This window comes from Hordeum vulgare, chromosome 7H, assembly GCF_904849725.1.
Source record: "Hordeum vulgare subsp. vulgare chromosome 7H, MorexV3_pseudomolecules_assembly, whole genome shotgun sequence".
NCBI classification, from domain to species: Eukaryota; Viridiplantae; Streptophyta; class Magnoliopsida; order Poales; family Poaceae; genus Hordeum; species Hordeum vulgare.
The window spans coordinates 107082009-107153181 of record NC_058524.1 but is presented as its reverse complement, the minus strand read 5'-3'; the positions used below and the strand labels follow the sequence as shown (position 1 = coordinate 107153181).

The window sequence follows — 71173 nt, the reverse complement described above, 5'->3', positions numbered from 1 at the left end:
AGTGAATATTATGTCCCTCAACATCGTTGGACAGAAGATCTTTGATAATAGCAATGCTAGGTTCAACTCTAATTTGCTCAGGTGGTGTAGGTGTTCTAATGTAGCCTCTACGTATCATAGTTGAAGCTTTAGAATTATCCTGTGTCCTAACAGGGAAAGTGGTTTCTGAATGTAAGCACTGGGAACAATAGGATCATTATAGGCAATGACTTTCTCTTTAACCAGATTGGGTTTAACTACATTGACTTCTAAAGGAGGATGATATTTAAACCACTTCTCTTTGGGGAGATCAATATGATCAGCAAATGATTCACACAATGAAGCTACTATCTCACAGTCAAGTCCATACTTAGCGCTAAAATCACTAAAGGTGTTTGTTTCAACAAAGGATTTAACGCAATCAAACTTGAAATTCATACCTGACTCCTTACCTTCTTCAAGCTCCCAATCTTCAGAGTTGTGTTTAATTCTCTCCAATAAATTCCATCTGAAGTCAATATCTCTCTTCATAAAAGAACCGGTACAAGAAGTGTCAAGCATGGTGCGATCATCATGAGAAAGCCGAGCATAGAAGTTCTGAATGATAATTTCTCTCGAGAGCTCATGGTTGGGGCATGAATATAACACTGATTTAAGCCTCCCCCAAGCTTGAGCGATGCTTTCTCTTTCACGAGGCCAAATATTATAAATATAATTCCAATCACGATGTACTAAATGCATAGGATAAAACTTTTGATGAAATTCCAATTTCAACCGATTGTAGTTCCATGATCCAGTATCATCACATAGCCTATACCATGTCAACGTCTTATCCATCAAAGATAAAGGAAAGACCTTCTTCTTGACCTCATCCTCGGGCAAACCTGCAAGCTTAAATAAACCACAAACTTCATCTACATAGATTATATGCAAGTCTGGATGTGATGTTCCATCTCCTGTAAAAGGATTAGCCAGAAGTTTCTCAAGCATACCCGAAGGAAATTCAAAGCAAATATTTTCAGTAGATGCAGCAGGTTGAGGGGAAACTATTTGTGCTTCCGTTCGAGGTGAAGATACCCCGAACAAGCCCCTTAAAGGATTAGTATCCATAGTGACAAGTGACAATAAATTTCAGCACACTATATGAATGTTTCCTTACCAAGTTCCACTTACCAAAGGCGCTTCACTCCCCGGCAACGGCGCCAGAAAAGAGTCTTCATGACCCACAAGTATAGGGGATCTATCGTAGTCCTTTTGATAAGTAAGAGTGTCGAACCCAACGAGGAGCAGAAGGATCTGACAAGTGGTTTTCAGCAAGGTAAAATCTGCAGGCACTGAAATTCTCAGTAACAAGTAGTTGTGTGGTGAGATGATTCATAGCAAGCAACAAGTAAAAAAAGTAGCAACGGTGCAGCAAAGTGGCCCAATCCCTTTTGTAGCAAGGGACAAACCTGGACAAAGTTTTATAGGAGGAAAAACGCTCCCGAGGACACACGAGAATTTCTGTCATGCTAGTTTTCATCATGTTCATATGATTCGCGTTCGTTACTTTGATAGTTTGATACGTGGGTGGACCGGCGCTTGGGTACTGCCCTTACTTGGACAAGCATCCCACTTATGATTAACCCCTCTCGCAAGCATCCACAACTACGAAAGAAGAATTAAGACAAAGTCTAACCATAGCATTAAACTAGTGGATCCAAATCAGCCCCTTACGAAGCAACGCATAAACTAGGGTTTAAGCTTCTGTCACTCTAGCAACCCATCATCTACTTACTACTTCCCAATGCATTCCTCTAGGCCCAAATCATGGTGAAGTGTTATGTAGTCGATGTTCACATAACACCACTAGAGGAAAAACAACATCCAACACATCAAAATATCGAACGAATACCAAATTCACATGACTACTATTAGCATGACTTATCCCATGTCCTCTGGAACAAAACTAACTACTCACAAAGAATAATCATATTCATGACCAGAGAGGTAATGAGTAGCATCAAGGATCTGAACATAAACTCTTCCACCAAGTAATCCAACTAGCATCAACTAGAAAGAGTAATTAACACTACTAGCAACCTTACAAGTATCAATCGGAATCGTGAGACGGAGATTGGTTACAAGTGATGAACTAGGGTTTGGAGATGAGATGGTGCTAATGAACATGTTGATGGTGATGTGTCCCCTCCGACAAGAGGAGTGTTGGTGATGACGATGGCGACGATTTCCCTCTTCGGGAGGGAAGTTTCCCCGGCAGGATCGTCCTACCGGAGCTCTAGATTGGTTCTACTCAAGTTCGGCCTCGTGGCGGCGGCGAAACCTCCGAAAAGCTGCCTTCTGATTTTTTCCGGATGAAACCTTTCATATAGCAAAAGATGAGCGCCGGAGGGGCAACAGGGGGCCCACATGTTGGGGAACGTCGCATGGGAAACAAAAAAATTCCTACGCGCACGAAGACCTATCATGGTGATGTCCATCTACGAGAGTGGATGTGTGATCTACGTACCCTTGTAGACCGAACAGCAGAAGCGTTAGTGAACACGGTTGATGTAGTGGAACGTCCTCACGTCCCTCGATCCGCCCCGCGAACCGTCCCGCGATCAATCCCACGATCTAGTCCCGAACGGACGGCACCTCCGCGTTCGGCACACGTACAGCTCGACGATGATCTTGGCCTTCTTGATCCAGCAAGAGAGACGGAGACGTAGAAGAGTTCTCCGGCAGCATGACAACGCTCCGGAGGTTGGTGGTGATCTTATCTCAGCAGGGCTCCGCCTGAGCTCCGCACAAACGCGATCTAGAGGAGAAACCATGGAGGTATGTGGTCGGGCTGCCGTGGAAAAGTCGTCTCAAATCAGCCCTAAAACCTCCGTATATATAGGGGGAAGAGGGGGAGCCTTGCCTTGGGGTCCAAGGACCCCTAAGGGCTTCGGCCGAGCCAAGGGGGGCAGCCCTCCCCTTCCAAACCGAGTCCAACTAGGTTTGGAAGGAGGAGTCCTTCCCCCTTTTCCCACCTCCTCTTTTTTTTCTCTTTGATTTTCTTCCTATGGCGCATAGGGCATTCTTGGGCTGTCCCACCAGCCCACTAAAGGCTGGTGTGCCGCCCCCAAGGCCTATGGGCTTCCCCGGGGTGGATTGCCCCCCCCCCCCCCGGTGAACTCCCGGAACCCATTCGTCATTCCCCGTACATTCCCGGTAACTCCGAAAACCTTCCGGTAATCAAATTAGGTCATCCTATATATCAATCTTCGTTTCCGGACCATTCCGGAAACCCTCGTGACGTATGTGATCTCATCCGGGACTCCGAACAACATTCGGTAACCAACCATATAACTCAAATACGCATAAAACAACGTCGAACCTTAAGTGTGCAGACCCTGCGGGTTCGAGAACTATGTAGACATGACCCGAGAGACTCCTCGTTCAATATCCAATAGCGGGACCTGGATGCCCATATTGGATCCTACATATTCTACGAAGATCTTATCGTTTGAACCTCAGTGCCAAGGATTCATATAATCCCGTATGTCATTCCCTTTGTCCTTCGGTATGTTACTTGCCCGAGATTCGATCGTCAGTATCCGTATACCTATTTCAATCTCGTTTACCGGCAAGTCTGTTTACTCGTTCAGTAATACAAGATGACGCAACATACATTAAGTCACATTGCTTGCAAGGCTTGTGTGTGATGTTGTATTACCGAGTGGGCCCCGAGATACCTCTCCGTCACACGGAGTGACAAATCCCAGTCTCGATCCATACTAACTCAACGAACACCTTCGGAGATACCTGTAGAGCATCTTTATAGTCACCCAGTTACGTTGCGACGTTTGATACACACAAAGTATTCCTCCGGTGTCAGTGAGTTATATGATCTCATGGTCATAGGAACAAATACTTGACACGCAGAAAACAGTAGCAACAAAATGACACGATCAACATGCTACATCTATTAGTTTGGGTCTAGTCCATCACGTGATTCTCCTAATGACGTGATCCAGTTATCAAGCAACAACACCTTGTTCATAATCAGAAGACACTGACTATCTTTGATCAACTGGCTAGCCAACTAGAGGCTTGCTAGGGACAGTGTTTTGTCTATGTATCCACACATGTATTTAAGTCTTCATTCAATACAATTATAGCATGGATAATAAATGATTATCTTGATACAGGAATTATAATAATAACTATATTTATTATTGCCTCTAGGGCATAATTCCAACAGTCTCCCACTTGCACTAGAGTCAATAATCTCGCCCTCACATCATCATGCGAATCACATTGTAATAAATCTAACACCCATACAGTTCTGGTGTTAATCATGCTTTGCCCATGGAAGAGGTTTAGTCAGCGGGTCTGCTACATTCAGATCCGCGTGCACTTTGCATATATTCACGTCCTCCCCTTCGACGTAGTCGCGGATGAGGTTGAAGCGTCGTTTGATGTGTCTGGACTTCTTGTGAAACCGTGGTTCCTTTGCAAGGGCAATGGCACCCGTGTTGTCACAGAACAAGGTTATTGGATTCAGTGCGCTTGGCACCACTCCATGATCCGTCATGAACTGCTTCATCCAGACACCCTCCTTAGCCGCCTCCGAGACAGCCATGTACTCCGCTTCACATGTAGAATCTGCTACGACGCTTTGCTTGGAACTGCACCAGCTTACCGCACCCCCATTAAGAATAAATACGTATTCGGTCTGTGACTTAGAGTCGTCCGGATCTGTGTCGAAGCTTGCATCGACGTAACCTTTTACGGCGAGCTCTTCGTCACCTCCATACACGAGAAACATCTCCTTAGTCCTTTTCAGGTACTTCAGGATATTCTTGACCGCTGTCCAGTGATCCACTCCTGGATTACTCTGGAACCTACCTTCCATACTTATGGCCAGGCTAACGTCCGGTCTAGTGCACAGCATTGCATACATGATAGAACCTATGGCTGAAGCATAGGGGACGGTGCTCATATGCTCTCTATCCTCATCAGTTGCTGGGCACTGAGTCTTACTCAATCTCGTACCTTGTAAAACTGGCAAGAACCCTTTCTTGGACTGTTCCATTTTGAACCTCTTCAAAACTTTATCAAGGTATGTGCTTTGTGAAAGTCCTATCAGGCGTTTTGATCTATCCCTGTAGATCTTAATGCCTAGAATGTAAGCAGCTTCTCCTAGGTCCTTCATAGAGAAACTTTTATTCAAGTAATCCTTTATGCTCTCCAAAAACTCTACGTTGTTTCCAATCAGCAATATGTCATCCACATATAATATTAGAAACGCCACAGAGCTCCCACTCACTTTCTTGTAAATACAAGATTCTCCAACCACTTGTATAAACCCAAATGCTTTGATCACCTCATCAAAGCGTTTGTTCCAACTCCGAGATGCTTGCACCAGTCCATAAATGGATCGCTGGAGCTTGCACACCTTGTTAGCACTCTTAGGATCGGCAAAACCTTCGGGTTGCATCATATACAACTCTTCCTTAAGGAAACCGTTAAGGAACGCCGTTTTGACATCCATCTGCCAGATTTCATAATCGAAAAATGCAGCTATTGCTAACATGATTCTGACGGACTTAAGCATCGCTACGGGTGAGAATGTCTCATCGTAGTCAACTCCTTGAACTTGTGAAAAACCCTTTGCCACAAGTCAAGCTTCATAAACGGTCACATTGCCGTCAGCGTCCGTCTTCCTCTTAAAGATCCATTTGTTCTGAATAGCCTTACGGCCCTCAGGTAGTACTTCCAAAGTCCACACTTTGTTCTCATACATGGATCCTATCTCAGACTTCATGGCTTCTAGCCATTTGTTGGAATCTGGGCCCACCATTGCTTCTTCATAATTTGCAGGTTCATTGTTGTCTAACAACATGATTGACAAGACGGGATTACCGTACCACTCTGGAGCAGCACGTGGTCTCTCGGCCTGCGTGGTTCGACAGAAACTTGAACCGGAGTTTCATGATCATCATCATTAACTTCCTCCTCAATCGGCGTCGCAACGACAAAGGTTTCCCCTTGCCCTGCGCCACCATCCAGAGGGATGAGAGGTTCGACAACCTCATCAAGTTCTATCTTCCTCCCACTTAATTCTCTCGAGAGAAACTCCTTCTCGAGAAAAGCTCCGTTTTTAGCAACAAACACTTTGCCCTCGGATTTGAGATAGAAGGTGTACCCAACTGTCTCTTTTGCGTAACCTATGAAGATGCACTTTTCCGCTTTGGGTTCCAGCTTTTCAGGCTGAAGCTTTTTGACATAAGCATCACATCCCCAAACTTTAAGAAACGACAACTTTGGCCTTTTGCCATACCACAGTTCGTATGGTGTCGTCTCAACGGATTTTGATGGTGCCCTATTTAAAGTGAATGCAGTTGTTTCTAATGCATAACCCCAAAACGATAACGGCAAATTGGTAAGAGACATCATAGATCGCACCATCTCTAATAAAGTACGATTACGACGTTCGGACACACCATTACGCTGTGGTGTTCCAGGCGGTGTCAACTGTGAAACAATTCCACATTGTCTTAAGTGAACTCAGATATTCACCCCCACGATCAGACCGTAGGAACTTGATCTTCTTGTTACGATGATTTTCAACTTCACTCCAAAATTGCTTGAACATTTCAAATGTTTCAGACTTGTGCTTCATTAAGTAGACATAACCATATCTACTCAAATCGTCAGTGAAGGTGAGAAAATAACGATATCCGCCGCGTGCCTCTACGCTCATCGGACCACACACATCGGTATGTATGATTTCCAACAAGTCACTTGCACGCTCCATTGTTCCAGAGAACGGAGTTTTAGTCATCTTTCCCATGAGGCATGGTTCGCACGTGTCAAGTGAATCAAAGTCAAGTGACTCCAAAAATCCATCGGCATGGAGTTTCTTCATGCGCTTTACACCAATATGACCTAAGCGGCAGTGCCACAAAAATATGGTGCTATCATTGTTAACTCTAACTCTTTTGGTCTCAATGTTATGTATGTGTGTATAGCTATCAAGATTCAATATGAACAATCCTCTCACATTGGGTGCATGACCATAAAATATGTTACTCATAGAAATAGAACAACCATTATTCTCTGACTTAAAAGAGTAACCGTCTCGCAATAAACAAGATCCAGATATAATGTTCATGCTCAACACAGGTACTAAATAACAATGATTCAAGTTCATAACTAATCTTGATGGTAACTGAAGTGAAACTGTGCCGACGGCGATTGCATCAACCTTGGAACCATTTCCTACGCACATCGTCACTTCATCTTTCGCCAGCCTTCGTCTATTCCGCAGTTCCTGTTTCGAGTTGCAAATATGAGCAACAGAACCGGTATCGAATACCCAGGCACTACTACGAGAGCCGGTTAAGTACACATCAATAACATGTATATCAAATATACCTGATTTTTCTTTGGCCGCCTTCTTATCAGCCAGATACTTGGGGCAATTGCGCTTCCAGTGACCCATACCCTTGCAATAGTAACACTATGTTTCAGGCTTAGGTCCAGCTTTGGGTTTCTTCGTCGGATTGGCAACAGGCTTGCCGCTCTTCTTTGATTTACCCTTCTTGCCTTTGCCATTTCTCTTGAAACTAGTGGTCTTATTCACCATCAACACTTGATGTTCTTTACGGAGTTCAGACTCTGCGACTTTCAGCATCGCAAACAACTCGTCGGGTGACTTGTTCATCACTTGCATGTTGTAGTTCAACACAAAGCCTTTATAGCTTGGCGGCAGTGATTGAAGGATTCTGTCAGTGATAGCCTCTTGCGGGAGTTCAATCCCCAGCTCAGCTAGACGGTTTGAGTACCCAGACATTTTGAGCACATGTTCACTGATAGACGAGTTCTCCTCCATCTTGCAAGCATAGAGTTTATCGGAGGTCTCATACCTCTCGATCCGGGCATTCTTCTGAAAGATAAACTTCAACTCCTGGAACATCTCAAATGCTCCATGACGCTCAAAGCGACGTTGAAGTCCCAGTTCTAAGCCATACAAGACTGCACATTGAACTACTGAGTAGTCCTCCTTACGTGCTAACCAAGCGTTCTTAACATCCTGATCAGCCGTAGCGGGTGGTTCATCTCCTAGCGCAGCATTAAGGACATAATCCTTCTTCCCAGCTTGTAAGATTAGCTTAAGATTACGAGCCCAGTCTACAAAGTTGCTTCCATCATCTTTCAACTTAGCTTTCTCTAGGAACGTATTAAAATTCAGGGTGACTGTCGCGTGAGCCATGATCTACAACACAAATATATTGAAAGTGGACTTAGACTATGTTCAAGATAATTAGAGTTTAACTTAATCAAATTACTCGCTAAACTCCCACTCAAAAAGTACATCTCTCTAGTCATTTGAGTGGTTCATGATCCACTTACACTAGCTCAAGTCCGATCATCACGTGAGTTGAGCATAGTTTCAGTGGTAAGCATCCCCATGCTAATCATATCATCTATATGATTCATGATCGACCTTTTGGTCTCATGTGTTCCGAGGCCATGTCTGCACATGCTAGGCTCATCAAGCTTAACCTGAGTGTTCCGCGTGCGCAACTGTTTTGCACCCGTTGTATGTGAACGTTGAGTCTATCACACCCGATCATCACGTGGTGTCTCGAAACGACGAACTGTAGCAACGGTGCACAGTCGGGGAGAACACAATTTCGTCTTGAAATTTTAGTGAGAGATCACCTCATAATGCTACCGTCGTTCTAAGCAAAATAAGGTGCATAAAAGGATTAACATCACATGCAATTCATAAGTGACATGATATGGCCATCATCACGTGCTCCTTGATCTCCATCACCAAAGCACCGGCACGATCTTCTTGTCACCGGCGCCACACCATGATCTCCATCAACGTGTCGCCATCGGGGTTGTCGTGCTACTCATGCTATTACTACTAAAGCTACATCCTAGCAAAATAGTAAACGCATCTGCAAGCACAAACGTTAGTATAAATACAACCCTATGGCTCTTGTCGGTTGCCGTACCATCGACGTGCAAGTCGATATTATCGATTACAACATGCTCATCTCATACATCCAATATATCACATCACATCGTTGCCTTATCACATCACAAGCATACCCTGCAAAAACAAGTTAGATGTCCTCTAATTTTGTTGTTGCATGTTTTACGTGGTGACCATGGGTATCTAGTAGGATCGCATCTTACTTACGCAAACACCACAACGGAGATATATGAGTTGCTATTTAACCTCATCCAAGGACCTCCTCGGTCAAATCCGATTCAACTAAAGTTGGAGAAACTATCACCCGCCAGTCATCTTTGAGCAACGGAGTTACTCGTAGCGATGAAACCAGTCTCTCGTAAGCGTACGAGTAATGTCGGTCCGAGCCGCTTCGATCCAACAATACCGCGGAATCAAGAAAAGACTAAGGAGGGCAGCAAAACGCACATCACCGCCCACAAAAACTTTTGTGTTCTACTCGAGAAGACATCTACGCATGAACCTAGCTCATGATGCCACTGTTGGGGAACGTCGCATGGGAAACAAAAAATTTCCTACGCGCACGAAGACCTATCATGGTGATGTACATCTACGAGAGGGGATGTATGATCTACGTACCCTTGTAGACTGTACAGCAGAAGCGTTAGTGAATGCGGTTGATGTAGTGGAACGTCCTCACGTCCCTCGATCCGCCCCGCGAACCGTCCCGCGATCAGTCCCACGATCTAGTGTCGAACGGACGGCACCTCCGCGTTCGGCACACGTACAACTCGACGATGATCTCGGCCTTCTTGATCCAGGAAGAGAGACGGAGAGGTAGAAGAGTTCTCTAGCAGTGTGACGGCGCTGCGGAGGTTGGTGGTGATCTTATCTCAGCAGGGCTCCGCCCGAGCTCCGCAGAAACGCGATCTAGAGGAAAAACCGTGGAGGTATGTGGTCGGGCTGCCGTGGAAAAGTCATCTCAAATCAGCCCTAAAACCTCCGTATATATAGGGGGAAGAGGGGGAGCCTTGCCTTGGGGTCCAAGGACCCCTAAGGGCTTCGTCCGAGCCAAGGGGGGCAGCCGTCCCCTTCCAAACCGAGTCCAACTAGGTTTGGAAGGAGGAGTCCTTCCCCCTTTTCCCACATCCTCTTTTTTTTATTTTCTCTTTGATTTTCTTCCTATGGCGCATAGGGCCTTCTTGGGCTGTCCCACCAGCCCACTAAGGGCTGGTGTGCCACCCCCAAGGCCTATGGGCTTCCCCGGGGTGGGTTGCCCACCCCCCCCGGTGAACTCCCGGAACCCATTCGTCATTCCCGGTACATTCCCGGTAACTCCGAAAACCTTCCGGTAATCAAATGAGGTCATCCTATATATCAATCTTCGTTTCCGGACCATTTCGGAAACCCTCGTGACGTCCGTGATCTCATCCGAGACTCCGAACAACATTCGGTAGCCAACCATATAACTCAAATACGCATAAAACAACGTCGAACCTTAAGTGTGCAAACCCTGCGGGTTCGAGAACTATGTAGACATGACCCGAGAGACTCCTCGGTCAATATCCAATAGCGGGACCTGGATGCCCATATTGGATCCTACATATTCTACGAAGATCTTATCGTTTGAACCTTAGTGCCAAGGATTCATATAATCCCGTATGTCATTCCCTTTGTCCTTCGGTATGTTACTTGCCCGAGATTCGATCGTCAGTATCCGTATACCTATTTCAATCTCGTTTACTGGCAATTCTCTTTACTCGTTCCGTAATACAAGATCCCGCAACTTACATTAAGTCACATTGCTTGCAAGGCTTGTGTGTGATGTTGTATTACCGAGTGGGCCCCGAGATACCTCTCCGTCACACGGAGTGACAAATCCCAGTCTCGATCCATACTAACTCAACGAACACCTTCGGAGATACCTGTAGAGCATCTTTATAGTCACCCAGTTACGTTGCGACGTTTGATACACACAAAGTATTCCTCCGGTGTCAGTGAGTTATATGATCTCATGGTCATAGGAACAAATACTTGACACGCAGAAAACAGTAGCAACAAAATGGCACGATCAACATGCTACGTCTATTGGTTTGGGTCTAGTCCATCACGTGATTCTCCTAATGACGTGATCCAGTTATCAAGCAACAACACCTTGTTCATAATCAGAAGACACTGACTATCTTTGATCAACTGGCTAGCCAACTAGAGGCTTGCTAGGGACAGTGTTTTATCTATGTATCCACACATGTATTTAAGTCTTCATTCAATAAAATTATAGCATGGATAATAAACGATTATCTTGATACAGGAATTATAATAATAACTATATTTATTATTGCCTCTAGGGCATAATTCCAACACCACAAGCCCCCAGGCCCGGCCAGGGGGGTAGGCCGGGCCTGGCAGGCTTGTGGCCTCCAGGTGGCGCCCCTCTGGTACTTCTTCTGCCCTGTATTTTTTATATATTCCCAAAATATTCCACGTTGATTTTCACGGCTTTTCAAACTTGCTCCTTTTTCAGGCCAGAATTCCAGCTGTCGGCATTCTCCCTCTTCATGTAAACCTTGCAAAATAAGAGAGAAAAGGCATAAGTATTGTACCGTGAAGTGAAATAAAGCCCAAAAAGCAATAAATATCAACATGAAAGCATGATGCAAAATGGACGTATCATGCACCGTTGCGACAATTCGTCGTTTCAAGACACCACGTGATGATCGGGTGTGATAGAGTCAATGCTCACATACAACGGGTGCAAAACAGTAGCACACGCGGAACACTCGGGTTTAACTTGACGAGCCTAGCATGTGCAGACATGGCCTCGGAACACATGAGACCGAAAGGTCGAGCATCAATCGTATAGTTGATATGATTAGCATAGAGATGCTTACCACTGACACTATTCTCAACTCATGTGATGATTGGACTTGAGTTAGTGAATTTGGATCATGTGCCACTCAAATGACTAGAGAGATGTACTTTTTGAGTGGGAGTTAAACTCTAATTATCTTAAACATAGTCTAAGTCCACTTTGCAATATTTGTGTTGTAGATCAATGGATCACGCAGTAGTAACCCTGAATTTTAATACGTTCCTAGAGAAAGCTAAGTTGAAAGATGATGGAAGCAACTTTGTAGACTAGGCTCGTAATCTAACATGGCTCCTGCAAGCTGGCAAGAAGTATTATGTCCTTAATGCTGCGCTAGGAGATGAACCACCCGCTACGTCTAGCCAAGATGTTTTGAACGCCCGGTTAACACGTAAGGAGGACTACCCAGTAGTTCAATGTGCAGTCTTGTATGGCTTAGAACCGGGACTTCAACATCGCTTTGAGCGTCATGGAGCATATGAGATGTTCCAGGAGTTGAAGTTTATCTTTCAGAAGAACGCCCGGATCGAGAGGTATGAGACCTTTGATAAATTCTATGCTTGCGAGATGGAGGAGAATTCGTCTGTCAGTGAACATGTGCTCAAACTGTCTAGGTACTCAAACCGTCTAGCTGAGCTGGGGATTGAACTCCCGCAAGAGGCTATCACTGACAGAATTCTTCAATCACTGCCACCTAGCTATAAGAGCTTTGTGTTGAACTATAACATGCAAGGGATGAACAAGTCACCCGACGAGTTATTCGCGTTGCTGAAAGTCGCAGAGTCAGAACTCCGGAAAGAGCATCAAGTGTTGATGGTCAATAAGACCACTGGTTTCAAGAGAAACGGCAAAGGAAAGAAGGGTAACTCAGGGAAGAGAGGCAAGCATGTTACCAATCCGACGAAGAAACCCAAGGCTGGACCTAAGCCTGAAACAGAGTGTTATTATTGCAAGGGACTGGGTCACTGGAAGTGCAACTGCCCCAAGTATTTGGCTGATAAGAAGGCGGCCAAGGAAAAATCAGGTATATTTGATATACATGTTATTGATGTGTACTTAACCAACTCTCGTAGTAGTGCCTGGGTATTCGATACCGATTCTGTTGCTCATATTTGCAACTCGAAGCAGGAACTACGGAATAAACGAAGGCTCGCAAAGGATGAAGTGACGATGTGTGTGGGAAATGGTTCCAAGGTTTATGCAATCGCGGTCGGCACAGTTTCACTTCAGTTACCATCAGGATTAGTTATGACCTTAAATAATTATTATTTAGTGCCTGCGTTAAGCATGAACATTATATCTGGATCTTGTTTATTGCGAGACGGTTACTCGTTTAAGTCAGAGAATAATGGTTGCTATATTTCTATGAGTAATATCTTTTATGGTCATGCACCCAATGTGAGAGGATTGTTCATATTGAATCTTGATAGCGATGATACACATATACATAACATTTGGACCAAAAGATGTAGAGTTAACAATGATAGCGCCATGTTTTTGTGGCACTGCCGCTTAGGTCATATTGGTGTAAAGTGCATGAAGAAACTCCATTCCGATGGGCTTTTGGAGTCACTTGATTTTGAATCACTTGACATGTGTGAACCATGCCTCATGGGCAAGATGACTAAGAATCCGTTCTCCGGAACAATGGAGCGTGCAAGTGACTTGTTGGAGATCATGCATATCAATGTGTGCGGTCCGATGAGTGTGGAGGCGCGCGACGGATATCGTTATTTTCTCACCTTCATTGACGATTTGAGTAGGTATGGATATATCTACTTGATGAAGCACAAGTCTGAAACGTTTGAGAAGTTCAAGCAATTTCAGAGTGAAGTTGAAAATCATCGTAACAAGAAGATCAAGTTCCTACGTCCTGATCGTGGGGGTGAATATCTAACTTTTGAGTTTGGTGCTCACTTAAGACAGTGTGGAATTGTTTCACAGTTGACACCGCATGGAACACCACAGCGTAATAGTGTGTCCGAACGTCGTAATCGTACTTTGTTAGAAATGGTGCGATCTTTGATGTCTCTTACCGATTTGTTGTTATCGTTTTGGGGTTATGCATTAGAGACAGGTGCATTCACTTTAAATAGGGCACCATCAAAACCCGTTGAGACGACACCATACGAGCTGTGGTATGGCAAAAGACCAAAGTTGTCGTTTCTTAAAGTTCGGGGATGTGATGCTTATGTCAAAAAGCTTCAGCCTGAAAAACTGAAACCCAAAGCGGAAAAGTGCATCTTCATAGGTTACCCAAAGGAGACAGTTGGGTACACCTTCTATCTCAAATCCGAGGGCAAAGTGTTTGTTGCTAAGAACAGAGCTTTTCTTGAGAAGGAGTTTCTCTCAAAAGAATTGAGTGGAAGGAAGATAGAACTTGATGAGGTTGTCGAACCTCTAATCCCTCTAGATGGTGGCGCAGGGCAAGGGGAAACCCCTGTCGAAGTGACGCCGGTTGAGGAGGAAGTTGATGATGATGATCATGAAGCTTTAGATCAAGTTCCTATCGGACCTCGGAGGTCGACAAGATCACGTACTACTCCTGGGTGGTACGTTAATCCTATCTTATCAATCATGTTGTTAGACAACAATGAGCCTGCGAATTATGAAGAAGCAATGGTGGGCCTGGATTCCAATAAATGGTTGGAGGCCATGAAGTCCGAGATAGGATCTATGTATGAAAACAAAGTGTGGACTTTGGAAGTATTACCTGAAGGCCGCAAGGCTATTCAGAACAAATTGATCTTTAAGAAGAAGACGGACGCGGACGGTAATGTGACCGTTTAAAAGCTCTACTTGTGGCAAAGGGTTTTTCACAAGTTCAAGGAGTTGACTACGATGTGACGTTCTCACCGATAGCGATGCTTAAGTCCGTCCGAATCATGTTAGCAATAGCTGCATTTTTCGATTATGAAATCTCGCAGATGGCTGTCAAAACGGCATTCCTTAACGGTTTTCTTAAGGAAGAATTGTATATGATGCAACCCGAAGGTTTTGTCGATCCAAAGAATGCTAATAAAGTATGCAAGCTCCAACGATACATTTATGGACTGGTGCAACCATCTCGGAGTTGGAATAAGTGCTTTGATGAGGTGATCAAAGCATTTGGGTTTATACAAGTGGTTGGAGAATCTTGTATTTACAAGAAAGTGAGTGGGAGCTCTGTGGTGTTTCTAATATTATATGTGGATGACATATTTCTGATTGGAAACAACGTGGAGTTTCTGGAGAGCGTAAAGGATTACTTGAATAAAAGTTTCTCTATGAAGGACCTAGGAGAAGCTGCTTACATTCTAGTCATTAAGATCTATAGGGATAGATCGAGACGCCTGATAGGACTTTCACAAAGCACATACCTTGATAAAGTTTTGAAGAAGTTCAAAATGGAACAGTCCAACAAGGGGTTCTTGCCAGTGTTACAAGGTATAAAATTGAGTAAGACTCAGTGCCCAGCAACTGCTGAAGATAGAGAGCAAATGAGTTTCGTCCCCTATGATTCGGCCATAGGTTCTATCAAGTATGCAATGTTGTGCACTAGACCAAACGTCAGCTTGGCCATAAGTATGGCAGGCGGGTTTCAAAGTAATCCAGGAGTGGATCACTGGACAGTGGTCAAGAATATTATGAAGTACCTGAAGAGGACTAAGGAAATGTTTCTCGTTTATGGAGGTGACGAAGAGCTTGTCGTAAAGGGTTACGTCGACGCAAGCTTTGACACTGATCCGGATGAGTCTAAGTCTCAAACCGGATACGTATTTATTCTTAATGGGGGTGCGGTAAGCTGGTGCAGTTCCAAGCAAAGCGTCGTAGCAGATTCTACATGTGAAGCGGAGTACATGACTGCCTCGGAGGCAGCTAAGGAGGGTGTTTGGATGAAGCAGTTCATGACGGATATTGGAGTTGTGCCGAGCGCACTAAATACAATAATTCTGTTCGGTGACAACACTGGTGCCATTGCTTTAGCAAAAGAACCAAGATTTCACAAGAAGACCACGCATATCAAATGACGCTTCAACCTCATCCGCGACTACGTCGAAGGAGAGGACGTGAATATTTGCAAATTGCACACGGATCTGAATGTAGCAGATCCGCTGACTAAACCTCTTCCACAAGCAAAACATGATCAACACCAGAACTGTATGGGTGTTAGATTTATTACAATGTAAATCGCATGCGATGTGAGGACTAGATTATTGACTCTAGTGCAAGTGGGAGACTGTTGGAAATATGCCCTAGAGGCAATGATAAAATAGTTATTATTATATTTCCTGTTTCAAGATAATCGTTTATTATCCATGCTATAATTGTATTGAATGAAAACATAGATACATGTGTGGATACATAGACAAAACAATGTCCCTAGGAAACCTCTAGTTGGCTAGCGAGTTGATCAAGGATAGTCAAGGTTTTCTGACTATATGCAAGTGTTGTCACTTGATAACTGGATCACATCATTAGGAGAATCATGTGATGGACTACACCCAAACTATGAACGTAGGATGTGATCATGTCATTTTGTTGCTATTGTTTTCTGCATGTCAAGTATTTATTCCTATGACCATGAGATCATATAACTCACTGGCACCAAAGGAATACCATGTGTGTATCAAAAGTCGCAACGTAACTGCGTGACTATAAACATGCTCTACAGGTATCTCCAAAGGTGTCCATTGAGTTAGTACGGATCAAGACTGGGATTTGTCGCTCCGTGTGACGGAGAGGTATCTCGGGGCCCACTCGGTAATACAACATCACACACAAGCCTTGCAAGCAATGTTACTAAGTGTAAGTCACGGGATCTTGTATTACGGAACGAGTAAAGAGATTTGTCGGTAACGAGATTGAAATAGGTATGCGGATAGCGACGATCGAATCTCAGGCAAGTAACATACCGAAGGACAAAGGGAATGACATACGGGATTATATGAATCCTTGGCACTGAGGTTCAACCGATAAGATCTTCGAAGAATATGTAGGATCCAATATGGGCATCCAGGTCCCGCTATTGGATATTGACCGAGGAGTGTCTCGGGTCATGTCTACATAGTTCTCGAACTCGCGGGATCTGCACACTTAAGGTTCGATGATGTTTTAGTATAGTTGAGTTATATGTGCGGTTACCGAATGTCGTTCGGAGTACTGGATGAGATTATGGATGTCATGAGGGTTTTCGGAATGGTCCAGAAACGAAGATTGATATATAGGATGGTTTCATTTGGTCACCGGAAAGTTTCGGGCAATTCCGGCAGTGTACCGGGAGTGACGAATGGGTTCCGGGTATTCACCGGGAGGGGCCCACCCACCCGGGAGTGAGCCCAGTAGCCTTAGGGTGGCGCACCAGCCCTTAATGAGCGGGTGGAGCCAGTCCAAGAGGGCTATGGCGCCACAAGTGAAAAAACCAAAGGAAAGAAAAAAAAGGAAAGAGGGAGGTGGGAAGGAAGAGGAGGACTACTCCTTCCCCAAACCAAATTGGAGAAGGAGTAAATCCTCTCCCTTCGGCCGGCGTACCCTTGGGGTCCTTGAGCCCCAAGGCTAGCCCCTCCACTCCTCCTATATATACTGGTGGTTTTAGGGTTTTTGAGACACAACTTTGCCACGTGCAACTCAAACCTATACCACATGATTTTACCTCTAGATCAGATTTCAACGGAGCTCGGGCGGAGCCCTGCAGGACTAGATCATCAGCACCACTGGAGCGCCGTCATGCTGCCGGATAACTCAACTACTTCTCCGTCTCTCTTGTTGTATCAAGAAGGCCAAGATCGTCATCGAGTTGTACGTGTGCTGAACGCGGAGGTGTCGTCCATTTAGCGCTAGATCGGAACGTATCGTGGGACGACGGTGATTTGAATCGCGAAGCTGTACCACTACATCAACCGCATTTCTTAACACTTCCTTCTTAGCGATCTACAAGGGTACGTAGATCTAATCTCCTCTCGTAGATGGACATCACCATGATAGGTCTTCGTGTGCGTAGGAAATTTTTTATTTCCCATGCAACGTTCCCCAACATGGAGCTCCCAAACCAAGCAAGAAGAGACATAGAGAGAGAGCTTAGGAGGGAAGAGAGAGATCAGGAGAAGGAGGAGAGGTCACGGGTGCACTGGCCTAGGTTCCTCCCATCACGGAGACTCCAGCTGATAGCTGCTCCGGCGGGGATTCCGGCGAGGTGGCGGGGCAAGGGCTGGAGGCGCGGGGATTGCGCTTGGGAGCAATCTCCCTCTCTCGAGTGCGGGGTGCGCGGGCTTTGCGGGCGAGTGATGGCGATGGTTTTGGGCCCGGGTGGGCTCAGATCTGGGATTTGCGGGCCCACATGGCTGGAGGTGGCTGGAGGCACACAAGTGACGGCTGGAGGATTGGGGGCACACGGAATTCCATGGAGCCTAGGGTTCCAATTTGGACAGGGTTAGGCTTTCGTATATAGCAGGTTTAGCCAGGGTTAGGCGATTTGCTTCGTTTTCATACCATTCGATCTCGATCGGACGGTCCAAAAGCGGAGGCGGGCTAGCCGGGCTAACTGGGTTGTGTAGGGGTGACCGGGATGAGATGAGAGGGAAGATGGCAGCTCGTGACAAGTCTTTGAGATACCGAAAACGTGTGAGGAATATACCGGCTATAATGTCGTTATATGTTTAACGGTTCACGTACCAAACGGACTCCGAATGCGACGATATTTGGCACGTGGTCTACCTACAATATATTAAGACCTCATGCCAACTTTCAGCCCATTCTGAGAATCTCTCTGTTTAAAAACAATATTCTAACAATGTCGCGGGTGCGTGCGTGTGTAGTTAGTCATGAGACGGTCAACGACAAGAACGGAGAGAACCAGCGACTATGGACGGATACAAGTTTTGAAAAATGATGGCAATGGAGTGCTTATGCAATGCAAATGATGCAAATGATGCGGTGATGAATGTGGCAAGCAAATAAAACACACGACGAAACTCAAATAGATGGAAGGCATCTGGAGCATCGGTCTTGGGTTGTTACATAGTTGTTACATAAACTATAAGTAAACACTATTGATCCAGTAGCCCCCAAGACTCAAGACGGTTTGCGAAAATCGGCTGAGGATCAAATCTCACCTTGAAAAAGTACTTAGAAAAATAACAAATGTGCAGTAACCCCTAGGACTTAGGTTGGGAAACTAGGCCACCCTAAGGAGCAAATATCATCATGTATTTGTGTACTATATTTAATTAAGCGCAGATTCAGTAGCCCACGAGACTTAGGTCTGGCTCAATGGCCGGTGGAAGGATCAAAATATTCCTCTCAAAACTTCAGTAAATCAAACTAGTATGCAGTATCCCCTCAGACTCACTTCGGGCAACAGGCCCAACCCGAGAATCAAATCTTCTTGGTAACTACCTAACTTGAGCAGCAAAGTTTGAGCACAAGAAGACTCGAGGACGCTTCTACAGGATCCGTAGATCAACATGCCACATGTTGTCCAAAATAATTTAGCCAACTACCATCACAGGTGCAACAACCCTCAGGTTGGTTCTGTGGTATCCGCCGATCAGCCTGCTAGATGTCAGCCTGAAAGATAATTTAGAGGACCATGGGCGCGGGCACATGATATCTACTACACAACTTTATTCTTGTAGACGTTGTTGGGCCTCCAACTGCAGAGTTTTGTAGGACAGCAAATTTCTATCAAGTGGATGACCTAAGGTTTATCAATCCGTGGAAGGTGTACGATGAAGATGGTCTCTCTCAAACAACCCTACAATCAAATACAAGAAATCTCTTGTGTCCCCAACACATCCGATACAATGGCAAATTGTATAGGTGCAATATTTTGGTGAAAATATGGTGATACAAGTGCAATATGGATGGTAGAAATAGGTTTCTGTAATCTTGAAATATAAAACAACATGGTAAAAAATAATAAAAGTGAGCATAAACGGTATTGCAATGCTTGAAAATAAGGCCTAGGTTTCATACTTTCACTAGTGCAATATCTAAACAATGCTAACATAACATGCGCCAAAGACTCGCTCCAAAGCTCATATCTACCAAAGAACATAAGATGAAATTTGTGTAGGTAGAAAAACCAGCTCAAAGTTATCCTTTTCGATAAATCTATTGAGTCATTCATATAAGTGTCACAAACATCCCTAGAGTTCGTACTAGAATAACACCTATGATACAAATCAATCAACCTTAATGTCACCTTGAAAGTGCGTTATATCGACTAGAGGGGGTGAATAGGAGATTTTAGAATTTCATCACTGAGGAAATTCCTCACTGATGACTAACTCACAGTGGAAACAGTAAAGGATCAGGAGTGCAAAGTTTCACTGTAGCAGTTTTTCAGGATGAAGAATGTGAAAACAGATTGCATAGTAAGCACGCACGCAGAAAATAGATGAGGATTAACTTGCGTGAAGAATTTGGGGTTGAGGAATTTCAGAGAAAGTCTTCAGCAAATTCTTCAAACAGTGACAGTGAAAATCATCAACACATAATCTGAGGAATATAAAGAGTTGAGGAATTAGAACCCGTTTCACAGCAAAGACAGTAGTTGATGACCTAGTTCCAACTGTTGTGACAGTTGTACATCTGGTTTGGAGCGGCTTGGTATTGAAACCAAAAGACACACAGTCCCTACCGTATTCTCCTTTGGCTAAGAAGACACAGTCCTCGCCCAACACTCGTGGTAAGTCTTGAGGGCAGACTTCCAAACCCTCACAAACTTGGTCACCCGGTGATCCACAATTGACTGCTGGATTGCTCTAGACCATGACGCCTAACCGTCTGGAGGATGCACAGTCCTCAAAGGTAAAAGGTTTCAGTCCCACATAGGAACAACTTCTTCAGTGATGCTCAGTCACTTGGTTCTCGGTTTGTGGTTTGGTGTTTGGGGTATTTCCTCACTTATGAATTACTCTCGAAGACTCTCAGGAATTTGGGTTGCTCTTATGACAAGTGTCAGTTTCTAACAGAGCAGCCAACCAGCTAATGGTTGTGGGGCGGCTATTTATAGCCTGGGAGCATCCCGACATGATTTGACACTAATGCCCTTAAATAATATGACCGTTGGAGTGGATAAGACCAATGATGTAGCGTGGCTATCGAGACGGTCGGGACCCTCAACTGTGAGAGTCCTCATGTCACGCATATTCCTCACTTGAGGCTTTTGGTAGGATTAGGCTTGGGTTGAGCATCATGAGGAAATTCATTCCAATGTGTTACCTCGACCCCCTTTAACAGTACGGTGTTCCTATTACTCAAGTGTGAAGAAAACAAAACAGAAAGAGTAAATCTTCATGCTTCAAAGTCTTCAGAATGATTTTTTTCAGGACACACCGAATTCCTCAATTTCAATATCTTCATGAGGAATATCAATTTCATCGCAGTTTCTTCGCGATTCAAATCTTCAGCTTCAGACCAATTTCTTCAACCGAAGATGTACATTTTTAGGGGTCGATATTCATTGAATATTTCAAACTCCTCAGCTACTTATAGGTCATGTGTACACTCATGAACACATTAGATACTTAACCTATAAGTCTTCAAACCACCAAAATCACTAAGGGGCACTAGATGCACTTACGATCTCCCCCTTTTTGGTGGTTGATGACAATTAGGTTAAGTCTTCAACAGGGATAAAAATATGAAGTGTAAATACTCATTTGAGGAATTTGAAATCAAGATTCACAGAGACTCCCCCTGAAGATGTGCATATCTTGAGGATTTTGCTTTTCACAGCAAATGCACATTGATGATTTATATCATGGAGATCTCCCCCTGAGTCTTGTAAATCATGCATACATATGACATATAGTATGAAGAAATTGAAGATGCATGATGACAAATGGTATCTGACGAATTCCAGCATGCGTGCATTAAAATTTTGAGGAATAAGCATGCGAAGAAAAACATTCAAAAGCGTCAGAGTACCATCGGGCTTAAGTTACAAATCATTACATAAACACTTCAGAAGAGCCAAGAGTTTGTAACTTAAATATAGTTTATAAGCCCCAAAATATCCCGCGTGAAGACTAACTCTCAAGTTTCTCCCCCTTTGTCATCAAGTGACAAAAAGGGACAAACTGAGGACTAACGCCCGTGAAGACTTTCACTCCTTGGCAGTTGATGAAGACGCATGAGGATTCTTGGGAGCAGTCTTCTTCCTTGGACCGGTGGCAGTGTCTTGTTGTTCTTCATCAGATTCAGCAGTGCGGAATGAAGAAAAAGAACTGTCCTCAAGGTCTGGAACTGGAATTGGCCTGAATTTCTTCTTGGGTGGCCACTACGAGTCAAAGTCTCGCTCAAACTCCAATTCTTCAAGTTCTGCCGGAGTCTTCAGATGAGCAAGTGCAGCCCAGGTGCAATCAAAAACCTCATGAAGATAGTGATGGTTAAGCTTCACAGCATTCTGCGTTTCATTGAGGGTTCTCACAATGGCGCCGAACTGGCGTTTGACCCACTTGTGATTCCGATCCACCTTCTGGTGAAGACTGAGAAGAAGTTCTCTGGTATTCAGCACACGAGGAGCAACAGGACTAGGAGGATGAGTCTCAGTATCATCCCATGAAGAATATGCTTCAGGCTCTCTGAACTGGCCATCAAGGGGCCTACGGCCTTCATCAATGACAGACTTGCCTTTTCCTTCAACAGGCTCGAAAGTCTTCTTGTCGACCCTGATAGGAGGCATATAACCAACATGGTTGTTGAAATCAGCATGAAAGTTGATGTCTGTCCTTGTCCTGATGAATCTCATGATCCATGGAGCATATATCTTGTGGTCAAAAGGACACATTGCATTGTCGGCCAAAGTCCTCAAGAAGAAATCATGGATGTTGATAGGAATACCATGGATGATGTTGAAGAGGATATTCTTCATGAGGCCTACGACATCTTCTTCATCATCATGGCCCTTGATCGACACAAGAACGCTGCAGAGGATTCTATAAACTGTCTGTGGTTCATATTTGAGCTCATGGATGAGGAAAGTCGTTCTTGGTGGTTTCCCTTTAGCCAAAGGCTTCATGAGGACTTCCATCATCTTGTTAGGCAGCTCACGTTCATCATAAAGCTTCACGGCTTGCTCTGAGGTAATTGGCACTTGTAGTTCACGCAGGAGCTCAATGACAGGAGCCTTGTGGTGTGTGTTTTGCGTCATCCAGTCAAACACCCACGTGTTGATATTTGCAGGATCTCCAGATATGTGAAGAGTGGCATAAAATTGAAGAATAAGCTCACTGTTCCAGTCACAGATATCTGAGCACATTGGGAGGAGTCCAGCGTCATGAAGGACGTTGAGGACTGGAGCCAGGCATGGTATTTCTTCAAGCTCAACATGAGGAACATGCATGTGCCGGAAAATCTTATTTCTTCCACACAGCACAGAGGCATAGTAATTGAGTTGTGTCCTCGTCCAAAACTTTAGATGCCTCATGCGAGGCTTGTCATAGGGATTTTCTCCGATGAAGAACATGCGTTCTTCAAAGAAGGACTCCTTTTGAAACTTTGGCCGCTTTGAGAGCGGCCGACGCTGCATGGGATGACGGTTTGGCTGTTGGACCTGAGGGGAGACAGCAATTGCAGACTCTGGGTTGAGGATGACGAAGGCATTGTCTGGGTCTGGTGCATTTTCCTCAGCATGGTCCTCAGGGTGAGGAACTTCATCAGCTTGAGCTTCAGGTTGAGGAGCATTCTCTTGTTGTGCTTCAGGCTGAGGAATGGGGTCTGGTTGAGCTTCAGGCTGAGGAATGTCGTCAACTAGAGCATCCTATTGAGGGTTTTGCTCCGAAGGAGGAATGGGTTCATCCTGAGCCTCAGTTTGAGGATCTTGCTCAGGAGGAGGAGTTGGGTCAGCCTGATCCTCACGTTGAGGATTTTACTCAGGACTCTGACTGTCATGAGCTTGAAGATTTTCACTTTGTTTTTCCTCAGCTTGCTTGGTGACTGAGCCTGATTCATCAGCTGGTGCAGCTGATCCTTGTGCAGTTTCTACATGAGGAATGGAGGGCTGAGGACTGTCGTCAATGCGAATTTCTTCGTCAGTATGTTCCTCAGATGCAGCATCCTTCATTTCCTCATCAGGCCCTTGCTCCTGGTCTTCGCTTGCGAAGGTAACCATTTCATAAGATGGAGCGTTATTAAGTGGCACAGGATCCAGTGGAGCATTTTCTTCAAGTGCTTTGAGGCGCTTGGCCTTAGTGTATTCTTCTGCTGAAGAGGCCTTTCTCTTCTTGGCTTCCTTTTCAGCAGCCCTTGTCTTTTTCACGTCTGATGCAGACGGAGTCATCTTCTTCACCTTTGAAGCTTTTGGTGAAGGTGTTTTCTCAGCAGATTCATCGGCTGGCTTTGAGGAACCAGTTGGAGCAGAGTCATCAGCTGGCTTGGAAGCAGCAGCTGGAGCAAGGTCTGTCTCACCAACTGTAGCAGATTCATCAGCTGGATTTTCAGTGGTGATTTCCTCAATTGCCGGTTCATCCACACGGCTTTCTTGAGGGATTTCCTTAGCTTGAGCAGTTTCATCAGCTGGTTCTTCAATCACAGGCCGAGGAGTTGGTACTAGAGGGGCAGCTTTCTTGTTGTAGTCGTTAACAGCGTCAGTAGCAAGTTTTATGAAGCTGCTTTTGAGACTTTGACGGTCAGAAAGCTTGGAGTACTTATATGGCAAAGTCTTCAACTCTGTCTGTGTTGACACAAGGTCATCGGGCGTCAGATTGAGGAGATTCTGCTTGAGGAATTTCTCCTTCTTGAACTTAGCCACCTTGGCCTGTTTAGCTTGCTGCTCCTTCCACTTGGCCTCGTTGATGAATGTGGCCACCATGTGGCTGATGCCTGGGGGAAGTTCCAAATCATCAAGTGGAGTGTTGGGGTCCTCATACCAGATATTGATGTAGTCGAGGAGGACTTTTGGGTCCATGGCCACAGGAATGGAGCTGCTAGAAGCTTAAGCTACCCTCTCTTGCTTGTTTCTGATCATTGCTTGCAGAGTCTCATCATCGAATTCATCACTACCCTCTGATGCAGAAGGGACCGTGATGATTTTGCTTGTGCTGGGTCTTGTTCCTCTCCCAGCAGTCACCTTAGTCTTCAGAGGAGTTGGTGAAGACTTAGTCTCCGAGCTTGCTGCAGCTGGGAGTGAGGAGCTGGAGGTAGCGGGCAGTGTCTTCACTACCGGCTTCTATTCAGGTTTTGAAGCCTCTGGTGGTGCTGAGGATTTTGGTGCTGAGGGTTTTGGTGCTGATGGTTTTGGAGCTGGTTTCTCTTGAGGCTTTGAGGCCTATGGTTTTGGTGGCACAGACTCTTGTTGAAGAATGGCCGTACCAGAGGTCTCAGTAGCACAGGAAGTACCTGCAGTTGATGTAGCAGCAGATGATTCCTTGAATTTCCTCACAGCAGCCTCTGCGTGCTTCTTGAGCTTTGCCAAGTGTTTTTTCTTTTCATCAGGATAATCATCAAGTGTCTTGAGTCTTGAGGGATGTGATTCTTGATAATCCTCAAGTGGAGCCCGTTTGCCAGGAGGTTTTAGAGCGAATTTCTTCGCATATTTGGGAGTGACGAATCTGTACTCCTTCCACTCCTTAGCCCATCGGCGTACTATCTTCTGAAGCCGAATCTTTCTCTTGGGCATAGTTTCATTTTCATCAGGAGTGCAGTAATCCAGGTATATATCCTCAGGGATATCTGCGGCTGTATTCTGCTCAAGTTTCTTGCCTCCCTTTTGCTTCCTGCCATCCTCCATTTTCTTCAGCTGAGGATTTTGCTGATGTGATTGAACTCTTGAGGACTCTGATGAGACTTGAAGATTTTCTTCAAGAAACGCTGCAAATGAGTTAATTTGATGAGAACCGAGAGATTCATCAGCTGACATCTGTGTACCTGTGAACAGAGTATAGTTGCGAGGAATTTGGAGAGGTCATATGCATTCTCAGATTTGAAGAAAATGAAAAAATTTGACAGTTGAGGAATTTGACCAGTGGTTGAGGAATTTTCCTAAGCATACTGTTCTTGGGTTCTAGAGTTGTACAGATCCGAAAATTCGCACAACTGAGGAATCTCGTGAAAATCTTATATGCTTAGTGAAGTTCATCAATAGTGTGGTGATAGGCGGTGTTTGAGGAAAAGAAACGGATGGATTCTTGAGGAAAAACAGATTTCACATCTCAGAGGTAAAATAGTAGATCAAACTTGCTGTAAAATAGGGTTTTTATTTACCCTAAATGGCGTGCACGAAGAACAGAGAAGAGTAGCAGGAGAAGCTCTTTCGGTGCGTGTCCAATGCGCCCTAACTTGGCAACAGAGGACGTCTACGGCGGTGGCGGACGAGGATGGTCCACTCCGGTGTGGTTTCGGCGACGAAAAAGTCGAGGCAGTGAAGCTCTTCTTCGCCAGCGTCGAGACTTCCCGCGGTGGTGCTGGGGTTTGGAGCTTTGCTATAGCGGGAGAGCGATGGAGCAAAGAAGTGTTTACCGAGGGGGATGGGAACATATTTATAGCCAGGCAGTTACTGTTGGCGCAAGGAAATCGGACCAAATAGCCCCTGCCTCTACGTCTCCGCAGGACACGTGTAGCTTACAAGCAAAGCGGTGGAGATCATGGAGATCGTGGTTATCCGAACGAGGAAAGTGGGGTTCAGTTACTGTTCATTTTAAAAAATTATTTTTGAAGATTTGAGGATTTTGTTACAAAATCATCAGCTGACAAGGACGCGGTGAGGATTTCGAACAAAGTTTCAAGTAGAACGCATATGAAGAATTGAATAGACTGGATGAGAATAGCATAGAGGGAAGGTAGGGTCCGATCACATTCACTTAGATGAAATATCAACTTGAAGAAATAGCTATAAGTGAATGTTGTTGAGGACTTAAAATCAGAGCCTATCTAGGTAACGAAAGTCATCAAGTGTTTTTGAAGATTTGACTAACTTGAGGATTTTGTGATAAATCGTCACAATGGTGAATTTCAATTTTGAAGAAAACAACGTTTTGAAGAACAACTGATTTGAAGAAAATCAAATTTTTGAAGAAATGAGACTTTGAAGAAATTCAACTTGAGGAATTTCACGTTGGGCGGTGGCGTGAACCACCAATAAGAATCTTGGTTACAGACGCCGCGTACAATTATCGTAGGGCCGTGAGAATCAATTTCTTCGTTTGAGAATCAAGTTGCTTGAATTTCTTCACATCGGCAGCAGAGATACTAGCACAGATGATAGGGACACCATGTTCCACAATATACCAAAGATCATTGTCAATAGCCTGTAGATGCATCTGCATCTTGGTCTTCCAGAAGGGAAAGTTCTTTCCTTCGAAAGTAGGACATGCTGCAGTAACCTTAATCATGCATGCAGTCGACACAACGAAAACTCCAGGTGGTTAAACCAAAATCACACAGAACAAGGGAGTACCTTGCTCTGATACCAATTGAAAGTGCGTTATATCGACTAGAGGGGGGGGTGAATAGGTGATTTTTAGAATTTCATCACTGAGGAAATTCCTTTTGAGGAAATTCCTCATTGATGACTAACTCACAGCGGAAACAGTAAAGGATCAGAGTGCAAAGTTTCACTACAGCAGTTTTTCAGGATGAAGAATGTGAAAACAGATTGCACAGTAAGCACACACGCAGAAAACAGATGAGGATTACCTTGCGTGAAGAATTTGGGGTTGAGGAATTTCAGAGAAATTCTTCAAACAGTGAGAGTGAAAATCATCAACACATAATCTGGGGAATATAAAGAGTTGAGGAATTAGAACCCGTTTCACAACGAAGACAGTAGTTGATGACCCAGTTCCAACTGATGTGACAGTTGTACATCTAGTTTGGAGCGGCTTGGTATTGAAACCAAAAGATACACAGTCCTGGGACACATAGTCCCTATCGTATTCTCCTTGGGCTAAGAACACACAGTCCTCGCCCAACACTCGTGGTAAGTCTTCAGGGCAGACTTCCAAACCCTTACAAACTTGGTCACCCGGCGATACACAATTGACTGCTAGATTGCTCTAGACCATGACGCCAAACCGTCTGGAGGATACACAGTCTTCAAAGGTAAAAGACTTGAGTCCAACACAGGAACAACTTCTTCAGTGATGCTTAGTCACTTGGTTCTCGGTTTGTGGTTTGGTGTTTGGGGTATTTCCTCACTGATGAATTACTCTCGAAGACTCTGAGGAATTTGGGTTGCTCTTATGACAAGTGTCAGTTTTTAACGGAGCAGCCAACCAGCTAATGGTTGTGGGGGCGGCTATTTATAGCCTGGGAGCATCCCGACATGATTTGACACTAATGCCCTTAAATAATATGACCGTTGGAGTGGATAAGACCAATGATGTGGCGTGGCTATCGAGACGGTCGGGACCCTCAATTGTGAGAGTCCTCATGTCACTCATATTCCTCACTTGAGGCTTTTGGTAGGATTAGGCTTGGGTTGAGCATCATGAGGAAATTCATTCCAATGTGTTACCTCGACCCCCTTTAACAGTACGGTGTTCCTATTACTCAAGTGTGAAGAAAACAAAACATAAACAGTAAATCTTCATGCTTCAAATTCTTCAGAATGATTTTCTTCAGGACACACCGAATTCCTCAATTTCAATATCTTCATGAGGAATATCAATTTCATCGCAGTTTCTTCGTGATTCAAATCTTCAGCTTCAGACCAATTTCTTCAACCGAAGATGTACATTTTTAGGGGTCGATATTCATCGAATATTTCAAACTCCTCAACTACTTATAGGTCATGTGTACACTCATGAACACATTAGATACTTAACCTATAAGTCTTCAAACCACCAAAATCACTAAGGGGCACTAGATGCACTTACACACCTAGATACTTCAGTGTCACCACAAGTATCCGTAGGTTAATTATTCAACATGCATGAAACAATTTCAGATTCATCATATTCAATCCAACAGAAAGAACTTCAAAGAGTACCCCCAAGATTTCTATCGGAGGAAGTAGGACAAGAACATACATCAACCCATATGCATAGATTACCCCAATGTCACCTCGGAAATCTTTAAGTTGAGTACCAAAACATATATCAAGTGAATCAATAGAACACCCCATTTTCACCACGGGTATCCACATGCAAGACATACATTAAGTGATCTCAAATCTAATATTCAGTCCGACATAACAAAATCTCAAAGGAAAAGACTTAATTCATCATATTAAGATAGCAAAGGAGGAACACTATATGATCCAACTATATTAACAAATCCCATGATACGTCAAGATCGTGACATCTCAAGAACACGAGAGAGAGAGAGAGAGAGAGAGAGAGAGAGAGAGAGAGAGAGGGAGGGAGGGAGGGAGGGAGGGAGAGAGAGAGAGAACGAGAGAGAGAGAGAGAGAGAGAGAGAGAGAGAGAGAGAGAGACTAGTACATACCCTCATCCCCGAGGGTAAACTACTCCCTCCTCGTCATGGAGACCACCAGGATGACGAAGATGACCTCCGTTGATGATTGCCCCCTCCGACAGGATGCCGTAATAAGGCTATGGATGTGATCGCTTTTGAACAGAGGCTTGCGACATTGGAGCGGAAGTTCTAGGTTTATTTCGCAGTGTTTCTATATTTACAGGATTTTTCAGCATTGGAATCATGCTAAACGGAGCCACGGGATGGTCCCGAGAGAGAGAGAGAGAGAGATAGAGAGAGAGAGAGAGAGAGAGAGAGAGAGAGAGAGAGAGGGAGAGAGGGAGCGGGCGAGGGAGGGAGGGAGGGAGAGAGGAAGGGAGGGAGGGAGAGAGAGAGAGAGAGAGAGACTAGTACATACCCTCATCCCCGAGGGTAAACTACTCCCTCCTCGTCATGGAGACCACCGGGATGATGAAGATGACCTCCGTTGATGATTGCCCCCTCCGACAGGATGCCGTAATAAGGCTACGAATGAGATCGCTTTCGAACAGAGGCTTGTGACGTTGGAGCGGAAGTTCTAGGTTTATTTCGCAGTGTTTCTGTATTTACAGGATTTTTCAGCATTGGAATCATGCTAAACGGAGCCACGGGATGGTCCCGAGGTATCAAGGCGCGCCCTGTTGACTTGGGGGCAACTGGTGGCCCCCTCCGGTGGTTCTTCACTCCAGTATTTCTTATATGTTCCAGAAAAAATCATCAAAAAGTTTTGGGCAGGTCTGAGAACTTACAACACCACGATAATTCTACTAAAAACAACGTTAGTCGAGGTTAGTTCCAATTAAATCATATAAAGTGCATCAAAACCATATAAAATTATTGTAAATATGAATAAATATGACATGAATACTTTATAAATTATCGATACGATGGAGACGTATCAGTGCAACAACCCCGAAGACAATTCTGCGGGATCCGTCAACTAACCAGCCAAAGGTCGGTCTAAAAAATAATTTAACCGACCAGTGGCATTGACGCAGTAGCCCCCAAGCTGAACTACAGTGAGGTTGAGCCCTCAAGCCGTCCGACGTGGCAAAACAAAGCACCCCAGTCAGAGATAACGAGATTGCGATTGGAAAAGTTCTAAGACGACGAAAATGTTATAACCATTTTAGTAGGAATAAAAGACGGTGTGAACCTTGACCACGACAACCAAGATGTGATTAGGTGGAAGTTTACGGAGAACAACCTCTTCTTGACGTCCTCGACTTACAAGATGCAATTCAAGGGACTCACCATCATCCTCTGTTGAACACTGTTTGGAATGCATGGGCTACTCCAAAATGCAAGTTATTTGCTTGATTGATCATCCATAATAGAATTTGAACTGCTGATAGACTTTACCATAGGGTGTGTTCAAATTGTGGTATGTGTCCCTTTGCAACCAAGTTCGAGAAAACATCAACCCATCTCCTCTTCCAATATCGAACTCGAAAAGTACAAGCTGTAAATCCAGCGTGAGGTGCACAAGATTTTGATCCTTTTGTTCTAGGGGGAATAGCTTCTCATCATATTGTTGCGGGTACATTGGGTATATTAGCAGGATTATTCCATCTTAGTGTCCGTCCGCCTCAACGTCTATATAAAGTATTACGTATGGGCAATATTGAAACTGTACTTTCCAGTAGTGAAGCGCATGGATACAAGTTATCCTTGGAAGGAAAGACAATTCCGAATATGTTTTGTCTATGAATAAGGAAGATATAAGTAATGCAACTATGAATCTCATGGAGAGTTTGATCCTGGGTCAGGATGAATGCTAGTGGCATGCTTAACACATACAAGTCGAACGGGAAGTGGTGTTTCCAGTGGCAAACGGGTGAGTAACGCGTAAGAACCTGCCATTGGAAGGGGAACAACAACTGAAACGATTGCTAATACCCCATAGGCTGAGGAGCAAAAGGAGAAATCCATCCAAGAAGGGGCTCGCGTCTGATTATCTAGTTGGTGAGGCAATAGCTTACCAAGGCCATGATCAGGAGCTATTTTTCTCAATATGTCATGTTGTTGAAAAATCTCGCGGTAGCATGGGATGATCGGCACTTTAGTTTTAGTTTTAGTCCTAGGCCATTTTCAACCCAGGCCCATTGTTTCATCAGCGCGCATTGCAGAGTGATCCTTTTGTCTGCCTTTTCGAGCAGCGAGTGTATTCCACTCCCGACATTTCGTCAGCAGCGAAATTCACACGTCCGAAGAAGAGAACTTTTGGTTCTTGGCCATTTCGTGGAGGTCCTGTCCGTCCAGGAATCGCCGTCGCCCCCGCCCGTGGTAGTAACCGGCGCCCCCACACCAACCTGAGCGCACAGACGGCCCACCGCGGTCACAAAGATTTGACCCCTCCACCTCCCGCTGCTCCTCTCTCCCTCCGCTGCCAGCCACTGTTCACTCTATAAATAAGCCCGTCCATCGCCGCCTTCCCTCCCGTCCAGCTCCCGGCTCAGCTTTCGAAACGTACCGAAGCTCCACCATCTTCTGCTTGCTTCCTACCGCCGGAGCGCCGCCTTGGCTTGGCTCGGCATCGTCGCCGTCTCAGCCGGGAAGTCGTGGGCTCGTGCGGCGCGATGGGTAGGCTGGGGTCGAAGAGGAGGGTGGGGGAGGAGGCGGAGCTGGAGGCCGTCGAGGAGGAGGAGAAGGAGTACGAGGTGGAGGAGGTGCACGACCGGCTCCAGTCGTCGCGGAACAGCCGGCTCGCGCTCTTCGGCTCCGACCTCCGCCTCGGCCCGCGCCGCCGCCGCCCCCCTCGCCGCCCCGCCGTCGACGGCGAGGGCGGCTTCTTCCACGACCACATCATCCTCCCCGACAACAAGTACGTAATAGCACCACCAGCACACGGCCACGGCCCACCTCCCTCCCCGCCTCTCCATTTCTCCTTCCTTGCTACCTTCTCGACGCTTCCGCGCGCACGCCTCCGTGTGCTGCAAGCTCGATCGGTCGTTTTGCTGCTGCTACAATTACAAACACAAGCAGTTTCAAAAAAAAAATTGTAACCAAAAGCAGTTTCAATTTTATTTTATTTTTGCGGAAAATGACTTTGCTATATTATTTTCCTCGCAATTTTTGGTTTTACTTTCCGTTTCGTTCAACAGCCTGCGCATTGGTCCGTAGCCGCGATTCGGTCGTTTCTTGATCAGCTCGCCACCGCCACAGGTGCGCCGTCGGCAGGCAGCAGCCACATGTAGCATGTAGCTACAGCTACGCCGGCGTTCACGGGATCGTGCCTGAGGGCCATAGAAACCGGGATAACATATTGCTTTTGCTTTACTGAACTCCTGTCGCATGAGTTAATTTCTAGCCAAGCTAATTTCTCGGCTGTTACAACTGCGACTTCTTTGCAAGGCCATCTACGGCCCGTAGCCTCATGGGAGATGTTCTTCTTTAAAAAATCCTGCGATGAAAATGAAAGTGAAATAGTAGTTATTTTTTAGTATACGAGGGGAATATCTTTTCTAGCAAAAAAAAAGAGAGGGTGAAATGTTGTCCCGTGAGTCTGAAAAGAAGGGAGGAAGCTAGCTAGTAGCATCGGGATGAACAATCTAAGCATAGTAGACTCTGGACCCCTTTCACTGTCTGCTTTTTAAGGCTGACCGTAACGGTAGTATCATATATGTCAACTAAGCACTTTCGATGAGGTGGCATATAATTAAATGAAGAAAAAGAGGGTTGAGTATCATATCATGATACCGTATCATATTAAATGATGTGCTACTATGTGTCTTGCATGGCAATAAATAAACTATACTATGATACTAACATATGATACTATGCATTACGGATGTGGTATCATACACTAGTATCATATGCATGATACTAGTATATGATACTACCCATTACAACCAGCCTAACCTCGCGCGATAGGCGATAGAGTATAGACTGTACTGCCCCAAACGGTCCGGAGATTGCTCCGTGACTTTTGTTTTTCCACCCCTCCTTTTTTTTCCCCTTTGGTTCCTTCTGCGTGCGTGGAGGCAGCATGAGAAGCTCCGCATGCCTTCAAACCGGGATTCGTTAGTCACAGCGTGCAGGAAGAGCAGATAAATGCAGTGCACATATGTGTTTTTTTTCTGCATATTTATGCATTGCACATCAGCGACAAAGGGTTTGAACTTCCTAAGGCCACTTTCAATGCGTTGGTGCTAAGATGAGGTGCTAAACACATTAAATAATTTAACAACTAAAGTCCCCAATGCATAGTTGCTTAGCTTATTATAGCTAAGCCTTCTTATTTAATGCTTTTGCAACTAAAGTTATGCATGCATTGGTGCATTTTTTTATTTAATTGCTTTACCTAGGTTTACGCGCTTAGCATTGTTTCTTCCTGGAGTCATCATACTCATCTCTTTCCTATTAATTAGCTTGCCACATCAGATTTTTTGTCTATGTGACAGCCTTAGCACCTGTACAAGGTGAAGCATTGGGAGTAGCCTAACACGAAGTGCATGCATATGTATAGCTATCATCACCATGCCCCTTATATTCTATAGCGTGCGGAGCTCTCTACTCTGCTTATCAAAACATGACAAGTAGGCTATATATATAGCTTGCACGAGCAGCCTTCCTCGCCGCCAACCAGGTGTACGGCCCCTTGGTTTTGGACAGCGTCGTGCTCCCCAAATCCCATTTCGTTACTTGGCTGACTTGGCTTGATTGATGCCATGGTTTGAACGGCCTAAAGAACTCATCCAGCATGCCCGGCTTGGTTTAGCGCCGCTAATCCTGGGGGTAAGGTAGCTCGAGTCATTATCCCGGGGCAAATATTCAAGTGCATGATGCGTAGAGTGTAGCAATCAGTTCTGCCATGTGTGAGATCTCTTCACAGCTAATCCATGGGGATGATGTGGACAGTGTTAGTTTTTGATTGGCGGTGATCGCGCATAATCAGACAGAACTGATGACATCTAATTTATATATAAAACGGCTTACATTTGTTTACCGAGGGAGTAGCATATACTTCATTTGTTCCTAAATACTCCCTCCGTCCCAAAATAACTGTCTCAGGCTTAGTACAAATTTGTATTAGAGCTAGTACAAAGTTAAGACACTTATTTTGGAACGGAGGGAGTATTTGTTGTTTGAGAGAACTAGTCTAGTTCTCCTCAATAACAAATATTTAGGAACAGATAAAGTACATTGCAATGTCTTGCCTCCTCGAAGTCTCGACTTTTTTTTTTTTTTTTGAGAATGTGTGTTTGTCGTGATAGTGTGCTGACTAAAATTTTAAGTTTAGCAGGGCTATAGATTACTACAGCTGAACGTGTACTCCGTGTGGTTATGTAAAATGGCACTACGAGTAGATGAAAAAAGTGCAAATTATTTTCCTCGGATGATGTATAGAATAAAATGGATGTTATTGTAACAGATCTCGTTGGAGATGAGGTGGCTCCATGACAGACGCATCGTCATTTAAATTCAATTCGTGCCAAGTGGTTCCGATCGACCCAATTAATTTACTAGCATGAGTACCGTTGGATCGGTGCACAGGAGGAACCCACTACTCATGGTCACATCACCCCCCACCCCCTGACGGACATGCTCATGTGCATCATGGAGTATGCGTCTGATCTCACCCAGACATTTGGCTAACTCTATGTGCGCCGGATCCTTGAACGTGTTTGGCCTAATCATCAATGCTTTTGACCTAATTTGCAAAGGCAGTGTAGCATGTGGTTCTAGGCTTCTACAGTAGCCACTCTCTCAATCAACTTGAGATTTTTCAGGGAGAAAATTATGTGGCTGTCAGTCAACAACTGTGGTAAATGAATCGAAATCTGTTTTTTTATACCATCTTTTGCTCCTCCATGTCTGAAGAAATGGCACAGTTGTTGGACGTTTTACTATGGTATAAGTTGCAGGAGAGTGTCAATTTACTGATCTGTGGACCTCTTTTTGGGATGGTGTCCCTGCTGCAGGTTGTATCTGTTATGGACCAAGTTCATACTTGTTTGGGCGGTGTACAGTTCCTTCTTTACGCCCTTCGAATTCGGCTTCTTCAGGGGCCTCCCGGACAAACTGTTCGTCTTAGACATAGTTGGGCAGATTGCCTTCCTCATTGATATTGTTCTCAAGTTTTTCGTGGCCTACCGCGACCCCGACACGTACCGCATCGTACACAGTCCGACCTCTATTGCCCTGCGGTAAATACTTCATCATCTTATGCTTGAAACTGTAACTAGAATAAACCGGAATTTGCCCTGCAGTATTGTTCGCTTGAATATTTTTCCGTACTCCCACTCCTATATTTTCACATCATGTAGTCCTTTACAATCTCGGAATCATTAAAATGGTGAATCTCAAGAATGATATGTTGGATATCTCAACTATTTTCTATGTTGCTGAAATGAAAATGCTTTCTGTGTTGCCTTGATGTTGTACTTGTAACTTCTACTTCTCTCTTAATAAAGAGCGGCTACAGCCTTTCGAAATGAAAATGCTTTTCCAGAAGGGCATTTGCATGTTAGTACATTTAACTTTGTTCTTAGGACATTTGTATGTTGTACATTTAACTTTATTCTTCCTTTAAAAAAATAACTTTATTCTTGCAATATTATAGTAGGGCATTTGCATGTTGTACATTTAACTTTATTCTTGCAATATTATAGTAGGGCCTTTGCATAATGTACTTTTTGGAACATGTCCTGCTATAAATCAAACTTGCTTTCTAACCTATGGTTTATTTGCTCACTTAACCCAGGTATTGTAAATCAAATTTCATTTTTGATCTCCTTGGTTGCTTCCCATGGGATATCATCTACAAGGTTACCCTTTTGCTAATATTTCTAATTTCACTGGTTAGTTGACATGTTAAAAAAAATTCCGCTCACGTTTTATACCATGAACTGTAAAACAGGCTTCTGGCAGTAAAGAAGAAGTAAGATACCTATTGTGGATCCGGTTAACACGAGCTCTGAAGGTAACAGAATTCTTCAGGGATTTGGAAAAGGACATCCGCGTGAATTACCTGTTCACGAGGATAGTGAAACTCATAGTTGTGGAGCTCTATTGCACGCACACGGCAGCCTGTATCTTCTATTACCTGGCCACAACGCTACCTGAATCAATGGAAGCAAATACATGGATAGGGAGTTTGAAGTTGGGAGAGTACAGCTATGACCATTTCAGAGAGCTTGATCTTATCAAGCTTTATATAACCTCACTTTACTTTGCGATTGTCACCATGGCGACTGTTGGTAAGTTTTGATCTCATATTTAACTCAAAGTTCCATGTCGTTTTCTTCAGAAACTTGGAAAGTGTTCCGTATGCTGAGATGCTGAGACCTTTCCCCCTGCAGGTTATGGTGACATTCATGCTGTAAATGTCAGGGAAATGATATTTGTCATGATCTATGTCTCCTTTGATATGATTCTTGGTGCTTACCTCATCGGTAACATGACTGCGCTTATTGTCAAAGGCTCGAGAACAGAGCGATTTAGGGACAAAATGAAAGAAGTCATCAGGTATATGAACAGAAATAAACTTGGGAAAGAGATAAGGGAACAGATCAAGGGGCATCTGAGGTTGCAGTATGAGAGCAGCTACACCGAAGCTTCTGTACTTCAGGATATCCCGATTTCAATTCGTGCAAAGGTAATGAACATTGTGTTACTGTTCTGACTTCTGAAGCTCTTTCCTAAAACAGACCATCAGATATCTGTTTTGACTGATGATACATGTTATTGTGTTTGCAGATTTCTCAAACACTGTACAAGCCATATGTTGAAAGCACTCCACTATTCAAAGGCTGCTCAGCAGAGTTCATTCAACAGATTGTAAGTATTTCTTTCTGACCCAAAATATGTATGATGATATATTGTACAAAATATAGTTTGATAATACCTGAAGATCTCTCTTAACGTGTTCGTGCTCCTGGCAGGTCATCAGACTCCAAGAAGAGTTCTTTCTACCAGGAGAGGTTATTTTGGAGCAAGGCAGTGCAGTTGATCAGATATATTTTGTCTGTCATGGCGCACTGGTGAGTTCAGGCCTAGTGATGGTTTCCCAATTCTTTCATACATTTAATAAGCAGACAGGTTTGCTTATGGAGTTCCTTTTGGACCAAACTAGCACTTACTGTACAATTCATATGCTGTTCAGGAAGGTGTTGGCATCGGCGAAGATGGTCAAGAGGAGACTATTTTGATGCTGGAGCCCGAGAATTCTTTCGGAGAAATCGCTATCCTTTGCAACATCCCACAGCCATACAGTGTTCGTGTTTGCGAACTTTGCAGGCTCTTGCGGCTCGATAAGCAGTCATTCACAAACATACTGGAGATCTATTTTGTCGACGGAAGGAAAATTTTGAGCAACCTCACTGATGTAAGAAGCAGCATCAACAGCTGTTACTTCATAAAAAGATGTATAATTGTAGTATAAACAGATTATTTATTTTTTACTGATGTGCTGCCTGCCCCCTTTTGACTGCAGAACAATGAATATGGCGGTCGGGTCAAACAAATAGAATCAGATATCACATTCCACATAGGGAAGCAAGAAGCAGAGCTGACCTTGAGAGTAAACAGTGCCGCCTTTTACGGTGACCTTAATCAGCTCAAGGGTTTAATCCGAGCTGGAGCTGATCCAAAGAACACCGATTACGACGGGCGTTCTCCTTTGGTAAGCACAGCTTAGAATTTCATATAATCAACAAGAACGTTGTATTATACTACCTTATACTGATCATCAGTAATGTATGTCTCATGTAACCGCCGTCTTCTTCACAGCATCTTGCGGCTTCCAAAGGGTACGAAGACGTTGCGCAGTTCCTCATCCACGAAGGGGCTGATATCGATCTTGCCGGTATGCAGTATGCTCACTCAGTTAAATTTAATGCCATCTTCGCTGCCGTTTTCAGGTTTCACCATGTAGTGTATGTAGACTGGTGATCACGTTTTGAACACTTGCTTTTTGTTCGGAACCAGATAAATTTGGGAACACGCCACTGCTGGAGGCGGTGAAGCAGGGGCACGACCGGGTGGCCACGCTGCTCTTCGGCAGAGGAGCCAAGCTGAACCTGGAGAACGCCGGCAGCCACCTCTGCATGGCGGTGTCGAAGGGGGACTCCGACTTCGTCCGGAGGGCGCTGGCCTACGGCGCCGACCCGGACTCGAAGGACTACGACCACCGCAGCCCCCTCCACATAGCCGCCGCAGAGGGCCTGTACATGATGGCCAGGATGCTGGTAGAGGCAGGCGCAAGCGTGTTCGCAACCGACAGGTAATGTGCCACCATCAAGCTTGAAACCACCACCAAGTCTGCTGTCTCTGCAACTTCGTGGCCATGGTTGGGCCTGACATTGCCGTGTGTATGTGTGCAGGTGGGGCACTACTCCGCTGGACGAAGGGCGCAAGTCGGGCAGCAAGCCGCTGATGATGCTGCTGGAGCAGGCAAAGGCCGACGAGCTGTCCAAGTTTCCCGGCCGCGGCGAAGAAGTGAGAGGCAAGTTCAGAAGCTGCTCAGAACCCTCTGTCAGTCAAAGGAAACCACCACTTGCTCAACGTTCATTTCTGACCTCTACGAAATTTCTCCTGATCACAGATAGAATGCACCCGCGGCGATGCTCCGTGTTCCCCAACCATCCGTGGGACGATGGCGCCGAGCGCAGGGAGGGGGTGACGCTGTGGATTCCGCACACGATCGACGGGCTGGTCAGGTCGGCGCAGGAGAAGCTGGGCATGTCCGGCCAAGGCCTGCGCCTGCTGGGCGAGGACGGCGCGAGGGTGCAGGAGGTCGACATGGTCCATGATGGCCAGAAGCTGTATCTGGTCGGAGGCGATGGCGGCGCGGGGCAGAGCGAGTAGAAGGTGCGCCGGCGGGAGCGGAATAAGGTTCTTCCAGCAAAATTTTGCTGTCCCTGTCAAATACGGAGTACTATGTTTTTCTAGGATTAGCCTAAGATTTGCGAGCTTTTTCTTGCGTGCCGCCGATTGTTGTACCCATACGTAGATATAAGAAAGAAGGCAAGGCGTTTCTTCATGATGTACAAATTGTGTTGGTGGAAATGGGATGTAAATGGAAACGGAATGTGGATGAAGAAGTTGAGCCAGTTTTCGATTTGTCAACTTGATCCAAGTGTTGAAAGCCTCGTGTTAATTAGCTACTGCCATCTTCTTCGACATAATTGCAGGGCAGTACCACACTTAGGCACGCTCATGTCGGTATCATTTCGGAGACTAATTGTTGCAATACGGTCTGTCAGGCGTATAAACTCGTATTGACGCAGTATCTGACGTACCAGGCTCGCATGTCAGTTGACACGGTGGCGTACACGTATCGCGTAGCGTACCCGAACCGGCTCGGTCACTTGGTCTCGTCCGAACCGGGTCGAACCGGACCAACCCGAGAACCCTAGCCTTGCTCTCCCCTCTCCCTCTCTGCGCGGCTCTCCGACGATGGCGGCGGCGACGTTGCGGGCGGCTACCGAGACCTCCCCAGCCTCGGGCTAGATGACTACGTGGGTCTGGCTTTGGACGACGATGGCTCCATTTCGAGCCACTCCTTCGGCGCTGGTTTGGAGGAGGAGGATTTGGAGGAGGAGGCGACGTTGTCCATGAATGACAGGGCGAAGATGGCAGAGATCTGGATCGCCAACCCTACCAGTAGCCATCACTGGACCAGTGGTGCTGGTGGCGGCTTGATGTAAGTGCATGTAGTTTTTTTTGCCTAATTAAAATCTGAATATCTATGGTTATTTGCTTATCTGAATTTATATGTGTGAACTGTAGTTTGAATGATGATGTTTGGGAACTTCAGATTCACTGTGATTCAGAGCCAAATATTGATATGAAGCTATGTAGCTCAGATGTTACATTTCTAAACATGTATGCAGTGTTGCAAACACAAGGTTTTTATTTCTCTGATGAGCTATACCACATGAGGAATTTAGGAATAGGAGAGGAGAGAGAGCATGGCTTAGAATTGATTGACATAAACATCAAACTGCAGCAACTGAAGAAGGAATATAATCACAGTTTAGTTCTCAATTTGATAGTGAGGGCAACACCAACTGAAAAATTAGCAGCAATAGTGTATCAACCATCTGTTCTGTATGATCTTAGTGAGCCTGCAGTTCTTGTTGTTGATCCAGAAGGTGTTGTTTTTCATAGCAGCCCTAGTCAACCTACTGCTTTTTGCATCCAAGAGAGCATAAACTTCAGAAAGGACAATCTCAAAGTTATAATGAAGGAAGAGTGAGTGTTTGAGCAGGCACATAATAGTAGTGATGAAACTAAGGATGCATATGACAGTGATAACAATTCAGATAACAGCTCACAATTAGCAGAGGAAGAAGATGTAGATCAATCTGAAGATTGAGATGAAAATTCAGATGAGGAACAATTACATTATGAGGGTGACACTGAGGTTGAGGATTTGTTTGAGCAGGTAGAGGAGGATGTCAATGTTTTTGCAAGAGAAGAGCCTCCAATGCAAAAACCTGCAAAAAGGAGGAAGAAACTTGAAGTTAGGACAGGCCCCACTACTAGGTCACATTCAAGGTGTGTTAGAGGAGGTGATACCTGATTTCATTCCTTCAACAGATGAAGAAGATGATTGGTTGTTGTTTGAGGATGAAGATGATGGAGATGAGCCACCCTCATTTGTGCTACCTAAAGGGAGGAAGAGTAGGGCCAAGAAAAGGAAACCAATGATCTCGTACAATGACAAACTTAAGCAACCACATCGGCAGTTATGTGTGTACATGTGCTTTAAGGATCAACATCAATTCAGAGAAGCTTGTTGAGCTTGCACATCACACAGGCCAGAGACTTCAGGTATCACAGAAACTCATACCAAAGGATCATTGCTTGTTGTAAGCAAGAGCACTGCCAGTTTTGCATAGTTGCTGCAATTATCAAAGGGGAGAAGACTTTTGCTATTAAGAAAATGAGGCTGGAGCACACTTGCCCTACCAACACAAAGAAATCAAGGATTAGTGCAAAGTGGCTTGCAAAGACCTATGAGTCATTGTTCAGGTCTGATCCCACCACTAGCATACACACTTTGATGGACAACTGCAGGGAGAAGTATGGTGTTGATGTGGGAAGGCACATGGCCTATAGGGCCAAAAAACCTTGTTGTAGAAGTTGTGCTAGGAGAGCACAAGAAGCAGTATCCCAGACTTAGGGATTATGCTCGGACCATCATGGATACAAACTCTAGTAGTAGAGTTGTAGTCACAACAGTTATTTCAAAACCTACTACAAATACACCACATCCAGTACCAAGGTTTCATGTTATGTTCTTCTGCATAAATGGAGCAAGGGAGGGATTTCTGAATGGATGCATACCATTCATTGGTTAGTCATTCCTTTATTGTGCATCAGAAATTTTAATTGTTTAGCAATGCTTTATAGGGACTTAAATTGTTCTTTGCTTTCCATCAACAGGTGTTGATGGATGCTTCATTAAGCTGACCACTGGTGCTCAAAGCCTTGTTGCCACTGGAAGAGATGGCAATAACAATATTTTCCCACTTGCATTTGCTATAGTTGGACAAGAGGACACAGCTAACTGGTGTTGGTTTCTGCACCAATTGAAGATATGTCTAGGAGGTGAAACTGGGAAATTTGGTCCTTATACTATCATGTCTGATAGACAGAAGGTATGTGATTTGCAACTAAATCAAGTTCTGCATTTGTAGTTGTATAGAAGCTAAGTTTAGCATGCTATGTGATCACGGGCTGCTAAATGCAGTAAATCAAGTTTTCCTAAACTGCCATCAAAGATTTTGCCTTAGACACCTCTATGCAAATTTTCAGAATGCTGGGTTTAGGGGGGAAGATTTTAAGAAATGCATGGATAATGCCAGCTATGCTTACAACCAACACAAGTTTAACATTGCCATGAATGATCTGAAAAATGAGGGTGGGGAAGCTTGGAAGTGGCTGAGTGGAATACCTAAGAACACATGGGCTAGGCATGCTTTTGACACTAACTGCAAGACATACTTGGTTGTTAACAACCTATCTGAGGTGTTCAACACAATTACATCCTAGATTTTAGGAAAAAACCTATTAGGACTATGATTGATGGTATTAAGGACAAGCAGATGGTGAGGTGGCATAGGAATAGAGAGAAAGGAAAGGCAGCTCTGTGGGAGATTACACCACATTATGCTGAGAAGCTAGAGGTGAAAAAGGAAAGGGCTAGATTCTGCAAACCTATCCAAGCTGGTGTAAATCTATGGCAAGTGACTAGTGGGCAGCAAACACATGTTGTAAACTTGAAAGTTCATACATGTGGCTGCAGAAAGTGGAACCTGTCTGGCATACCATGCAACCATGCAATATCAGCAATTAACAAGGCAAAAGGATTTCCAGAGGAATATGTGTCCAAATTCTTCAAAAAACCTTTCTACCTTGCTTCTTATCAGCCAGTGATATATGCATGTTCCTGGTGAACATGATTGGACAAGGATAAGTGGCCCAGACATAGAGCCACCCACATTTCATGTGAAGAGGGGAAGAAAGAAAGAGAAGAGAATAAAGGGAAAATTTGAGGTTCCAAAACCAAAGGATAGTTCAAGAATGGCCACTATAACATGCAGCAAATGTGGGCTCCAAGGCCACAGGTACACCAACTGCACACAATAGTAGAGACCAGAGTTGGCTTTGAGGAAAAACAAGCATGTGGTAAACCCTTTTGTGATTATGTGCTTTGCAACTATTATGTTCATGTGTTAAATCCTTTTGTGTTTATTTGCTTTGCAACTATTATGTGCATGTGTTAAATCCATTTGTGTTTACAGCCTACAACTGCAAGATCACAGCCTCCAACTGCAAGATCACAACCTCCAACTGCAAGACCAAGGAGTGAAGCAAGATCACAGCCTCCCCTTGCAAGATCTACAAGAAGGTCAACAAGTAGTGTCAATGTTCATAGGCCTTTCACTACCCCAAGATTTGTTGCTCCTGGAGGTTCATCATCTGTTGATGGAGGTTCATCATCTGCTCCTGCCCCAAGATTTTCTGCTGGAGGTTCATCATCTGCTCCTGGAGGTTCATCAGCTGCTCCTACCCCAACAAACCATTCTGGCTGGATGGCATTTTTTACTGCCAGTGATAACCATAACTAATGATGATGTGTACTAAGTGATCAGTACTAAGTTGTATGATGTGTACTGAGTGATCAGTACTAAGATCCTTTTATGATCAGTGACTTATTGTGTACTAAGTTCTATGATCAGTACTAAGTGATGTGTACTAAGTGACTTATTTCTGTTTATCATCTACAAGATCCTTTTGTGCTCTAAGATCATCATCTATGATCATCATCCTTTTGTGCTCTATGGTCATCATCTACAAGATCCTTTTGTGATTTATGATCATCATCTACAAGATCCTTTTTGTGCTTATGTGCTTTGCAACTTTTTCTGTTTATGTGCTTTGCAACTTTTTGTGTTTAACTTCATAGAAGAAAGGTAAGAGCAATATGTGGAATTAGTCAGCAGGTTCAAAAATAAGAATGCATGAATGCAAGGTGCTTGATGGTCATGATTCTGTTGTATGTTATGTGTTATATCTGCTCTCTTTAGTTAGGAAAGTGTGTTTCTGCTTTCTTAGATGCTTGATGGTCATTGTTCTGTTGTATGTTGCATTTCCAGTGTGTAATTAGGAAAAAGGAAAAAAAGTTTAAAAATTAAGAGGTAGCACATTTGTGGTCTGCTACAAACAGGACAAGGATGACAAACTAAAATGGTGATTACTTGAGCAATGGATTTCTTCCTTTCCCGTAAAACACATAATTGTATCTTCAAGTTATAGTTTTTTCTTCCAAAAAAGCTTTTCACATAATGCAACATATATCATAGGTACAAACCCATCTATCAATGCAACATATAAGAAGATATGGTGTTTATGTGCTTTCCAAGACACAACATATATCAATGGTGTTTATGTGCTTTCCAAGGCACAAACCCATCTATCAATGCAACATATAAGAAGATATTTCACATAATACAACATATTGGGGTTGAACACAGATCAAGTCACTTAAACATCCATAATTCAGAGATTCTTACAGTACAACATGGGTACAAACCTACTCGTTATTAAGTTACAACCATAGCATAGTGAAGTTCAAGCTGCATTAAAGAACAATAATTCACAAAAGGGCAGCACATCAACCATAACATAGTGAAGTTCATCTTCATCTCATCAGCAATCTAGCTTCAGCTCATCCATCCAAAATGTCCCTGATCATCTTCAACTTCTCTTGGTTCTTCTCCATTGCCTTGAACTGATCAGCAATCTGGAGCTTCAGCTCATCCCTGCGTTTAATGAGATTCACAATTCCTTTCTTCAGTCCATCAATGTGAAGGTTGAGCACCACAATGTCATCATTAAGTTTTTCCTCAGAATTGGTCAGTTTATCAACCTGAACCTTCAAATTGTGGTTCTCTTCACTTACCTTCTCCTTCTCCTTCAAATGATTAGCCTTCTGGTTCCTAATGACCCTGCCTTGAGCTTCTGCAAGGTTCATAAGCACTAAATACTTCCCTTTAAGTTTCATTGTCTCTGTCTCTTTCTTCTCAATCTCAGTCTTCATGACAGCCACAGCAACACTAGAGCTCTCTGCACCATGGGCATTCACCTTATCCTTCAAATAGCTCAAATCCATGACCCTCTCCTCCTGGGCATTGAGCAGTTGATTCACATCTTCTACTAGTTTGTCATAGTTTGCATCAAGATTTCTTTTCTCTTCTGTCAGTTGGTGAATTTTCAATGAATTCTTCAAGTTATCATCCCTCCTAGCACTCTTGTTGTCTTCCAACATTTCTCAAAGTTTCAACAGTGCATTTTGCATTGTGGGAGGCCACTCTGGGTCTACCCACCCAACAAAACCACAATTTTGAGGTTGCTGCAATACAAAAAACCACATATTATATTACTCTATAAAGCACACCAATTAAAATGTCATCACCTACATAAATAAAAACTAATACTGATTCATTTAGTAGTAATCAGTAGTAATGATTCACTTAGTTAAAATGTCAACACCTACATAAATAAAAAATAGCAGTACTAATGAACACTACTTGTAAGAAAATAGCAGCACTTGTAACTAAGCTGCATCTTTAGCAATACATAAAAAAAATAGCAGCACTTGTAACTAAGCTGCATCTTTAGCAGTACATAAAAAAAATAGCAGCACTTGTAACTAAGCTGCATCTTTAGTAGTACTAAACAATGATTGATGCCCATTACTAATGACCAAGGAGTAGTAAACAATGACTAAGCTGCATCTTTAGTAGTAGCTAAGCTGCATCTTTAGTAGTAAACAAACTGAGAGCTGCATTTGTAATAAACAATGACAATCTGACCCAGTCTGCAGCAGGAACAATGACAATTTGTAATAAACAATGACAATCTGCAACAGGAACTAAGCATTCTGCACTTGTAACTAAGCTGCACATGTAAGCTTCTGCACTAATACTGATTCATCAACTAAACAATGACAATCTGCAGCAGGAAGTGTCCAAGGAACATTTTAGCTTGCATCTAAAAACAGGACTGTCCGAGGCACATTGTTTAGTTACATAAACAATGAGCTCATCTACCTAAGCTGCGTCTAACTAAGCTGAATGAGAGGCACATTACTGAATGATTGATGCACACGCTAAACTAAGCATCTTACCGGCTAAGCACACACTAAAAACCTCCTGCCTGCCTCAAATCCTTCGAATGATACGCGACGCTCAGGCGGCAGCCGATGCTCCGAGCAAACATCCAGGACCGAATTCTCGATGCCCATGTAGTCTTCGTCGTCGATGCTAGCAGGGATCTAAAGAAGCAACCAAAAAACAAAGAGAAATCCTCAGTTTAAAGAAACAAAAACCCTAACCCTAACCCTAGCTCTACAACTTACCCGGTACACCATGTCGTCGGAGGAAGAGCTGATGTCCAGGCTTCACAGGTCGTTGCTACTATCATCCTCATAAACCATGGCGCGACGGAGGGGGTGGCGGCGGACGAGGTTCGGCGACGAGAGGGGCAGAGACGAGGGAGTGCGAGGAGAGAAGAAGGGGGGAAGAAGGCGACTAGCTTGGTCGACTGGGTCCGAGCCAGACACAAAGATCGACCGACCGAACCGGTTCGAACCGTGTCAACTGACATGCGGGCCGGTACATCAGATAGTGCGTCAATACGAGTTTATACGCTGTCAGACCGTATTGCAACAATTAGTCTTCGAAATGGTACTGACATGCAAAAATGCCTAAATATGGTACTGCGTTGCAATTATCTCATCTTCTTCTTTCGCTTCATCTCCCTGTGCGCTCCGTGCAGCACGCGTTTGGGCAAATCCTCTGCGTAGTGCGCGACAGCAGTGGTGATGGGCCTGAAAGATCCGGATCAAGGAAATCGGTGATAATTACCAGCGATTTGGACCGGTCCATCCATACCCGACGTCCACTGAAACTTAGCCGGTGATGCAGGGACGACTCGATCGAGCGAGCTCACCACCGGTCAGTAGTCACACTACTCACTACTAGTATTCGGCGATGTGTTATATGCCAAGCAACCGGTGCGACCGGTCGGAATGGCGACACCTCAATCAATCGATCGATCAAAAGACTAAGCAGCCAGCGCCGTCGCTGTGCTGTGCAGTCCCGTCCGTTGCAACTGGCCGGCCGACTGACGTCAGTCAGGCGCCTCGTGCCGACCTGAGGGAGGCCGTCGTGTCTTCAGAAACCCGTGGCACGTCTCTCACCATCGCCATTATAAAGCACAAGCAGCCTTCTCTTCCCTCCCGCGCCCACCTCAAAGTTTTTTCTTCTTCCAACCATCGGCACCCAGCTCAACTTCAGAATCCAAGCTCCGCCGCCACTGCCCGTCGGGTAGTGGCTGCAGCTAGCTCGCTCGTGCCGATGGCGAGGGGGGCAAGGTCGAGGAGGGCGCCGGCGGGGGAGGAGGAGGCAGAGAAGGAGTACGAGGTGGACGTGGAGCCCGACCGGTGGAAGTCGTCGTCGTCGTCGCGGAGCAGCCGGCTCGAGCTCATGGGCCGCCTCCCCCCGCTGCGCCGCCACAGCCGCATCCCGGGAGCCGACGGCGACGGGGAGGGCGGGCTCCTCCGCGGCCTCGTCATCCACCCCGACAACAAGTATGTATCGTATCGCTGCCATACGGACACGTACGCCTGCCTGTGCTGCGATGGACTGATATATACTCCCTCCGTTCCTAAATACTCCTATAAGTCTTTGTAGAGATTTTACTAATGGACTACATACGGATGTATATAGACATACTTTAGAGTGTACATTCAATCATTTTGCTCCGTATATAGACATCTAGTGAAATCGCTTAAAAGACTTATATTTAAGAACGGAGGGAGTATATCAGAAATCGCCACGTCCTTCATCATTCCCCTTTTTTTTTAAATCTTTAGCAAGCATCAACATGTTTTTATATGCCGTTCAACCTGAGATGTTCTTTGTAACATGTTGCATGAAGAACAGATGACAGCAACATGTGATTGAACAGCCTGCATGCTAATGTAGCTGTTACGCAGCAATACGATATTATAATGGTAGAAGGCATCTGCTTACCATGATATGTCAACTAAACTTAAACTAATAAGCGACACCAGTAACTTGCCTCCACAACGCCAACCAGGTGTATGGCTACTGCAGTTCAGAGTGTTTTTTATGATGTCGCTCTGCACTCCAAATTTGATTTGGGTGCTTGATAATTTAGATTGCTGGCTTGAAGCGCCATAAGTATTAACCAGCTGGCAGCCGCTAATCTTGGGTGTTGTCATAGTAAGTCTCTTGAGGAATATTTAAGCTGTTGCGGAGGCCCTGTAAAGTAGATCAAAATGTAGAACAGTCAGCATGACTTTGCTTCTTAGAGCATCTCCAGCCGTTCGCCCCCCAAAAACGTTTTTAGGCGAAAATTAGCATCTCTTGGGGGCTCGCCGGCGCTAATTTGCAACCCAAATTCGGCACAAACTCAACAAAAAATTAATTTTTATCACAGAGTTCATCACAGACATCAATACAAATCAAATAGTTTAACGAAGAAAGCTCATAATTTGAATAAAAAATAAAACACATCGAACTAGACGGTGTCCTTGAGCCTCCATAGGTGCTCCACGAGACCGTGCTGCAGTTCTTGATGCACCTGTAGGTCTCAGACCTCATGACGCGTATTGAGGAAGGCAGCCCATCCTGTCGGTACCTGGTGATCAACAGCTGCAACAAGATCCTGCCTGAAATATGGTTCAGTGTTAAACACTGGCTCCTCCTGCTCGCTCTCAATAATCATGTTGCGCAAGATAACACAGCAATTCATCACCTCCCACATCCAAGATTCGACCAGGTCAGAGCGGGGTACCGGACAACAGCAAATCGAGATCGGAGCACACCAAATGCCCGCTCGACATCCTTTTTGCAAGCCTCCTGGCACTTTGCAAAGTGGGACTTTACCTCCTGGCACAGGGTTTGAGATAGTATTCACAAATGTTGACCATCTTGGATAGATGTCATCTGCTAGGTAGTATCCTTTGTTGTAGTGGCATCCATTGACCTCGAAGTTCACCGGAGAAGCATTGATCTTCAACAAGCTTGGCAAAGACATTCGAGCACTGCAAGACGTTGATGTCGTTGTGAGTTCCTGGCATCCCAAAGGAGTGCCAAATCCAAAGGACTTGAGTAGCCACTGCCTCAAGTACCACACTGCAAGCTCCTTTCGCGCCTTTGTAAATCCCCTGCCAAGCAAATGGATAGTTTTTCCATTCCAAATGCATGTAGTCGATGCTTCCAAGCATCCCAGGAAATCCTCTTGCTTCATTCTGTGCTAGGATCCGAGTAGTGTCTTCAACATTGGGTGACCGCAAGTATTATGGTCCAAACACTTCCACCACTACCCTGCAGAACTTGTACAAACACTCAATGGTGGTAGACTCGGCCATGCGTCCATAGTCTTCCTGTATATCACCAGGAGCTCCGTATGCAAGCATCCTCCTAGCTGTCGTGCACTTCTAGAGTGAGGAGAATCCCACTGTGCCGGTGCAATTCTTCTTGCAAATGAAATAGTTGTCGAACTCTCGAATGGCATTCACAATCTTGAGCAAGAGCTTCCGGCTCATCCAATAACGACGCCGAAATACTTTCTCACCGTGTAGTGGAGCGTCGGTGAAGTAATCGGCATAGAGCAAGCAATAGCCCTCCATTCGATGCCTCTGCTTGCTCTCGCGGCGGCTCGGCGCCGAGCCACCTCGTCGCGGCTTTGCATTCTTCGCGAACAGGCCGGCCAGAGTGGCGAGGATCATGAGGTGATCTTCGTCGTCGGTGTCGGCCTCGGCTTCCACCTCCATCAGAACCGTGAACGCCTCCTCGTCGTCGGAGCCCATCATCGAACATGCAAATCGCCGAATACCTGGTGGGCGTGGTGAGCGGGTAGCCACCGGTATCCTCGCCTGCGTGGTCGGAGCCCTGGAAAGCCCGAGCAGTAGCAGGGATGGAGGCCATCACGGCAAAACCCTCTCTTTCCGGGTTGTGGGCAAGGGTTTGGCGCCAGTATCGGCATAGCGGGCGACGGGAGAAGTGGCTTTCTTCTGCTGTGCGTGGGTCGAATCTGGGCGGGAAAAGGCATTTCTCACCCGAAAATGCTGGCCCATGGGCCGCTTTTCCTTCCGTCGGAGCCTCCAAATGCCCACAACATGCTGGGTTCAGCCTGGGATCGCCGGGCCGAAAAATGGCTTGAACCGGCGGAATTCGGCATCCTGGGGGTGTGACTGGGTTTTTTTTTTGCGACGGTAGAAATAAAGACGCCTTGCGGGGGGCTGTTGGGGGTGCGGCTGGAGATGCTCTTAGTCCTGCCCCTGGTGATAAAACTCTGGTGGGCCCAGCAATGCTTAAACACAGGGCACATTTGGCCTAGCAACTTCATTTTCACCTAGTTAAGAAAAGTGTGCGTCTCTTGCTAATTTGACAACCAAAATCAACCTTCGTAGGTAACAATTGACATGGCTGTAAATTAACAAATGGAAGTTGAATGCTCTATAAGATTGGAACCTTGGAGAATGTTGTTGGCTTGTTGCTCACCCATGTTAAAACAGATGCTAGAGTTACACTATTTTGACATAAGCTATATTATAGGAATACCGGGTGTGCTAACTAATTGATTTGTGTCCTGCAGGTTGTACCGGTTATGGACTAGGTTCATAGTGGGTTGGGCAGTGTACAGTTCCTTCGTTACACCCTTCGAATTTGGATTCTTCAGGGGGCTCCCTAGGAAGTTGTTCTTCTTGGACATAGTTGGTCAGGTTGCCTTCCTTATTGATATTGTCCTCAAGTTTCTTGTGGCCTACCGTGACCCTGACACATACCGCATCGTATACAATCCAACCTCTATTGCCCTCCGGTAATATTCACTTATCCCATGCTTTAACAGTACAACTAAAATAATTGTTAGTCGTGATTGCCTTATATTGGCGCTGATATCCTTTGATCAATTCCACCAGCTGTACTTTGTGAAATATGTCATTTGGCAACTCAAATACGAATGTAAGCATGATTTATATGCTCTATACACCCAGGTATTGCAAGTCAAGCTTCATTTTCGATCTCCTTGGTTGCTTCCCATGGGATGCCATCTATAAGGTAATATGCAGTTTATGATGTGCTGATGGTTTAGCTTGTCTGCTCTTGTTTTCATATGATGAACTGTGTACAGGCTTCTGGACGTAAAGAAGAACTAAGATACCTACTGTGGATTCGCTTAACACGAGTGTTGAAGGTCAGAGAATTCTTCACGGATTTGGAAAAGGACATCCGTGTGAATTACCTGTTCACAAGAATAGTGAAACTCATACTTGTGGAGCTCTATTGTACACACACAGCAGCTTGTATCTTCTATTACCTGGCAACAACGCTTCCTGAATCAGTGGAGGGATATACGTGGATCGGGAGTTTGCAGCTAGGAGACTATAGCTATTCCCATTTCAGGGAGATCGATCTTGCCACGCGTTATGTTACATCAATGTACTTTGCCATTGTCACCATGGCAACTGTTGGTAAGTTTGGTTCTCATATCCAAACAAATAGTTTCGCTTTCCATAACTAGTTCCTTAGCCTAGTTTAAAATGATGGTATGGTATTATTTTTCCTCTGCAGGTTACGGTGACATTCATGCTGTAAATGTTAGGGAAATGATATTTGTCATGATATATGTTTCCTTTGATATGGTTCTTGGAGCTTACCTCATCGGTAACATGACAGCAATGATTGTGAAAGGCTCGGCAACCGAGCGATTCAGGGATAAAATGAAAGAAGTTATCAGGTATATGAACAGAAATAGACTTGGAAAGGACATCAGAGAACAGATCAAGGGGCATTTGAGGTTGCAGTATGAGAGCAGCTGCACTGAAGCCTCTGTACTTCGGGATATTCCTGTTTCTATTCGTGCAAAGGTGATGAGAGTTATAATTTGGAGATCTTGTCATTCTTCTGTGATGTAGTTTTAAGATTGTCCTCTCTACAATAGTCAGCTTGCAGTTGGAAGTCTTGTGTCTTCAACACGGCACATCAAATATGTTCTTGTGTGTTGTGAGTCTCTGACTGATGATATATTTTGTACTATTTGCAGATTTCTCAAACACTGTACATGCCATACATTGAAAGGACTCCATTGTTCAAAGGATGTTCAGAAGAATTCCTTCAACAGATTGTGTGTGCTGCTTTGATTCTGACAAATTATACATGTTGATGTATTAAGTTTGAAAAAAAAATCCCACGATTTTCTTATGCGTCTTTGCTCCTTACAGGTGATTAGGCTGCAAGAAGAGTTCTTCTTACCAGAAGAAGTTATTCTGGAGCAAGGGAGTGCGGTTGACCAGCTATACTTCGTCTGTCAGGGTGCACTGGTTAGTTCAATCCTAAAAAACAATTCAAGCCTAAAACAAATTGGTTAACTCTTCAAAGCTTTTGGTTTTCAGATATTTTTACTATTGTGTGCTTTCCCTGGTATACTGGTTATTGTTGGTTGTTCAACATCTATATCTAAGAGGATGACTTTCTAAGCATGGGTGAACTCTGACAAATATTAATGGGGATATATATCCTGTGCCGTTGTATACACTGGATCTTAACTTTGTATTCACATAGCCACCTGTTTTTCGTTGTATTTATAATTTATTGTCAATTGTGGCACAGGTACTCTATGTACATCAGAATGCACAAGCACCACAACTAGGTTGTTCTTTTTGGGTGCATTTCTAATGCCACAAATCGCGTCCCAAGCTAATGGATGCAGCTATGCTTAGCTGAAACTTGACCTTACAACTAGTTATTATCCATCTTAGTGACCATATATTCTTCTGTTCAGGAAGGTGTTGGCATTGGAGAAGATGGTCAAGAGACTATTCTAATGTTGGAGCAAGGGAATTCTTTTGGAGAAATTGCTATTCTCTGTAACATTCCACAGCCCTACACTGTTCGCGTTTGCGAACTTTGCAGGCTCTTACGGTTGGATAAAGAGTCGTTCGCACACATATTGGAGATTTATTTTGCTGATGGAAGAAAACTTTTGAGCAATCTTACCGAGGTAAACAGTAGAAACAACCAACATGCCATTAATTATTTCATCTAATTCCAGTATTCATAGATAATGCATCTTTTTTCTTGACGTGCTATCTCCCGACTGCAGAGCAATGAATATGGTAAACGCGTTAAACACGTAGAATCAGATATCACATTCCACATAGGGAAGCAAGAGGAAGAGCTGACCTTAAGAGTAAATAATGCCGCTTTTTATGGTGACCTTCATCAGTTGACTGGCTTAATCCGAGCTGGAGCCAATCCAAAGAACAGTGATTACGATGGGCGATCTCCTTTGGTACGAATTACTAATATTTGGTTTGATAGTTCTTATCTAATTCAAAATGTTGCCCCCTCCATGATAAATATTCCATGCCTGATGTAAGCATCTTCATCGCAGCATCTAGCAGCTTGCAGAGGGTATGAAGATGTTGTGCGATTCCTTATCCATGAAGGGGCTGATATCAATCTAACTGGTATGCTCACTCAGTGAAATGCATCCCTGCAGCAATTTCCAGCTTCTTGCATATATCTTGTATACTTCTGTGATCACACATTTTTAAGCACATGATCTTTGCTCAACAACAGATAAATTTGGGAACACACCCTTACTGGAGGCAGTGAGGCAGGGGCATGGTAGAGTGGCGTCAATACTCTTCAGCAAAGGAGCCAAGCTGAACCTAGAGAATGCCGGTAGCCATCTCTGCATAGCAGTATCAAAGGGAGACTCTGATTTCATTCAAGGGGCTCTAGCTTATGGTGCCGATCCAAACTCAAAAGACTACGACCATCGCAATCCTCTCCACATAGCCGCTGCAGAGGGCTTGTATATTATGGCGAAGTTGCTGGTAGACGCTGGTGCAAGTGTGTTTGCAATGGACAGGTACCACCAAATAATACTTCATCCTTTATCTATGTCATCAAGCTTGAAACCACTTAAGGGTGTAAGGCGTGCTTGAGTTTGACATTGCCAACTATGCAGACGCGGTACTACTCCTCTGGACGAAGGGCACAAGTCTGGGAGTAAGCCCCTTATAATGCTTCTGGAACAAGCGAAAGCCGACGAGCTCTCCAAGTTCCCCACACGAGGCGAAGAAGTGAGAGGCAAGTTCAGAAGCTTGAACCTGTGCATAATCACATGCACATTGTTCATTTGTGACAATAAGAACTTCTGTTGGCAGATAAGATGCATACAGGACGATGCTCCGTGTTCCCTTACCATCCATGGAATACTGATGCCAAGCGAAAAGAGGGGGTGATGCTGTGGATTCCTCGCACTATCAATGAACTCATCAGGTCAGCCCAGGAGAAGCTTGGTTTATCCAGCTCATGCCGACGCTTGCTCTGTCAGGATGGCGCGGCGGTCCAGGATGTGGACATGATCAATGACGGGCAGAAGATCTATCTGGTTGGAGACAAGGACACCGGTCATAGCAAGTAGAAGGTGCACCAAGCGTTGAAATAGGATAATCATATTGTTGCAGGAAATTTTGTTTTTTTCTTTTCTTTTTCAGTCAGGTATTTCTGAAAGAGTAGCCTATCCCCCCCCCCCCTGGTTGCGCGCACACACACCTTTCTGGTATGCAGGCTGAATGTCGTACCAATGTACATAGATATAAGCAAGAGAACGACCAAACATGACGGAACCGATTATCGATGTTGTACAAATTATAGTAGAATGGTAATAAGATGTGGAGCTGAAATGGAGTGTGAATAAAGATGTCCACAAATTGACCCCACACTAAAGTTGAGCTGGTGTTGTTTACGACCATGAATAAGTGGCAGGACCAAAATCTTTTCAGTTAAAATGTAAAATGGAAGTGGGATTTGAATGAAGATCTCCACAAAAGAAGGGAAATGTTCATTGTGCACAATAAAGAGAAGAGGGCCATGGAGCATACAAGAGCAATACCATGTGTATGCGGTGCACTTCACTGCCAGGCAATTTGAGCTGGTTCTCCGTTGTAGCTGCGGAACTTCCTCTTTGCTGCTTCTCTTTCGGAACTAGAATGACTTGTTAGATCTGCACTATCTTGTGCTAGCTGCTTTTTCTCTGGTTATCTGTGTAGTTGAACTGAATCCCATTCCCTGTACATCGCACCATATACCTGTCATGTTCATTCAAACCACAGTTTTTTTAGCTTCCTTACAACTTAACTTGTAGCTCCGCCACTGTGTTCCTATCTGCATATATGGACAGTAGGCTCTCTTTTCTGTAAAGTCCAGCTGTGTACTTGCAGGTGTCTGCCTTCTCCCTGAACTCTCTAGATCCGCAGTTTCGGCAGTATATTAGCTTCTTCAGCTGATCTAAATAAACCTTTGGTGAGTTTTCTCTGGAAACAGAACAGTACTACATCGTTGCTGATAAAATTTTAGTTGTTGGATGTATGTTGACGAAATGTGGAGGGCTGGGAACATGTGCTGCTGAGGATTGTTGTGGGTGCCCCTCTGCTGCTGCTATGTTGCCTCCTGATCATCCTCAGGGCCTCGGTGATCTAGTCATCGTCCTGGTCACCATCAAGGACACGCCATCACCCTGTGCACAACAGTAGCTGGCTCAGCCAATGCACTTCACTTGAAACTCAAAAACTGAAACAAAATGTGAAGCAGTAATGCAGTATGCATATTCGCTTAGCAGCCAGATCTGAAGATGGGAGTGCCATCAGTGTAGTATTATCCATTTGCTCATCAGAAGCAACCAAACTATGGAGGTCCACTTGGCTGGAAAAACAACACATGCATGCCAGCAAGATAAAGAGAATGGTTCTCTAGGTGCAACTTCCCTTCATTGACTAATCATGATGAGTTCATGAAATAATTTACATAGTTACACACCATCATACAAGTTTTGTAATGTGCCAAAAAAAAAAACTATAGAAGTATTTCTCTCTTCTTTGCAGATTCATAAATAAATTCGCAGATGAAACAATCAAATGTGTCATACTTGCAGCAAATCAAATATCTCGTAAACTTGCTACATCAAGGCAAGATGCCGACAGTAGATAGAAGACTACTTCTGAGTTCTGAATTAAGCCTGAATAGGAGGGGGTATTTGTCAGTCAAAGGTAATTCGCTCCAAAAAACAGAACACTACACAGGAGCCATTACCCCTGCCTAGATCAATCAACCAGTATATATAAAGTAAATGTAAAGATGCCTAAAGAACAATTACTTCGAGTCTTCGACAGTCCAGCTTAGCTTACGGAAACAATCACATGTGTTGCATGTTTCTCTTGAATCTCACACAAATAGTGAAAATGTTACGAATTTTCATACTGGAGTTGGTTCATGTAAATCTGAATCTAGCCGGCACTTCCCCTCTGCACGCTGCTGCATAGTCTTTGGCGAGTTGTGGTGCAGCTTTCTTGTGAGGGCATATGAACTTCTCCATGAATACCTTCTCGGTCAGCACGACTGCATTATAGTAGTCTCGTCCATAATCTAGCAATCCATTTTCCTTAAGAAACTTTACAACATAGTACCGGGGCCTTAGCCGGCCCTCTAGACTGTAGGTGAGCAATGTCAACCGATGAGCCATGTATGCCGGTTCCAACCCAACTTCAGAGACCAGAAACCCTGACTTCCTCTGCAGCAGGTCCTTCGACAATGTCAGCACCATTGGAGCTTTGCAAACAGCAATGCGCACCTCAGCATCCGACCACCTGAACATGTTCTTCAAGTGGTCCACTTTGGCTGTGATATACTCCTCGCCGAGGAATGCAACCTGCAGCGCTTGCCTGAACATCCCAGAGCACCGAGGCACACCTATACCTTCGGCGCATGCGACGATTGCCTGGAGACGGTCCAGGTTGGTGCTAAGCAACCATGGAGCGCCGATGCACAGCTTGGCAATATCGCAAGCACCTAGCCCGCACTCCTCCAGGAACGCGACGTTGGGCTTGATCACGAGCTCGAGGTCGGACGAGAGAAGGCAGGAGCCATGCTTGAGCGCCCGGAAGAGCTTCTCGGCGGAGCCGAAGAGGTGCAGGTAGTATTGTAGACTCGAGACGACGGATCTACAACGGAATTTGGCGCCACCGAGCGAGACGAGGCGCGCGATCTCAGGACGCGAGAAACCGAGGCCGGCCAGCCCGACGACGACGGGGGCCAGGGTCCTCTCTACGCCGGCGCAGAGGAACTTGGGGTCCTTGGCGACGAGGGCGGCCACGTGGGCGCTGGAGAGGCCGAGGCCGGCGAGGAAGGCGAGGACGGCGTCAGGATAGGAGGGGGACCTGAGGTGGTTGACCTTGGCGGAGGCCTTGAGTGCCTGGGCCCGGGTGAGGCCGCAGGTGTCGACGAGGTAGTTCTCCGCCGCGAAGCTAGGGTTCGGGGGTACGACGGGCGCGGCGGCGGCAGAGATGAGGCGGTGGAGCTGGGCGACGGGAGAGGCGGACCGAGAGGAGAGGAGAGATGGTAAGTATATTTGAACTCGGAAACGCGTTCAAAGGCTCGTCTCCAAGACGGAGTCGAACTGCCTAGTAGTAGAAACATAAGACTCTTCTCCCTTGGCTCTGAGCTCGCCCACACCCCCACCCGCTGGCCACTCCGGCCGCGGCGGCCACTCACCAAGCACTTATGACCGGCCGGGGCAGGCCAACCCCCGGCGGACCGGCTCTCCCGGCCCCTCCAGGCGCCGGTCCGCGCGACGCCACACCGCCCCGTGGTTCGTCGCCTGCGTCCCCTGCGTCGCCCCGGGTACTTCACCGCCTGCTGCCAGATCCGGCTCCCACGCCGAGGCTCCTGCTCCGAGAAGAGTGCTCCTATGCTGCAACCAGCGGTCCGCCCCGCGCCTCCTCCCCATCACCGATGGTGGGCATGGGACGGGATCCGCGGGATCTGGCTCCCTCACCTGTCCCAGCGGAGGCCGGGCGCATTCAAGCCCCGCGTCAAGTCCATCATCGTCAACTCCTCGGGGGCCGAGGTTGCCATTTCGGGGCCGGATCCGGGCTGGACTGAGGTGGCCCGGCGGGGAAACCGCCTGGCATCGGCGGATCCCTCGGTCCCCCGGTCTGTCCGAGGTACGCACCGGACGGACCGCCGCGGCGCCTCCACTGCTGATGCCCCGCACGCTGCGCCGCACCTTTTAAATCCGTTCGCCGGCCGCTGTTTTCGTTCTCTTAGCAAGCGTCACCGCCTAGCTGCCTGCCGCGACCCAGTGCACTGCCTCACCTGTAGACGAGCGGGGCACATCGCCTCTCGTTGCCCCCAGAATCGCAAGGCGAAAGGCTCGGTTAGGGATAGGTTGGGTCCGGCACCTCGCGCGATTCAGCTGTCTGGCCGCCTCCGGTTCCCTCCTCCACCTCCCACGGCCATGGCTCCGTCGGCTCCATCCATGCTCCGCCATCTTGACCCGTCTCGGCGCCCCGGGGAGAGCCGTTCCACCACAGTGCTCTCCCCTGCTCTGGATCAGGCCGTGTTTTTCCTCCGCAGCCACGCCGTCACGCTTTCCGCAGCTGATGGGGTCAACGTCTCCTCGTCGATGGCTGTGGGGAAGGCACTGGAGGCCCAGCTCTCCGTGCCAGTGCACTCCCTGCGGGTCACGGCTCACCACCCCGAGCACTTCTTCGTCACCTTCACGCAGCCAGCTCACCAGGTGAACGCCGTGCGCCGGGGCTCCATCCGCGTCGACGGCGCTTGTTTCAACATCAGCCCGTGGCACGAGCACGACCTCGCCACGTTCGACTCCCTCCTGCTCCACGTCCGCGTCGTCGTAGAGAAATTTTTTATGCACTTTTGGTCGGTGGAGGGGGCGGAAGAGATCCTCGGTAGGCGGGTGCGCGTCGACCGCCTCGACAGCCGGACCCTAGAGCGGGGTCACACAAAGACCTTTGCCTGCTGGGTCTGGGCCAGGGACATAGCCGACATTTCGACGTCGCACACTCTGGGGGTCCTTCCTCGCGGAGCCGGGAGGGTGGAGGAGATGGAGGGCTTCTCCCCCCCCAGACAAGAGAGTTGCGCCGCCGCCGGCATCGACGGAATACACCATGCTCATCCACGTCGACAGGGTGGAGGACTGGACGCCGCCCTCTCCACGCTCCTCCCACTCCGTCCAGAGCGGTCTGCCGTCGTCCGGCTCCGACGACGATGACTCCCCCTTCCCGATGGTGGCCCCTGCATCTTGGACGATGGGGGTGGAGGACGGCCAAAGGAGCGACCGCATGCATCGCCTGGCTCATGCCCCCGTTACCAGCCTGGGTTGCCGGGGCGGCCCTAGGGACGGCCGCTCGAGAGACCGCGACGACGAGGGAGGACCGGGTGCAGGTGGACACAGGTCCTGGAAGGACGTCCTCCTTTGCCGCGGCGCCTCGCGTGCTCCTCGCGCTACGCCTTCGCAGCGCCGTCGAAGCCGATCCCCGCCGGCCAGGCGCGGATCGAGGGAGTCCTCGGGCCGTCGCTCGGGGGCTGGGAGGACCACTGCGCCAGCTAGACGCCAGTCGAGGCCCTCACGTGAGAGCTCCACTCCTGCAGGGGCTCCCAAGGCCACGGTCTCCGCCGCTGCGGCCACCCAGCCCACCCCTGTTGCGAGGACCAACGCCAGCGGGAAGGACCCGGTCGAGGAATTCTTCAGGACGGCCAAGAAGCCCACCATAGCCTCCGTCATCGTCGACGGTCTGGCGGCCGACGTCCACATCGCCGCAGAGGCGGCAGTGGCGGCCCCCCTTGAGTTCGTAGATGCCAACCTGCTCCAGGCCTCCGGCGAGACTGTGCAGCTGGACGCCTTCAGTCCAACGCTGTCGGCTGCGGCCTCCGATCTGGGACAGTTCCACAGAACCACCTCATCACCAGCTAGCACCATGGAGGTCCAGCTCGGGGCGGTTACGGGACGCGTCAGGCAGCTGGAGATCGGAGGAGCCGGTGTCGGGCCAGAGCCGTGGGGCCTCTTCCGGACGACCAAGTAGCAGCCTCTGATTGCCACTGCCCCCGCGTGTCGTCCCGCGGCGCCGCCGAAGACTAGGGCCACCTCTACCCCGACTCGCTCCAGCGCGCGACAAGCTGCCATCGGGTCGTCGGTGCCAGTGGCACAGCGCGCCTCCCTACGCATTGTCAAGGAGCTCGGCCTGCTCGGCCCTCGGGACAGGCTGACGGCAGAAGTCGCGAAGGCGCTCTTATAGCGTTTTGAAGAGCCCCTGTCCGACAGCGACATCTCGGTCATCGCCAGGCTGACCCACCTGGACAGTGAGGCGCTGCGGGTCATGGCTCGCATGAACGGCCCCGACGGAGCTGCCGATGAGGCCACCGTGTAACCATGTTAGCCGCCTTTAGTTTCTTATCTCCGATGGCGACCGAACCCCGATCGGTTCGAGTTAGTTTGGTTCCCATCTCGTACGGGCAGTAGGATAGGTCCTCATCGCCGGCGCATCTTGGGTATTGCTGGTTGGCGCCGGCCTCAAACATGTATGATGGTTGTGTCCCTCTTAGGCCAATGGCCGATTAGTTTTAGTCATCGGAGCTCCATCGGTGTTTTAGATGTATGACAAGATCCACCCCATCATGTGCTGGAATGTTCGTGGCTTGAACAACCCAGCCAAGAGGACAGCGGTCGGGGAGATGGCGGCCGCCCACCGCATTGCCATTCTCTGCATCCAGGAAACCAAAATCGCCGCCTGGTCACCTCAGTTAGTCCGCGAGATCGGGGGCTCCAGGCTCACAGAGTGTATCGCTCTACCGGCCATAGGCACTAGCGGAGGTGCGGCCATCCTTTGGGACAAGGAACTAGCCATAGTTTCATCGCATGCGATAAGGATTTTTGCTATTACAGCAAGAGTGACCTTCCTCGGGCAGTCCCAGAGTTTTTGGATATCGTCGGTCTACGGTCCGGCGGACGACGCGAGAAAGGAAGATTTCCTTCGGGAACTTTCCCTCTTGGCGCCCCCCCTCAACGATCCTTGGCTTATCAACGGGGATTTCAACCTCATATACGAGGCGCGAGACAAGAACAACTCCAATCTCAACCGTAGGCTCATGGGTAGGTTCAGAACAGCCATTGACGCGAAGGGTTTAAAGGAAATTAGATGTAAGAACCGTAGATACACGTGGAGCAACGAGCGTCAATATCCTACCCTAGTGAGCATTGATAAGTTCTTCTGCAATACCTCCTGGGAATGCATCTTCCCATCGGTGTCACTCATCGCGGCGTCAACAGCAACATCAGACCACTGCCCGCTGATCCTGGCTGACACCTCCGCCTCCCCCCGTGCAGCCCTTTTCAGATTCGAGAGCTTCTGGCCGAGTTTCCCTCGCTTCCATACCACGGTGGAACGGGCTTGGAACATCTCCAAAGTCATCTCCATTCGATGGCCAAGCTCATCTCCAAAGTCCTCTCCACGCGTCTTTCCACGGTGATCAGTAGCATAATCTCCCCGGCGCAATCAGCATTCCTTCGCTCCAAATCAACGCAAGATAGTTTCCTCTATGTGCAGAATATAGTTAGATCTCTACATAGGAAGAAGCAACCAGCCCTACTGCTTAAGCTAGACATCGCAAAAGCTTTTGATAGCGTCTCATGGGAGTACCTTCTAGAGGTGCTGCAACAACTCGGATTCCCGGCGCGCTGGCGGGACCGGGTTTCACTGCTCCTCTGCACGGCCTCTTCGGTCGTCATGTTAAACGGCACTGTCGGCAAATACTTCACACATCAACGGGGCCTACGGCAAGGAGACTCACTCTCTCCACTTCTTTTCATCATCGCCATCGACACCCTGCACCGACTCCTAGAGAAGGCAACGGAGTTGCATGAAATCGCCCCGTTGCCAGGCAGGGGCATCCCCCTGAGAGTGAGCCTCTATGCAGACGACGCCATCATCTTCGCAAATCCGGCAAGAGAAGAAATCGAAGTTATGATGGCTATCCTACGTGACTTTGGACAAGCCTCAAGTCTGCACATCAACCCATCTAAATCCACCGCTTCACCCATTATATGTGACAACATGGACCTGCAGCACACCCTAGCTAGCTTCGGAGGGAAAGTTGTCGCTTTCCCGCTGACATACCTTGGGCTTCCAATCACTTTGTCGAGGCTTAGGCTAGTCCACATTCAATTCATCTTAGACAGGATTAGAGCTAGACTAGCTGGATGGAAGGGCAAACTGCTTAATGTTGCCGGCAGGCGAGTCCTGGTACGTAATGTTCTCTCAGCCCTACCTACCTTCGCACTCTCTATGCTAAGGGCGCCAAGGAAGTTTTTTGATGAGGTAGACAAAGCTAGGCGCCGTTTTCTCTAGGCACAGGACGACGGCGAGTTTGGTGGAGGCAAGTGTAAAGTAAATTGGCCGACAGTCTGCTCCCCACTGGAGAATGGGGGTTTGGGCATCCTAGACCTAAACTGCTTCAGTAGAGCCCTTAGGCTACGATTGCTATGGCTGGCATGGACGAGCCCCGACAGGGCCTGGCGGGGCATGACTCTGCCTTGCAACGAAGCGGACAGGGACCTGTTTAACGCATCAACAACAGTGGTCCTCGGCAACGGCGCAACGGCATCCTTCTGGCATTGCTCATGGACGGGAGCAGCCACCCTAAAGACGGCATTCTCGTCGCTTTTTAAGCACTCCAGGAGGAAACACAGAACGGTACAGGAGGCTTTAAGCAACAACACCTGGTTAGCAGATTTAGCGCATGGTAACAATGCACACCTATGGGAGGAGGCAATTAGGCTACATAGATGGCTCCAAGATAGGGATATTCACCTTCAGGAAGAAACTGCTGACACTATCACATGGAACCTTGGGGCATCACTAACATATACGGCAAGATCGGCGTACAAGGCACAATTCCAAGAAATGATGAAGTCCGATCTCAAGAAGATAATCTGGAAGACTTGGGCACCCCCTAGGCTCAAGAGTTTTGCCTGGCTGCTCCTGCGAGACAGGCTATGGTGCAATGACCGGCTGCAACGACGAGGATGGCCAAACGGCTATTTCTGTCAGCTATGCCTGCGGAACCTAGAAACATCAACTCATTTGTTCTGGGAATGCCCCATGTCACTAGAAATCTAGGCACACGCTGCCTCGAGGGCCGGATGCGCCTCTTTGTACCCTGACACATGGGCAACAAAGATGGGGCCAACCGATAAAATAGCCACCATGATAGAAACGGCTCAACCAGTACACCGCAAGGCCACCAGGACGATGATCGTCCTGATCCTATCGGAGATTTGGAAGCACAGAAACGATTGCACCTTCACAAGCAAACAGGCGCAGATACAAGATATAAAGAGCGCAATCACAAGAACCGTCGAGCTTTGGAGACAAGCGGGAGCATCGTTCTTGGAGCACCCTTTCTGGGAACCGCCATGAAAAGATCGCGACCGTTTTTCTCCCCTTTTTCCTTTCTATTTTTCTCTGCCCTTTTTCCTTGATCCTTCAATCAACTCCCCCGTCACCTATGTAACCGCTTTTCTCCCTGCTATGTTTTAATATAAGCCAGCATCTAGCTGGATCTTTCAAAAAAGAGAGGAGAGGAGAGGAGCTGGGTGAGGACGCAGCGCCGAAGCCGGAGCATGGCGGCGCGGCGGCGGGGGTGAGGAAAGGTGAAAGAAAACTCAGACACTCAGCTGTCATCGACAACTAGTCCTTAACGGGCATTCTCACTTCATGAGCGAAATGGGCCTTGTCACTCCACGTGCTCCAAATGAACCCAGCGTTTTTTTTTCAAAGTTCAAATCGAGCCCAACGTGTTATTAGTTTCCGGCGCCAAATTAATTCGTTCATTCTCTCTCTCTCTCATTGCTCAAAAAAATTTTATCTCTCTCTCTCGAAAGCCCTAAAAGAATGACACACTCTCTTCCTTGAAAAAAAATCATTCCTTCACCCTTTTCTTTCTTCGAAACGATTCCGGATCTATTATTATATGATTTCACCACAAGTACAAATACAAAGGTCCCAAAAAATACATCGAGGTCTTTGGACCAGAGAACGACCACTACCACCGCTAGAACAAGCTGTTGACGGGTCGTTGTCGTCGATCCCTTACCAAAGACTATATGACCTTGTCGATGACAGCTGGGGAAGTCTTTGTGCACATGTTCCTAAGGACTAGTTGTCGGTGTCAAAACCGGCTGATCTCGACTAGGGGGTCCGAACTGTGGATCTTGATCGGTGAGTTACAAGGGACATAGGAGATGATGTTTTACCCAGGTTCCTGCCCTCTTGATGGAGGTAAAACTCTACGTCTGGCTCTTGTTGTATTGATGAAGTAGTACAGAGTACAAAGTTGATCTATCTCAAGATCGGATATTATGGTCTAAAACCCTAATCATAATGAGTGTAAGTCCCCTGTGAACTACAACCCCCTGGTTTATATAGATATCAGGGGTACTAGGGTTTACATAATGATGGTTACATCAAGGAAAGGAATATGTGGATCAGCATGTTATCTTGGATTGCACGCCAAGTCTTCGGAGGAGTCCACCTTGATCTTAGTATCTTCGATGACGGTTAAACGGCCCATGAGTCCTGCCCACAAGAATAGATAAGTGGCCCGAAGACCCCCTTAATTTCAGACGCCCTCAGTAGCCCCAGAACTAGCCTCCAATGTCGTGGTCTAGGTTCACCATCTTCACGCTCTTGCAATCTTGAGCTTGCGGGGCGAGTTCTACCTTATGTTCGACTAACCCAAGTACATATTGTTCTTCATTTGCGATCGACGAAACGTCGTCGGGCCCACAAAATGAATATTTTCCCCGCGGGGTTAACCACCTCTTTAATTCCTGTGCGCTAATGAAAAATAGGTGGTTCCTTTCCGAGAGAAAAAATAAGTTACTTATCATATAACCTGCATGTGCCCCCTAGCAACACCCCCATCCCTTCCAAACATCGAGAAGAACACCAGAGAAAAGACATGGCGAGTGCTCCAGGCTCATCCTCGCGTCCGCATGGCTCTCTTCCATGCGATTGGGCGAGTTGTTCAGTCTCACGCCTTCGTCTGTGCGAGCTCAAAGTACAAGGGTATTTGTCTGACTCATATCTGGCACCCTCCCACCCTGGGCCAACCTCCATCAATGGCAAGGCCCTTGTAGAGAAATTCCCCATGTCCAACACAGCAAAGAGAGTATGCTTCGTCCCATTCCTTTTACGAGGCCTGGGATTCCCCATTCACCCCTTTCTACGGGGTTTATTGGAGTGCTATGGGATCCAACTTCATCACCTCACTCTCGGATCCATCATCCACATATCGGGATTCGTTGCTCTCCGCGAGATGTTCCCCGGTTGCGAGGCCCATTTCGATCTGTGGAGGAAATTTTTCTGCCTTGTCCCCCGAATTGAGGGAGGGACTATTTGCAAAGTAGGAGGAGCCGAAGTATGGTGTATAGTGGGAACTAGGTATTCGGTAGGGACCCCAAGGGCGGCTTACGGAGAGTGGACCTCCGAATGGTTATATATCGAAGACGTCCCCCTATTTGACCCCGTCCGAAGGGGTCTGTCCGAATTATCATCTTCTCCCCTTAAGAAGCAGTTCAACTCGTGCCCGAGGAGTCCTTATCAAGAAGAAAGTTTGGAGGTGAAACAGATGATTGCCAAGGTAAAACTGTTGACACATTTTCAGCTCACCATGATCGATGTAATGGCCGAGACCATAACTCGGTGTGTTCAACCTCTTCAACAAAGGTCCCATCCCCTGTGGCGATACAATGGTTCAAGCGACGCCACCCGATACTAGCGAGAGGGTCCAACTAGTCGAGCGACATTGGCTATCGTTTTAGCCGACCTCTATAAAGGAGAAAAGCAGGATTTATCAGCCGGAACACCAAGGAAGGCTATGTTGGGAATATGCCCTAGAGGCAATAATAAAGTAGTTATTATCATATTTCCTTGTTCATGATAATCGTTTATTATGCATGCTTTAATTGTATTGATTGGAAACTCAAATACATGTGTGGGTACATAGACAACAAAGTGTCCCTAGTATGCCTGTGCTCGACTATCTCATTGATCAAAGATGGTTAAGGTTTCCTAGCCATATACATGAGTTGTCATTTGATAATGGGATCACACCATTAGGGGAATCATGTGATGGACAAGACCCAAACCTTAAGCATAGAGTTTGATCGTATCCAGTTTACTGATATTGCTTTATGCATGTCAATGTATCTGTTCCTATGACCATAAGATCATGCAACTCACTGACACCGGAGGAATTCCTAGTGTGTATCGAACGTCGCAACGTAACTGGGTGACTATAAAGATGCTCTACAAGTATCTCCGAGGGTGTATATGGAGTTGGCATGGATCAAGACTGGGATTTGTCACTCCGTGTGACAAAGAGGTATCTCGGGGCCCACTCGGTAATACAACATCATAGTAAGCTTGCAAGCAATGTGGCTAAGGAGTTAGTCACGGGATCTTGTATTACGGAACAAGTAAAAACACTTGCCGGTAACGAGATTGAACTTGGTACGGAGACACCGATGATTGAATCTCGGGCAAGTAATATACCGATGGACAAAGGGAAATGCATACAAGATTAGCTCAATCCTTGTCATCGTTGGTTTGATCAATATAGATCTTCGTATAATATGTAGGAACCTATATGGGCATCTAGGTCTCACTATTGGTTATTAACCATAGAGGTGTCTCGGTCATGTGTGCATAGTTCTCGAACCTGCATGGTCTGCACACTTAACGTTCGGTGACGATTTGGTATTGTTGAGTTATATATGTTGGTGACTGAAAGTTGTTCGGAGTATCGGATGAGACCCCGGGCGTCACGAGGAGCTCCGGAATGGTCCGGCGATAAAGATTTATATATAGGAAAGTGCTATTCGGGTTCTGAAAAGGTTTCGGGTGTTTCCGGTATTATACCGGGAGTGCCGGAATGGTTCCAGGGGACCACCGGGAGGGGCCCACCCACCCCGGGGGACACATGGGCCTCTGAGATGGCGCACCAGCCCCTGGTGGGTGATACGTCCATTTTGCATCATGCTTTCATGTTGATATTTATCGCTTTATGGACTGTTATTACACTTTGTGATACCATACTTATGCCTTTTCTCTCTTATTTTGCAAGGTTTATTTGAAGAGGGAGAATACCGGCTGCTGGAATTCTGGACTAGAAAAGGAGCAAGTTTGAGCCCTCTATTCTGCACAACTCCAAATGCCCTGAAAATCAACGTGGAATTTTTTGGGAATATATAAAAAATACTGGGCAAAAGTAGTGTCAGAGGGGAGCTGCCAGGGGCCCACAAGCCTGGTTGTCGCGGCCTACCCCCCTGGTCGCGCCAACAAGGGTTGTGGGCACCCTGGCGGCCCACTGGCCCCCCTCTTTTGCTATATGAAGGGTTTCGTCTGAGAAAAAATCAGGGTGGAGCTTTTTCGTGGATTCTCCGTCGCCACGAGGCGGAACTTGAGCAGAACCAATCTAGAACTCCGGCAGGACGATCCTGCCGGGGAAACTTCCCTCCCGGAGGGGGAAATCGTCGCCATCGTCATCACCAACACTCCTCTTGTCAGAGGGGAGTCATCTCCAACAACATCTTCATCAGCACCATCTCCTCTCCAAACCCTAGTTAATCTCTTGTAACCAATCTCCGCCTCGCGACTCCGATTGGTACTTGTAAGGTTGCTAGTAGTGTTGATTACTCTTTGTAGTTGATGCTAGTTGGATTACTTGGTGGAAGAGTTTATTTTCAGATCCTTGATGCTACTCATTACAGCTCTGCTCATGACTATGATTATGCTTTGTGAGTAGTTACTTTTGTTCCTGAGGACATGGGATAAGTCATGCTGATAATAGTCATGTGAATTTGGTATTCATTCGGTATATTGATATGCTGTATGTTGTCTTTTCCTCTAGTGGTGTTATGTGAACGTCGACTACATAACACTTCACCATATTTGGGCCTAGAGGAAGGCATTGGGGAGTAGTAAGTAGATGATGGGTTGCTAGAGTGACAAAAGCTTAAACACCAGTCTATGCGTTGCTTCGTAAGGGGCTGATTTGGATCCATTAGTTTAATGCTATGGTTAGACGTTGTCTTAATTCTTCTTTCGTAGTTGTGGATGCTTGCGAGAGGGGTTAATCATAAGTGGGATGCTTGTCCAAGTAAGGGCAGTACCCAAGCCCCGGTCCACCCACATATCAAACTATCAAAGTAACGAACGCGAATCATATGAACATGATGAAACTAGCATTACAGAAATTCCCGTGTGTCCTCGGGAGTGTTTTTTCCTCTTATAAGACTTTGTTCAGGCTTGTCCCTTGCTACAAAAGGGATTGGGCCACTTTGCTGCACCGTTGCTACTACTTGTTACTTGTTACTTTTCGCTTGCTACGTTCCACCTCACTACACCATCACTTGTTACCGCTACTTTCAGTGCTTGCAGTTATTACCTTGCTGAAAACCGTTTATCAGAGCCTTCTTCTCCTCGTTGGGTTCAACACTCTTACTTATCGAAAGGACTACGATTGATCCCCTATACTTGTGGGTCATCAGTGGGTTGGGTAGCCGACCCCTAAAGGGCCCATGTGCCCAAGGGTAGGTGGATAAGGTGCCTTGGGGAGGGAGGAGTCCTCCCTAGGGTGCCCACATTCCTTGTAGGAGGAGGACTCCTCCCCACTTGGGCCGACAAGGCCTCCCTTGGAGGAGGGTCCAAGGCTATGCCCTACCTACCCATTCCTCCTATAAATTGAGAGGGAGAGGGAGGTAGCTAAGACACAAGTTCTTGGCGGCACCGCACCTCTCTCTCTCGTAGTAATTCTCCACCGCCGTGATCGCGACAACGCTTGGTGAAGCCATGCCGAGATCGCATCACCACCACCGCCACCACACACCATGCTATCGGAAATCTCAACTACTACTTCATCCGCACTTGATGGATCTTTGTGGTGAAGGCGTTATCGAGTTGTACGTGTGCTGAACGCGGAGGTGTCGTCCGTTCAGCACTTGATCGAGACGTTTGTGATTGGATCGCGGTACAAATCGTGATTGGATCACAAGACGTTCGACTACATCAACCGCGTTTCTCGATGCTTCTGCTTGGCAACCTACAAGGGTATGTAGATGCACTCTTCCTCTCGTAGATGTTGATCTTCATAGATTGATATCGGTGAGCGTAGGATTTTTTTTTGTTTCTCATGCGATGTTCCCCCAACAGGCTATTCCAGTCATACCTCCATCGAATGGGTTAGTATATCTTAATTCCCCCTAATTCGGATTTTTATTTACATCGATACTTGGATGACTGTATCCCTCAAACTTTGCTCAAACATGAATGGAGCACGTGGCAAATAAAATCAAGTACCCTCCTCCCTAGCCAGAAAACTGTGCCAAGGACGATGATCCAGGATTCCATGATGATCCGGATACGTCAATTATCTTTGATGACGGGTTCTTTTTGTAGATGAGCGTAAATAACTCCGAGGTTCCCCTCATAACCAATTATCCTAGGGTTCCTCCTTCCTCGACCAAGGGAAAAAATAAAACTTCCTCCCGGAAAGGACGCCCGATAGCGGCAAGTCCTTCCACAACAGGTCGTCGCTCCATGCGCCGAACACCTATAAATATGGAAACTGCCGAGCCCATGCCAAACAATGGTAGGTCTTCCAAACATGTAGCACCCATAGGGATCACTTCGACTGCTCATCCTACCAAGAGGTAACAAATTTACTGCAAGTATTACTTGTCCAATGAGCGACAAGTATTTATTCCTTTTGACATGTTTTGCAGGACCCGAACACAACCACCCTTGTCAACAGCAGGGGGTAATGCGACGATCCCTCCTGCAAGTCAGCCTCCTGAGGATCACGATGAGGTTTTGGTTAGCAACTCCAAAGTTGAGAGTGTAATGAACCACCATCGTAAAAAAGAATCACTGTGTCATCCAAAATTTTCCAAAGGCGAGTTTAATGCCTTGAGCTCGGTGGATATGCATCTCGGAGCCGCCCGAGCAGGACTTGAGGGAGTTGCCAGTCGTATGTCAACAAGTCTTAAGGTATCTATTTAGATTTTTGCAATTGTGTATAAATCTCGAACCACTAGCCCATGATCCTCGATTGGGTAGTATGTCCGATCTGAGGGTTTAAACACATTTGTTGAAATGTTTTTTAGACCATGAGGGATAAGAATAAGGAGCTGTCCCAGGAGATTGGGACGTACAGAACACAACTCGAGGCTGTGAAGGCCGAATTGGTACATGTGAAGAGTTCCACAAGAGAAGCACATGGTGAGAAATTTATTTTCAAATCATGTCCATAGTCGCCATGTTATCTTTCTTAAACGAAAGTGTACTTTGTAGCAGCTGAGTCTATAGGTCAACTGCAAAGAGATCTCGAAGCGGCTAGAGAATCACAATGATACACCGAATCTCAGAATGAGTCCATGTGTAACTCATTATTCGGAAGCGTTGATGAAAATAAAAAACTTAAGGAGGAAAAACAAGAACAAATCAGCCAATTTGAGAGTTTAAAGACTCAGCTGGCACACACCACCCAAGAGAACAAGAGATTGAAGGGTGGAATTTTTGGTAAGTAATATGCCGAACTCGCAAATATACGAAGATGTGGTTGAAAATTGACAAATATTCCACTCCTCTTTATAACACTCCTAACTGGGCGGCCTGAAGAAGAAGCCAATTCATTTAGTGGTGATCTTCTAAAGGAATTGTCCATAGTTTGTGAACAAGGGAAAAAGGCGACGAAGAGCATGCTCAAGGCATTATGGACGGTTGAGAAGCCTCCGGAAAGGATGGCCGAACTGGTTGAGCGCTTTAAAAGGGCTTGACACCGATTTGAATTGTGGTGCTCGGGAGGCATGGGCAATGGTGAAGACTAGGTTCACTAAGCTCGAACCCGAAGAACTGGCACGAGTCGGGATGGCGGGGCCTGATGGTCAAGTGGTGCCTCTTCACTTAGTTTATGATCAAGTGATGCCTGCCGCATGCTTATCGCGACAAGATTGTCGCCTGGGTGTAATAATAGACAACCTAGCTCAACAGCCAGATGTGTTATTTTATGTAAAAAAGTACTTTATTTCACTTTGTTCTGTGTCCGATGTGTTAATACTGTCTTAACCGACCATCTGCTTCTGCCTCCCTTGATAAAAATCAGGGAGTGTTTCGTACTATGTAACCTATGAAATAGGTAAACAGTTTGGCGAACGAGGCAATCCGGTCATATGGTACTAGCACACAGATCATTATCGTGGAGTTATGTTATATGACTTTTATTTAGTAAGAAACATCTTCCCAAGAAAATAGTTCCTTTATGGGTTCCTTTTTTGGGTTTCTGAATATCCGACGTATGCAAATGAAGAGTATTTTGGGAAAATTAGCCCTTGGTGATGATCACCTAATTATTGTCACCTTCTTCATGCCTGGCCAATTATGTCATTAAGAACCCTAGCTTTCGGTTTCACCCATCCGAGGTACGTATCCGTATTGCCCGGTCATAACAATCGTAGAGGTGCTCCCTTTATCCTCTAGCCGAAAAATCGGGAACGTAGAGGAT

At 46.2% G+C, this 71173-nt stretch overlaps 4 protein-coding genes and 1 long non-coding RNA gene across 5 annotated transcripts; 3 read left to right on the top strand and 2 right to left on the bottom strand.

Annotated features, from left to right (window-relative positions):
* Positions 1-31491: 31491 nt before the first annotated feature.
* On the top strand, positions 31492-39260 carry LOC123407361 (potassium channel KOR1-like). The gene is made up of 13 exons (XM_045100473.1): positions 31492-32013; positions 35114-35338; positions 35896-35959; positions 36052-36391; positions 36494-36789; positions 36891-36971; positions 37076-37174; positions 37297-37518; positions 37627-37815; positions 37923-37998; positions 38121-38415; positions 38516-38637; positions 38737-39260. The coding sequence occupies exons 1-13, from the start codon at positions 31769-31771 to the stop codon at positions 38997-38999; spliced, it is 2517 nt and encodes an 838-aa protein (XP_044956408.1). The 5' UTR covers positions 31492-31768; the 3' UTR covers positions 39000-39260.
* A 7338-nt stretch (positions 39261-46598) lies between these two features.
* On the top strand, positions 46599-54449 carry LOC123407359 (potassium channel KOR1-like). The gene is made up of 13 exons (XM_045100471.1): positions 46599-47298; positions 50337-50561; positions 50737-50800; positions 50874-51213; positions 51314-51609; positions 51786-51866; positions 51964-52062; positions 52524-52742; positions 52845-53033; positions 53136-53211; positions 53324-53618; positions 53718-53839; positions 53917-54449. The coding sequence occupies exons 1-13, from the start codon at positions 46700-46702 to the stop codon at positions 54174-54176; spliced, it is 2865 nt and encodes a 954-aa protein (XP_044956406.1). The 5' UTR covers positions 46599-46699; the 3' UTR covers positions 54177-54449.
* On the bottom strand, positions 47476-53017 carry LOC123407360. The gene is made up of 3 exons (XR_006612587.1): positions 52925-53017; positions 52739-52838; positions 47476-47995 (listed from the first exon to the last, which is right to left on the bottom strand). It is a non-coding gene; the product is annotated as an uncharacterized LOC123407360 (long non-coding RNA).
* Positions 54450-55934: 1485 nt separating the features above from the next.
* On the bottom strand, positions 55935-57925 carry LOC123408415. The gene is made up of 3 exons (XM_045101529.1): positions 57905-57925; positions 57320-57815; positions 55935-57163 (listed from the first exon to the last, which is right to left on the bottom strand). Exons 1-3 carry the CDS (start codon positions 57923-57925, stop codon positions 56022-56024), a joined length of 1659 nt encoding a protein of 552 aa, XP_044957464.1. The 3' UTR covers positions 55935-56021.
* A 121-nt stretch (positions 57926-58046) lies between these two features.
* On the top strand, positions 58047-59326 carry LOC123408414. Its single transcript, XM_045101528.1, has 2 exons — positions 58047-58548; positions 58740-59326. The coding sequence occupies exons 1-2, from the start codon at positions 58047-58049 to the stop codon at positions 59324-59326; spliced, it is 1089 nt and encodes a 362-aa protein (XP_044957463.1).
* The last annotated feature ends 11847 nt before the right edge of the window (positions 59327-71173 follow it).

Excerpts from the sequence above, each read along its gene's own strand:
- LOC123407361 (XM_045100473.1), top strand. The coding sequence starts at position 31,769 with ATGGGTAGGCTGGGGTCGAAGAGGAGGGTGGGGGAGGAGGCGGAGCTG. Across the intron at positions 35,339-35,895 it reads CCGACCTCTATTGCCCTGCG|GTATTGTAAATCAAATTTCA; the intron begins GTAAATACTTCA and ends CACTTAACCCAG. Across the intron at positions 37,999-38,120 it reads GGCTGATATCGATCTTGCCG|ATAAATTTGGGAACACGCCA; the intron begins GTATGCAGTATG and ends GTTCGGAACCAG.
- LOC123407359 (XM_045100471.1), top strand. The coding sequence starts at position 46,700 with ATGTGTTATATGCCAAGCAACCGGTGCGACCGGTCGGAATGGCGACAC. Across the intron at positions 47,299-50,336 it reads GTCATCCACCCCGACAACAA|GTTGTACCGGTTATGGACTA; the intron begins GTATGTATCGTA and ends TGTGTCCTGCAG. Across the intron at positions 51,867-51,963 it reads AAGAATTCCTTCAACAGATT|GTGATTAGGCTGCAAGAAGA; the intron begins GTGTGTGCTGCT and ends TGCTCCTTACAG.
- LOC123408415 (XM_045101529.1), bottom strand. The coding sequence starts at position 57,925 with ATGTGCCCCGCTCGTCTACAG. Across the intron at positions 57,816-57,904 it reads TGTGCCCCGCTCGTCTACAG|GTGCGGCGCAGCGTGCGGGG; the intron begins GTGAGGCAGTGC and ends CGGATTTAAAAG. Across the intron at positions 57,164-57,319 it reads CCGGGGGTTGGCCTGCCCCG|TTCAAATATACTTACCATCT; the intron begins GCCGGTCATAAG and ends CGCGTTTCCGAG.
- LOC123408414 (XM_045101528.1), top strand. The coding sequence starts at position 58,047 with ATGGCTCCGTCGGCTCCATCCATGCTCCGCCATCTTGACCCGTCTCGG. Across the intron at positions 58,549-58,739 it reads CAGCCGGACCCTAGAGCGGG|GGTGGAGGACTGGACGCCGC; the intron begins GTCACACAAAGA and ends CCACGTCGACAG.